The sequence below is a fragment of the Centropristis striata genome, chromosome 23 (genome assembly GCF_030273125.1).
Source record: "Centropristis striata isolate RG_2023a ecotype Rhode Island chromosome 23, C.striata_1.0, whole genome shotgun sequence".
NCBI lineage: Eukaryota > Metazoa > Chordata > Actinopteri > Perciformes > Serranidae > Centropristis > Centropristis striata.
The window spans coordinates 6,553,335-6,625,423 of NC_081539.1; the positions used below are offsets into that span (position 1 = coordinate 6,553,335).

At 39.9% G+C, this 72,089-nt stretch overlaps 4 protein-coding genes across 6 annotated transcripts in view; 3 read left to right on the forward strand and 1 right to left on the reverse strand.

Moving 5' to 3' along the window:
• Positions 1 to 1,527: 1,527 nt before the first annotated feature.
• Positions 1,528 to 14,470, reverse strand: kbtbd2 (kelch repeat and BTB (POZ) domain containing 2). 3 transcript variants are annotated; one of them, XM_059326684.1, is made up of 4 exons: positions 14,301 to 14,470; positions 9,432 to 9,984; positions 4,964 to 5,129; positions 1,528 to 4,095 (listed from the first exon to the last, which is right to left on the reverse strand). In XM_059326684.1, the coding sequence occupies exons 2-4, from the start codon at positions 9,602 to 9,604 to the stop codon at positions 2,536 to 2,538; spliced, it is 1,899 nt and encodes a 632-aa protein (XP_059182667.1). In that variant the 5' UTR covers positions 9,605 to 9,984; positions 14,301 to 14,470; the 3' UTR covers positions 1,528 to 2,535. The 3 variants fall into 3 exon arrangements, with proteins under 3 accessions (XP_059182667.1, XP_059182669.1, XP_059182668.1); XM_059326686.1 differs by having other exon boundaries at positions 14,276 to 14,470; XM_059326685.1 differs by having other exon boundaries at positions 14,121 to 14,470.
• Positions 14,471 to 16,450: 1,980 nt separating this feature from the next.
• buc (bucky ball) lies at positions 16,451 to 21,587 on the forward strand. Its single transcript, XM_059326687.1, has 7 exons — positions 16,451 to 16,699; positions 17,608 to 17,760; positions 18,723 to 20,222; positions 20,315 to 20,416; positions 20,644 to 20,733; positions 21,172 to 21,225; positions 21,315 to 21,587. Exons 1-6 carry the CDS (start codon positions 16,693 to 16,695, stop codon positions 21,201 to 21,203), a joined length of 1,884 nt encoding a protein of 627 aa, XP_059182670.1. The 5' UTR covers positions 16,451 to 16,692; the 3' UTR covers positions 21,204 to 21,225; positions 21,315 to 21,587.
• A 1,647-nt stretch (positions 21,588 to 23,234) lies between these two features.
• On the forward strand, positions 23,235 to 28,827 carry buc2l (bucky ball 2-like). Its single transcript, XM_059326682.1, has 4 exons — positions 23,235 to 23,697; positions 24,657 to 26,720; positions 28,119 to 28,226; positions 28,648 to 28,827. The coding sequence occupies exons 1-4, from the start codon at positions 23,427 to 23,429 to the stop codon at positions 28,674 to 28,676; spliced, it is 2,472 nt and encodes an 823-aa protein (XP_059182665.1). The 5' UTR covers positions 23,235 to 23,426; the 3' UTR covers positions 28,677 to 28,827.
• Positions 28,828 to 65,411: 36,584 nt separating this feature from the next.
• Positions 65,412 to 72,089, forward strand: part of rnf152 (ring finger protein 152) — a 73,080-nt gene continuing 66,402 nt past the window's right edge. Inside the window, exon 1 of the mRNA XM_059326692.1 lies at positions 65,412 to 65,510. The gene's annotated coding sequence lies outside the window, so the exon portion shown is untranslated. The remainder of the gene's footprint in view (positions 65,511 to 72,089) is intronic.

Consider the following 72,089-nt stretch of genomic DNA (forward strand, 5'->3'; position numbering starts at 1 on the left):
CCCCCTCCCCTTCCCCTCCCTAACCCCAACCCACCCTCTCCACTACTGCTAGTGGTTGCCGGGAAGATTTCCAAAGCCGTGGGCCAGCCCTCTCCTCTCACAACCAATCAGCAGCAAGATTCCTCAATATTCACTCAAATTAAATCTGATAGGAAAATGGATATCTACCCACAATCACACTACAGTAATGGTTGATATTAAATAAAATAAAAAAAAGACACTAATACAAAATAGACCTGGTTATTTCCCCCACACTAACAGTTGTCTTTTAAACATATGAAAAATATATATTTTTTATTATATATATATTTCAGCAGCTTGGAAATAAAATTAAAAAAAATATGCATGAGCCCGAAACCTACGGAGAGTGGAGTTGTGTGTCTGCAGAGACCGTCGCGGAAAGAAAAATTCATGATGATCATGTGACGATGGATGGAGTGAGGTGTAAACTGCTAGATGTGTGGAAGACCTGTGTGCAAACAGACTGACAGACAGGCTGTGGAGGCGCTATAGTGGAGTCAGGGTGGAGGACAGAGCGGTGAGGGAGGAGAGGTGATTGGTGACCGGACCTGCAGTCACCCCATTTTATTTTTTTAAACCCTCTCCGCCTCTCACTTGTTTCCCCCGTCAGCCCTCCCACCCCTCCCGAAATCCACGGCCAGTTCCTCTCGTCTGCAGGGCCTTTTTTTTTTTTTTTTTTTTTACAATTTAATTTTTTTAGAAGGAACACTCTCAAATCAAATCAAATACTTAAAAGGTGACTCTGAAAGGTTAGTTTTTTTTCCCTCGTTTGGGGGAGGTTCCAATGGAGACCCAGAACCACAGCAACATGTATAAATTAGTCAAGTGACAGAATCAATTCATCTTTTAAAAAAGAGCAGTGTTTAAGATTTAGTGGCTTAAACCGGTGGACTGAATACCCCTCCCTTTCCATGTAAATAACCTACATTTTGCTGATGAAAACAACAACAAGCCATTCTAAGATTCAGGTGATTATAAACCAATGAAAACATAATAATGAATTATATTCCATTCCATTAAATCCCTCTAAATCCTGCACACTGCTCCTTTTAGTAGAGCTACAAATAACTTATTATCAATTCATTGCTTAGTCAATGTCAGAATATATTTTTAAAAAGTTGAGAGATGTACAACTCAAAGAGAAAACATGAAATCTTTATATCTGAGAAACTGACGAGAATGTTAATAATAAAAATTGAGCTGAAAAATGACTTCAATAATAAATCAGTCCGATATTGGCTATAACAGCTGGATCTGATCTGTGACAATAAGGCTGATTTATTCAATCCTTTATTATTAAATTGTCCATATTTATTGTGACTTTTTATTTTACAAAGTTGGGAAAGCAATGTCTGATACCCAAAGCCCAAAACCTAGGTTGGTGCATCACTACTTTAAGTATTTTCTGAGGCAAAATTGCCAAAATATTCCCTAGTTCCAGTTTAACTATTTTCTTTGACAATGACATTTTTTTCCAGAATAAAAGATAATTCAGTTCATGTGAAAAAATTGATCGCCAATGCAAAAAAAATATTTGGTAGCAGTCCAGATCAAAAAGACAGAATTTTTCCAGAGCTTTAAAATGTCAGTAGATAGTTTGCTTAGTTGCCATAGTGACTGTTTAATTATCACGTAACAACAATTTAGCTTAAAAGTTAATTATTGATTAATCAGTAGTTTGACAAAAGCACCAAAACCAAAACTAACCAGAAACAGATGGAGTTTGTTACGCGATAACCACTGAACCATCTCCCTATAAACTAAGGAAACTATCTACTAAGAAAAGCTCCTGATAACATTTTGTTTTTGGTCAGACAACATAAGCTCAATATTCAAACATGTATAAAAGTTTCTCAAATCCCCGATGCTACACAAACTGGGGTTTGAGAAGTTTCTATAGAACATTTTGATACTGGGTCTCTATTAAAATCTATTGTAAATGCTGTGAGTTTAGGCGGAATACGAGTGCTGCCTTCCATAAAGGCGCAAACTAACTTTTCAGAGAGCCTTTCAAGCCACCAGGTGATGCTTTATACTCTGAACTTATAGATTCCCACTGAGTGTACCTTTATCAGTGGTGAGAGAAGAGAGACAGGGGAAGAGAGAGAAGCCATGATCGGAGGGGGGCTGGGGGATTTTGGTACAGTTGCCATTGTCATTCCGAGAAGGTTTACCAGTTAAGTGCATCATCATCCTCATCATCACAAAATCAGTTGACGTTTAGATTATCACATTGTAGAAACAGTATGACAGACTTGTAATAATATCTAACAGATGTCACAACTGACAAAATAATAATAAGAAAAAAAAAACAAATTTTCAGATTACTAGTATTTTTGAGGGGGCATCTTTTCGAGCTTGTTTTGGGCTGCATTGTTCACCAGCGACATCTGTAGCCGAGAACGTCAGACCCTTTCATATCTTAGAGAACTGGTCTGCCCCCCCCTCATGTTCATCCCTCAGCGTTACAGATTCCTGGTTCAGTCAGCGAGGTAGGGGAGGAGAGGTTAAGAGCTATACGTGAGGGAGGGTCACCAGCTCCCCGTCCACCTCGAACTCCTCGGCTCCGTCGGGGGAGAAGAGGTAGGTTGGGGGTTTCCAAGGGGACTCCTCCAGGCAGGAGGGGTACAGCTTCCCCACCGCACAGCGGAAGTCCTTCCCCAGATCCCAGAGCACCCGTTCGGACACGGGCTGCCGCAGGTACCAGCGGTCCAGCTCCATGTCGTACTGATAGATAGCGTACTTGGCGCGCTCGTTCATGTGGGTCTCGCGCATGAAAATGCACAGCGAGTTGAGCAGCACCACCGCCCGCACGCACGGGTCCGAATAACGCTTAGCGGGGATGTTGGCGGCCAGGCGCCACTCGTTCTTATTGACGTCGTAGATCTCAACGGTGACGGAGGAGCCGTCGATGGTGCTCGTGGGCAGGCGGATGCCAGAGTTGCTGACCACGTGGAGGCCGCCGATGTAGAAAATGAGGTCACCGAAAGCAGCGGCGGAGGCGAAGCAGCGGCTGGTCTTGCGCATGGCCATCTCCACCCAGGTGTCCGCGCGGGGGAAGTAGCAGTACATCAGGTCGTGGGTCATCACGTAGATGCAGTCGTGCGCCACCACGGAGGTGCTCCAGTTCCAGGCGAAGGGCAGCGGGCTCATCATGCTCCACTCGTCCTTCTCGCAGTCGTAGCGCTCCACCGTTCGCTTGTTCAGCTCTCCTCCGACGTTGTCGCCCCCGATTGCATAGATGTAGCCCTCACAGTAGACCAGGGAGGGCTTGATTCGGGCACACAGCATGGGGGTTTTGGGTACCCAGGCGTTTTGTTGGGCGTCAAACCAGAAGAAACTATCGACCGAGCGGAAGACCGCCTGTAACTTTCCGCTCTTGCCGTGGTTGTTGATAGAGTTTTTGAGAGGGATCTGTCCGCCGGCGATGAACACATCATTGTCTGGTGTAACGAGGGTCCCCACCTTCTGCAGGTCTCCCGGGGGGTTGTTGAGCTTGTACACTTTCTCCGCTTGTGGGCTGTAACACACCACCGTAGTGGGCAAAGAGCCAGCCATTACATATCCATCGCCCTGCGTTTCGGACATGGCCTCCATGAAGATCAACATCTCCTCCTTGGTCATGCCTAACCGAGGTTTGAAGAACTTGGGCATGGACTTGTAGAGGCCCTGCACCACAACAGACTTGTCGTTGGGCGGCAGACCTTGGAACCAGGCTCGCTGCGTCACCTCAGACAGCGCGTCGATGCGGATCTGACTGAGCACCGAGGACAGATGCTGCGACCGCGCCTCCATGTTGTACTCCAGCCACAGCATGGCCGCCTCACGCACCGTCTCCTCCTTCTCCACGTTGAGGTTGTCGCTGCTCAGGACGTCTATCAAGAGCTCGTGGGAGAGCTGGAGGAAGGCCTCCTGCCTGTACACCATGGGGAACTTGTGCTCCACCATGCGCTTAGCGCTCTGCTTTAGCTCGCTGCAGCTGAACAAGTCGCCGATGCTCAGCATGCGGACGCAGTTCTCAGCGTTTATCTTCTTCACCAGGTAGTCTCTGCACTGCAGCAAGACGTCCTCCACCTGAACAGAGGACGAGAGACGGTCAGACGTCTGACGGACAGAAACATTTCTCTTGCATCAAGGGTCAGAGCTACTGAAGTGGAACACCACAACCAGTACAGTCATGGAAAAAATTGTTATTTGTTCATTTTAACGCCTGGTACAACTAAAGGTATTTTAGTTTGGAAAAATATAATGATAATTGAAAAGCTGATATCTAGCCATTTTCCATGGTTTTCTTGATAATGATTTTGGTTATTATCAAGAGAACCATGGAAAATGTCTAGATATCAGCTCTTAAATTAAACTCTTATGAGCCATTTTTTGTTGTTATCATTATATTTGTCCAAAAAAAAAAATGTACCTTTAGTTGTACCAGGCATTAAAATGAACAAGAAACTGAAGAAAACAATGATCTAATAATTTTTTCCATCACTGTAGATAGTTATTTTTAATTGTGAATTATGTCAATTTAGACCACCATAGTAATATAAAAATGTAAATGAGAAGATGTAAGGAAACTTATCAAACAGACTAACAATATTTTTTTAAGTTACAGATGGCTACTAGGACATTTTTGAGACAATAATTTAAATGGCAAATATTGAAGGTTTGTTGATCTTCCTACAATATTTTTTTGACTATTCTACCTCATCAGTGGCTGTAAAGAAGATGTAAATCTTTTTTATAAATCTGGAAATTGTTGTTTTTAATAGATTTTACTTAAACTGGAAGAAATAGTGCATTTCTTGGGGGGCTATTTTCAGAGAGATTTAGTAGTTTTTGTACAAAAATGAAGCTCTATAAGATGCTTGGTTCTGTCGCTTCCTAGGATTTGTATATAAAAGCACAACATCCTTTCACTCTGGTAAGAAGTGTTTGCACTGACCTGTAGGAAGCAGGCGGTCTCATAGAGCGGCTCCACGGTGCGGTCGCTGATGGCCAGGTTGCCCGTGTAGGCGTAGGTGATGATGATCTGCAGGGTGGCCGGGTCGACGTTCCTCAGGTGGACGTGGGTCTGTTTGCTCTCGCTGAGGCCGCTCATGAACATCGCCCTGCAGGAACAAGACCATCAGTCAACACAGGAACACAGCCGCTAACGCAACAAGGAAGTGAAAAAACAAGATCTCACACTGATTAAGATTGTGCATGCAAAGATATAGATTTTATCAGCTGCTTCAACTATTCAAGTAGCAGGTGCGGCGTGCATTGTGTTATCTGTGTTGTTATATGTTTTTGTGCAGCAGATTGATGTGAGTGACTACTGCATTCATTTTGTTTGTCGCCAACTTTTCGCCACTGTCGTTTATTTCCAACATGAAAAATATGAAAGCAAACATTAATAAAGACACTTGTGCTGGTTAAAAATATAAAATAAGTGTCTTTTTTCATTTTCTGAATGAAAACACTAGTAACTGTTTCTAACCCTAACACCAGGAGAAATAAGTATAGTGTAAATAAGCATTTAAAAATCACAAAATCCTCATTTTATTGTCCAAAATCTGGTCAACTTTATAATAAACCCAAAAGACAGGTTAAAGTTTTAAGGGTATAGAACTCCAATTGCAGTCTTGTTAACTGCTCTCCACTATCCGCTATCCAGTTTTTCTTTTAAATAAACAGAGCCTCCTAATGACAGTTGGCCACTAGCCAAAGTGTCTCTAAAAAAAGTAACCAACCAGAATCAGAGTATCTGTTATTGGCCGTCACTGGAATGCATTTCGAAAGCAGTCCTGTAAACTCACTGTACTAAAACGATCTCAAAAATATATTTGTATATACTGATATGGTGACAAAACACCATTTGTTTTCTTGGATTTGGGATATAAAAATATTGAAATACGCTGGTGGTATTATTTACAAAGCTACTAGGAGAGAAAAACACTTTTCATTATTTGTTAATTAGCTGGTTATTTCCTTGACTAATCATTTAGCCACTTGACCAATAAATAAGTAAAAAGTCCCAAACCCAAGGATTTTTTATGCAAAATATTACTTGAGTATTGTCAATAAACTAACTAAATCTGAATTGTTACAACTCTAAAAGCCACATTACAATTACATGATTAAAAAGATTTGAACTTTACTAGTGTGTTAAATGAAACCTGCTTAACCAACATTTCCACAACACTGTTGATTTTTTTTCTTAACTATTTAACTTTTTTCATAGTTGAGCATTTTTCTAAGCAAGAAAACCAAACATTTGCTGATTTCAAGCTTCTTAAATATGAAGCTTTTCTTAAATCGTACATGAAAACAAACTTGATAGCTTTGGATTTAATCTGTTTGGGATAAAACATCCCATGTGAGGTTTGAGAAACTACCACTTCACCATGTGCTGACATTTTTTTTAACAAGATTAATCAAAAAAATAACTGGCAGTTTGTTAGTTGCAACTCTACATTTCATCTGGTTCAACACTGTGATGTTGACTCAGAGATATCGTTTGATTTTTAGTCCGACATAGCGCAGAAAACCAAACATTCTTGGTCTCAAAGAGCAGGATTGAATACCACTGGTTTATTCAGAGCAGATGTTTCAACTGACTTGATACTTGACAGCTGTTGTACACTGATTAGCGTGTCCACCAACCCAATTTCCTCATACTGGATGACAAAAAGTGACAGTCAACACCTGGCTGGTGGGCTAACTGCATAGTTTAGACTCCTCTCTGTTGGTGCAGCCTCAGCGGGCTGCCTACACCTCCACGTTGTCATTCATCACAGTGAGTCAGAGCCTCTTTAACCACTTCCACTGCATCCATCTCTCACATTTTATGCATCTGTAGAACCGTTATTAGCTTTAACCCATTTAGGCCTAAAACGCCTGGAAAAAAAATGCCTGTAAAACCTATGGGCGACTTTAAAATGACCCCCTAAAACCTGAAGTTTCTCTGGAAAATCAACAGAAGTGTCAACGCTTCCTACTAAATAATAGATTTTTCAGCCTCTGTAGCAGATAGAAATGAAATTAAAAAAGTATTTGAGAGCTTATACCTGTGGATTTCATGACAAGTTGAGTTTATTTGTCCAAACCTTCAATAAAGCTTTTTTTTTTAAATCAACGTGTTGCATTGCAACACTCCCACATGTATTCTGATGCATTTCATTGGCCAAGAGACCGAAAATAGGTGGAAAAAACTATAAATACTACAAAACGACGTATATGTGGTAACGCTTTCCTGACTTAAATGAGTTAACTGGCAGTAACTGTAGAGATGCTTCTGTGCTGCACCTGTCATACTGAGATACTGAACACGCCAATACACGGCATGTGACACTGTTTTTCATTGTTTATGTTTAGACTTGTTTTGTTTTGTTTTGCCTGTGTGACAATCATCACTGAGACATTCATATTAAATACAGTAGCTGCTGGGGAGTGAAACACATCACTTCCTGTGTGCCAGATATTTTACCAAGGTTAACAGGTCCACAAGAAAGGGTTTGAACTATCATAAAGCAAACTAATGATTTATTTCTGAATTGATTAAAACATGCAGAGTTGAGCTTGTTAATGTGCACCATTCTGTTAATGGTGCTGAAACATTTAGGTAATTAATAAACTTCCTTAATGACAGCTGATAAATCTACAACTATTGATAATATATTAATTGCTTATGTTATGGAAGAAAAATGTGAAGAAAATGCAGCGTCCAGCTTCTTAAATGTTAGGATTTGCTATTATCTATATTTAATATTACTGGAAATTATTATTGAAACCAGTAACCTTTGAGATTTTGACTGATGGTCACAGAAAACAATTTGACAATTTCTCAAATAATCAATTACTTGAATCATTTAGATAATCAGTTAAGAGTTTAAGGAAATTTTCAAGCAAAAGTGTAAAAAAAAAAAAAAAAGTTCTAGTACTGCTTATTAAATCATATTTTTTCCTGATTTGTTATTGTGTTATAGGATAATAAACTGAATATGAGAGTTTTGAAATGTTGGTCGGACCACACGTGAAATTTGTAGACTTTATCTTTAATATAAAGGGCATTTATCTTCACCATTACCTGAGCTTTTGTAGACAAAACAATTAATAATCAACAGATTCTTATTAATTAAGTTGAAGCTCTTAACCATTACAAATGTTGCATTGGGCATTTTAAAGTTTTTCTAAATTTTCCGACATTTTATAAAATATAGAATATCCGATTTTATAACCATGTAAGCGATAAAGCAATAGACAGATTAGTAAATAACAAAAAAAAAAATGTCACTTGCTACTCTCACAATAATTTGTCTGTAAAACAGCTCTCCTGTATGGCTTTTTGGGGTGTGTGTGACTGTGTGCTGCTCACAGCGGGGGCTAAACCTGCCAGGCCGTATTACGCAACCCTGCAGGCATACCCCTGCACCCCCCCCCCCCCCCCCCCCTCTTTTTCCTCTCTTTCTTCCCCTTTCTCTCCATCTCTCACCAAGACCTACGTGACCAGACTTTCCCCTCCAAACACAAGCTCTCCCCAGAGCCCCCCCCCCCCTCCCCTCCCCTCCTCGCTGAAGCGAAGCGTTGCAAGGCGAGGGGAGGTGGAAGGAGAGGCAGAAAGGAAAAAAGGAAGGAGTAGCAGTTTAGAGGAAGCGCTGCGACACCTCTGAACCCTGCAGGGGAAATGCTTTGCATGTTCGCACCAGATAACGAGTGTGTGGGAAACAGTGGGGAAGATCGCGGAGAGGTGGGTGTGAGAGAGGCATCAAGTTGTCGGGACCTTTTCTTGGAATGCATGTGCGAGTGTGCGGTGAGAGACGGAGGGAGGGGGTGAGCCGGAGAGTTAGACGGCGTGTTCAAATGCAGCATGAGCTCCTGTCAAGTACAGATGGACTCTTCCCAGAGCCGAGGCTGCTGCTCTGTCATATTCACTGCAGTGCACACACTTCATTATGCAATGTTGTGCGTACAAACGAGGCCTCCCCGGGGCCTTGAGGGATACGTCTGCAGAACTACAGGTTAGAGATTGCTTCATTTGTTCCGCGAGAGATATATCAGAGATGGAATAACTGGAGCAGAGCCCCAGCTTTCAAGGAAACACCATCCCCTTGTTTTCCAACCTCCATGTATAGAGTGGGTAACACTTGCTCTACGACGTAGTGCATTATTCATTGTAACTGTAGGAGGTGAGCCTTTACAGACATAACAACCACGCTACATAATGACAGCATACCAATGAGACTGAGGGGAATAATTGCCGTCTTTAACGACAAAAACCCAACACTGTATCGGTGCATTATTCATTGAAACTGTAGGAGACAAATTCAGCACACAAAGCCCAGCGACAATCAACACAAGGTCATTAAAAAAAATAGAAATCGCCCAACATACGCCATGAGTTATTCCACACCCGCAGCAGCAGCACTCACCTGAAATAGGAGCTACATGTGGCCAGGACCATCTTGTGACATGGGAACTCCGTGTCCTCCACCAGCAGCACAACGTCAGTCAGTAATTTTTGTTCGTAAAAGAACTTGAGCTGCTCCAGCAGGGAGACAGCGTAGTCCGTGTTGACCGGCCTGCGCTCACTGAGATCCGACATGGTTGCATCCCATGAATCGCGCCCCAGTTTCGAAAAGTCACACGGCCGGCAGAACCGGGCTCAAGCCAACCAGGAGAAAAAATATTATAAAAAAGATTCAAGAGGATAAATGGGTGGGGTAGGGGGGAAGGGGGGGCGGCTCTTCAACACCTCCACTGACCCAAGTGGAGGTGTTCAACTCCAAAGTGGGAAAAAAAAAAACTTGAGGCGGTGACTGAGCGTCGCAGTCAGGAGTCCAGATGAAAGGGGTCCCGGGTGAGGAAGGGGCTGTTTCCCCTGGTGGATCTATCTCTGGTCTGAGGTCATGCAGTCAGGCACTGGGGAGCGGAGGTAGAGGGAGAGCACCACAACTGTCGCAACACTGCTACATCAGTGCTTGTCTGGAAAAAAACAGAGGAGAAAAACAAAAAGAGCAGCGATGAGGTTAGAGTCCATGGGAACAAGCAGAACAGAAATTGGAAAAAATATGTTACAGCAATTGTTTTGACTAATATTGCAACTGCGATATGATTCACAATATTGGAAGGAATGAATGGAAGAAACCATTTTCATTTTTAAAAAGATTAAAATGTCCATATTGCAATTTTTTCTTGAGTATGTAGAATACGATTTGCAGGCCAGGATGATGGTTATTCAGAACAGTATTCTGACACATTTTCCCTTTAAAAATGTTTTATGCTTTCTGTGTCTTACACATTGCCATTTCAATAAAATTTTGATTAATTGTGCAGACATATTTCGGGGCATGTCAATGCAGCAAACATCCTGAAACCTTTTCAAATGAGAAAACAGCACTTTCAACAATTTGGTGTCCCTTTGCAGGTCACCTGACATCTTTCAATCCACCGTACCATCCCTGACAGACTAGCAAGCCATTTCATCTACTTGATTAATCTTGATACCCTTCTTTACGTGCTACAGTGCAGAACCTCAGAAGGCTCATTACCAAAGATGCTGCAACTTCAGTTTATGCCACAACAGTTTCCCTGGAGTGTTTAATGCAATACTAGGTCCGTATTTCATAACAGCATCACGCTATTTGTCCAATTTTAAGTATAAAGGAAACAGGGGTCAGATCTTTCTGTGTGCCACAACACAGTGCTTCAGGTGGTTCTTTAGAATTTATTTTCAAATAAAATAGATATTAATACTTTGGGTACACATGTCTGAAATGGCCCTTAATGTGGGACCCAAAGTGAAACTTTCCATCTTAATTCAATTAGGCTTTTTCTGACTGTGCTTCTAAGGAGAAAACACAGTTTATACAACAATTTCTAATGTCTTGACAGAGAGCCCTGCGGTAAAGTTGGTCAAATGTTAACGGGGCAAGAGCAAAATATAATTAAATGTTTCATTCAAGCAAGCAAACAAAAACACATCATGCTTTTGGCTGCAAGTCTTGAGCTCCCCTGCTCACATCCTAAATGACATTGGGCTTTCTGGCAGTTTACCATGACACAGTCAGAGCCATTAAGCCACTTTTACCACCAATGTCTTCAAGCTGCACAGCTTTAAGCCACAACACCAATAATACGACTACTACTCTGGACCATGTCGGTCTATTTTCAATAAAGCACGGAGGAGATACTTTACAGCACCGGGGAAATTCCAATAATAATCTGCTTTTTCAACCAGTCAGCTGAATATTTGTGTCGAATTCAAGGTTGTGTATGGTTGAATTTCACCACCGTCTCCCCTCCACGCTGAATCAGATCTGCTGGATGCTGATACCGGCGACCACCCGAGACGACCTCCGATCTGGTGTCGTCTATTCGCCTTAACACTCGTGGTGTTAACACGCCCTGCGACAGCTGTCAACATGAGATTCAGAATATCTTCAATTTCTGTGAGCTCGCTATCATTTTAGCATACCAAAAGCTAACTGAAGCGGATGTTAACACCTCCAAATTCAACTTCCTTCACTACACATAAGGAGGCACTAAATTATTTTAAAACTGACATCTGTTAGCTTATTCAAGATTGCTTCAAGGATGTGTGTTGTCTAGTTTCTAGCGGTGGAAGTACTTGGGTCCTTTACTCAAAAGTGTGAAAATACTTCACTAGTAATCATCTACTGCATTGAAAACCTGACTTAAGTAAAAGTATTTATAGGCAAAATACTTTAAAAGTATTGACTGTGCAGTAAAATGTTCCCCGTCAGTGTTTTACTATTATATATGATGTTTTTTGGGATTATTATTACCGCTGCATTATTGTGTATTTTCTACCTGATCCTAGAAAGTTGGAGAACTTTTGCAACACATAAAAGGACTGAGTTTATCAGAACACATAGTTGTTAACATAGTTTTCGATGGACAGGAAGGAAGAGGATGAAAAGCTGTATATTGTATATAAATGTAGTGGAGAGGAAAGTACAATATTTGCCTCCAAGATGTAGTGCACTCGAAGTATAAAGTAGCAGAAAATTGAAATGCTCATGTCAGGGTTCCTACAGCTTCTCCAAAGCCAAATTCCATTACTTTTAAAAGCTTTTCTACAACATTACAGATCTGATAAATTACATAATTATATACAGTACATACAGTATACTGATTTATTCAATTTGTGAGCAAATTAAAGCAGGTGTTTATGCACTATAAACAACCCAAATCATGTTTCATGACATCATTCTATAAAGGTTGTCAAAGTCACCTGTTTGTAAGTAGACTTAGCATCTAATATTAATTTCGAGCAGATTCGTCAAATATTTTTTCCATGACTGTATGTAGATGTTAGCTTAACGTTAGTCCATCTACATCAGGGATGGGCAACTGGAGGCCCAGGGGCCACATACGGCCCGCACCCTCACTTGAAGTGGCCCTCAGTACAACTACATGCATTTGAGCATGAAATCTTAAAAGTGCAGTGCAAATGCACAAAATTACGTCTTGCAATTAATGTTGGTCTGCTGTTCTTGCACTGAAAAAAAAAGAAATCACAGTAAGTGATTATTTTTTATTTGCTTCAAACCTTTTGTACTCCTATTTATACTGTTATACATGCATATGAGCATGAAGTATGTCTAGTTACTGCACTGTAAACATATTAAAAATTGCAGTTTTATCATATCTGGTTAAGTGCACGGTCCTATATGTGGCCCTGTGGTAGTGTCAATGAAAAATTGTGGCCCCCTCCAGCATTTTAGTTGCCCATCCCTGACCTACATACATCAACTTCAAAAACACTAATATCTGGCTAGCTATGTAGCGAGCTAACGGTGGTAAATTTGCGACCTGAATGCCAACATTTGCTGAATGTTTTCGTTACTATTTCACTTGACTTGCTCGGTGCTGGCTGGCGTAGAAACGTTAGCATGTCACCGTTAACCACCATGTCCAAAACAAACCCTGACTGCTATGACATGACATGCAACAACACTTTATTATGAAGGTGTCTACATAAGAGTGACATGAGCGTGTCCTAAACATGACATGGGATGTGTCATGAACATTAATGACACTTTGAAGTAACATTAATGCTCATGATACTTGTCATGTCATGTTTCTGACAGGCTTGTGTCACTCTTATGTAGACACCTTCAAAATAAAGTGTTACCATATCTTGCTTAAGTCACAAAGGCATGTTCAAAAAATTGCCTCAGTCATTTATTTCTCTTAAGTTACATAATTAACACACAGTGTTATTACTATGCCAATAGCCACCCTTTGTTACATCCTTTTTGAGTGAAATGATCAAAAAATGTCATATGTTACACTTTTGGTGAAGTTTTTTGTGTTTCTTGCAAAACTGGAAAAAATGACGTAGGCGATTATTTTAACAGGCTGATATGGTAACACTTTATTTTGAAGGTGTCTACATAAGAGTGACACGAGCGTCTTATAAACATGACATGGGATGTGTCATTAACATTAATGACACTTTGAAGTAACATTAATGCTCATGATACTTGTCATGTCATGTTTCTGACAGGCTTGTGTGACTCTTATGTAGACACCTTCAAAATAAAGTGTTACCATATCTTGCTTAAGTCACAAAGGCATGTTCAAAAAATTGCCCAAGTCATTTATTTCTCTTAAGTTACATAATTTACACACAGTGTTATTACTATACCAATAGCCATCCTTTGTTGCATCCTTTTTGAGTGAAATGATCAATAAATGTCATATGTTACACTCTTGGTGAAGTTTTTTGTGTTTCCTGCAAAACGTGAAAAAATGAGTTAGGCGATTATTTTAACAGTGTGACGACATTAGACAGGCGGGCCTGTTGCTAAACGCACATCTCCGCTGAGGTTATCGAGCTAACCCCACACACTATAATAACATCATCACACACGCAGCTTTGTTTCAATATTCACACTGAAGCATGCTCTCCTTTGATCGACTGGCTGATATCAGCTGATGTGATGTTATATCTCTATCAACACTTGCTTGATTGCCCCTCGCGGCAAGTTAGCAACTTTAGCTCAACAGTTCCGGGGTAACGCAGCCGCGAGCCGCACACTGGTGATACATTTTAGCTGTCTGGTAGAAAGTCAAGCGTCTAACATCCTCACCTCAGCTGTGAAATGGCTCCAGAGATGACAAGATTGGTAGAAAACCCTCTTGGACAGGCGAGTTTAGAGAGCGGTCATGCTCGCTAGCTAGCAGGCTAACAACGAGCTAAATGAACCTTAATAAGCTAGAGCCACTTTTCAACTTAACCACTCACACAATCAACATCCACGCGCCCTTACAGTGACTGTAGGCGGACTCCACGCACAGTGGACGGTCGCGATGGCTTTTCCCGTCTGTAGAAAAGTGCCAAGTAAGCTCCTCAAGCCGAATTTAGACATTAAACAGTCGTGTAGAAGCGCCGAGCAGCGGACAACCTTTCAGCGCATCATAAGCGCCTGAAAGACCAGAGGCCAAATGAGGATACTGCGCATGCGCCTGAACTCAACGGCCTGTCCTGTTTGAACAGAAGAACAGCGACATCTGGTGGACAAACAGAGGTAGATCAACAAAAGTTTGTTTATAAAACCCTCTGGAGCAGGGAGGGGCAACTGGAGGCCCGGGGGCCGCATACGGCCCGCACCCTCGCTTGAAGTGGCCCTCAGTACAACTATATTCATTTGAGAATGAAATCTTAAAAGTACAATGTAAAAATGCACAAAATTACTTCTTGCAATTAATGTTGGTCTGCTGTGCTTGCAATGAAAAAAAAAGAAATCACAGTAAGTGGTATTTTATTTGCTTCAAACCTTTTGTATTCCTATTTATACTGTTATACATTCATTTGAGCATGAAATATGTTAAGTTACTGCACTGTAAACATATTTAAAATTGCAGTTTCATCATATCTGGTTAAGTGCACGGTCCTATATGTGGCCCTGTGGTAGTGTCAATTAAAAAATTGTGGCCCCCTCCAGCATTTAAGTTGCCCATACCTGCTCTGGAGTCACCAAAAGCGCCAAAGCATAACTTCTTCATCACATCCAGACGTAAAAACAAAGCAAAACAAAGCCCTACTGTAAATTTACCGCTAAAGTTCTGGCTGTAAACTCCATGAGGCCAGTTTCAGTTTGATGATGATATACCAAGTAAAACTGGAGACAAGCTCAAATATATTTTGTATAAAATTATACAACTGGATGTAACCCTCTTATATTTTTTATATTTGCAACCTTTGTTAAAAGTTGCAACATTTAAAATTATTTATTGAGCATGATCATGTTTTGAAAGTAAAAAAAGATTAAAAATCACATTTTTATGTTGGTTTTTCTTTGTTTCTTTTTGGTTCAAAATGTTATTCCAGTAAGTCATAATAAAAAATGAATTATTATTAAGTCACATAGGTGAGGTTGTGCTGGAAAAAAATACACCAACATGGCATTTAAATCAAAATCAAAATGGCTGAGATAATATTTTTTCCTGTATTGCTACAATAAATAATGTTTGACTTGTTTGTCCTGAAGATTTTTAGGTTGTGGCCTTTTTCTGACATAAATTATGATATTATTAATATACGCATATATATATATATATACACACACTTAATTATGCATATATATATTTAAAGAAACAGATCTGTATTTATTAGAAAAAATGTTGACTGCAATGAAAAAATACATGAAAAACGCAAACTTAATTGTACATATGTATTTTCAGGCCTGTATTAATTTATATATATATATATATATATATATATATATATTGAAAATACTGAAAATACATATGTACAATTAAGTTTGCGTTTTTCATGTATTTTTTTCCTGTATTAATTTATATATATATATATATATATATATATATATATATATATATATATATATACATATATATATATATATATATATATAAATTAATACAGGCCTGAAAATACATATGTACAATTAAGTTTGCGTTTTTCATGTATTTTTTCCTGTATTAATTTATATATATATATATATATATATATATATATATATATATATATATATATATATACATATATACATATATATATATATATATATATATATAAATTAATACAGGCCTGAAAATACATATGTACAATTAAGTTTGCGTTTTTCATGTATTTTTTCATTGCAGTCAACATTTTTTCTTATAAATACAGATCTGTTTCTTTAAATATATATATGCATAATTAAGTGTGTGGGATTTTTTTATATCTCATTCTAGATTTTATCCTATGTTTGTTTTTGCTTTTTATTATTTGAGAGTTGCACAATTTCTTTCCAACTTTGTTATAGGGTTCTCAACATGAACAGTATCTAAAAAATAATTGCACTTGTAAGTTATCTGGTAGCGAGTTGCACAAATTTGCACGAGTTTTTGCAGACACAAAAGCTAAACATTATTATCGAGGTTAAACAGACACTAGTGAGCTAATTCTCTGGAGCAGCAGCAGCAGCAGCAGCAGGTGTTTCCTATATGACTAATTAGCAGAGACTCCTCGGCTTTTGGAAGCAGAACGTCATGTGGACCTGAGAAAGAAAAAGCGTTTCTACTTCTGTTTATTTATGGAAAAAAGTCGCCTGTAAAAGTCGCCTCTTATCTCTCGAAGCCGGGTTTCGTTTATTTGGTTGTTTTCATCCCTCTGCGGTGTTTTATTTCTGACAGGTTGAGCGAGCACGTGAAAGAAAAATGGACGGTAAAGATTTCTGTTGATCTAATAACATGCAAACGTTTCATTTTTACTCCCCTACATGAGTAGAAATATGTTTATTTTGCGGGAAAGGATAAGGGCCAGGTAGGAGAAAAAAAATTAAATCATTAGGCACATAAATTCGAAAAAGTCTAAATGACGAGAAAAAAAGTCGAAACACAATGTTGAGAAAATACGTATAATATAATACGATATATGTCCAAATAAATTCACATAAATTACATAGAAGCAGATTTTCCCCAAAACAACAGTCATGGTAGCTACTACCAAGAATATTTCATTTATGTTTAGGGGGATTTTAGTCCTACTACAGCCTTAAATATTGTAATTATTGCTCATTTTATGGCATTTATGAAAATCAGGTTGTAGCTTGCAGCCTATCGAACTGCTCAGATAAAAAACAATGTTCCTCTGATGACTTATTGACAACAATCTATGAATATCTTTCCAACTTTACTGAAAACAAAAAAAAGTTTACTTTATACTCATTTTCGATTTTTGTAATGATCCGTCATTTCGACTTTATTCTCGTCATTTCGACTTTTTTCTCGAAATGCATAATGGAGAAAAATAAATCATTATTTTTTCTCTTACCTGTCCCCAGTCCTCTTCTGTAGAAAGATTTACAGTCGTGGAAAAAAATATCAGACCCTTGTTTTCTTCAGTTTCTGGTTAATTTTAATGCCTGGTTCAACTAGAGGTACAGTTGTTTGGGCAAATATAATAATAACAACAAAAAATAGCTGATAAGAGTTTAATTTAAGAGCTGATATCTAGACATTTTCCATGGTTTTCTTGATAATAACCAAAATCATTATCAAGAAGAAATCAAGGGAGGTCTAATTTTTTTTCCATGACTGTATATTTGAATGAAAACTACTTTCCCCCTGTAGATGGAAGCCAGCAGCCACAGAGCTTTGGGAGCGGGCAGCAGAGAGCCCAACATCCCAGACCTTTCTTCTACGTCCAGCCGCCATCTCAACCTTATTACCTCTACCAGCAGTGGCAGATGAACAACCCATACAGTCACTATGGTGTGCCTGGAGGTACCAACACTTTTAAACTTTCTTTTTTATTGTTTTAATCACCCAACAGTGACGGTAGGTTACTTGGATAAGTAAAAGTCACAATACCATGGTGTAGAAAATCTGCTAAAAGTAAAAGTCCTGCATTCAAAACTGTATAGAGATAAGACTATAACATTACTTTGCATTATTTCCATTTTATGTTAGTTTATATTTCTACTCTACTACATCTCAGAGAGAAATATTGTATTTTACTGCACTAGGTTACATTTCTCTGACACTTTTAGTTAATTTGCAGATCCAGATTATTGATACAAAATATTAATAAATTAGGACTTATCATTATAAATTAAACTACCAAGCGGTATATAAAGTACTTAAAATGAGACCTTCATTAACCAGCTGCAAAATTAAAGCGATGAACATATGAATGCATCAATAATTACAATGCATAGCTATAATATACATTAATTTGAAACGGGTCATTCTGCATAATAAATACTTTAAATATATTTTACTTGTGTATTTCTACACTGTAATTCTAATTAAAATACTTTAGTCAAGTAAGATATCTTCTTCTGCCACTGAACCAAAGTACAAAAAGTATTAGTATCAAACTGTCCTAAAAGTACAAAAAGTAAAAGTATTATCATGCAAAACAGTCCATTTTATAATGTATATTATGGGCTTATTGGTGATGCATTAATATGATCTCTTTTTATGCAGAAGCTGATTGAAGTGGGGCAGTTTATATTTTATTTATATACTGCTGAGCTGTGCAGTAACACATTTATTTAATTGTATTTTTGGCTTATAAAATAAAAAATAATCTAAACCTGCAAAGTAAAGTTATTAAATAAATGTAGTGGAGTAAAAAGTACCATATTTGTCGCAGAAATTAAGTATAAAATGGAAAAACGTGCAACTCCCTTAAAATTGTACGTAAATACTGACTTGTGTGTATTTTTGTTTATATTTCCCAGGTTTTAATTTTGCCCGTCCCTGCATGCCGCCGTACCCGTACATGCAGTACCCCGGGTATTTTCTCCCACAAGGTCCAATGTATCCGATGGATTACAGGCGAATATTTGAGCCTCGCTTCCACGCTCCGTCCTGGAATGATGCGCCTCGCCACCATCACCAACAGCAGCAGCAGCAGCAGCAGCAACATCAGCAGCAGCAGCATTACCACCCACAGCCTCACGGGCGGCCTGAAACGGCCTGCTCCGAGGCTCAAACCGACCCCAGCGACGCCATCACCAAGCTCATCGAGTGCCTGGATAAAATCCGAGCCACTGAGCTGCAGGGCGCCGGGAGAGAGCTGGACTCTGGCGTGGCCTCACAGTCCTCAGGGATGTTTTCTCCAGGCGAGGAGAAGAAAAGCGAAGAGCAGGGTCACACGCTGCCCTCAGTGCCTGACGATTCTGCAGCTGTGACCTTCAGCGACTCCACCACAGCGGTGTACGACGGCGAGTCCAGCCACAGGAGCCTAGACGTCCTGAGTCCTCCGGGCTGCTGGTCTGCAGGACTGGAGGAGGAGCTTCCTCTCGACAGCTCGTCCATTCACGAAGAGTGTCCCGAGCTTGAGCAGTCAGTGGAAAACGAACACTTCCTCTCTCTTGAGACGGCCGAAGTCGCAGATATCCAGTCAGATATCCCAGCGACGGATCAAAGTGTTCCCACATGCGACGGTGAAAAGCTCCTGAAGCAGAAAGTGGATCCAGTCCTGCCATCGTCTGCCTCTAACTCCAGAGAGCCGGGACTCACAGATGCTAAAAGTGGCGACACAGTCTCGAAGACGGATCAGAAAGCCGATCCAGGCTACCAGATCCTCAGGCTGCCTTTTGACAGCGTTTTGACGCCTGGAGATGCTGCAGCGGCCCGTCTCCCCTCCCCCACCGCCCCCTACTACTACAACTACCTGTCCATGCAGACCACCCACGAGAGGATGAGCGTCCTCAGCCCGTCTCTGGACGAGCTCTCCTCCAGAGACGAGATGTTCTCCACCGATCTGGACGACGCAGACCTCTTCCCCAAACGCGTGTACGCCGGTAGGAGGCTGGCAGACGTGGTCAGCGGCTCTCCAAAAGCTGCCGAAGGAGTAGAAGAAGTGTGGCTGCCGGGCTCAAAGAGGTTCATGTGCGCCTGCTGTGGGAAAAGCCTCGCGAAAGGCGCCGCAAGGAGCAAAGTCCACAGCTCCAAGGTGTACAGGGACGACGGCGGAGACTCCGAGGAGGACGGCAGGTACGGAAGAGGGTGTGAGCAGCCGGTCAGAGTGGTTGTGAGGAAGCATTCTGCACACAGGAAACCCCACTCTGTCCCTCCGAGACACGCTGCAAAACCCTGGTATAAAAGAGGCCAATACAAGGATCCCCCCAATCCAGTGAACCAGGAGGAAAGTCACAATGTTTGCACGCAGGAGCCGGCTGACGGTGAGCCAGAGGAGATGACCAGCAGCGAGATGCAGTGCAGAACATGTCAGGGTAAGTCTCTGCAACAACCTCTTCTCCTTCTCCTTCTTCGATATCTTCATTTCAGTTCTGCAGTCATGTTGGATGCTGAATGTGTTTCACAGACAGACTCTGCAGAGAAGATCTGACCACATCGGATCAGGGCCGGTGGGGAGACGGAGACGTGATTCCCAGGAGGAGACAAGCAGCCCCTCTGCAACGACAAGGTTAGATTTAGGCGCTCATGTTCCAGTCTTAGTAGAAACAAATGTGCAATAGCTGCGACCACATTGTTGCAGGCCTCCTTAATGCAATATGTCTGATAGGAGTTCTGTCATGATCAGACATTTTCCATGTTTTTTTTCTTGAAGTAGAGTTTAAGTTGACATGGATGTGGTGATGTTTCCATTTTGTTGTGAGTTTTTTTTAATACATGCTTCTTCTTGCTCTGAAGAGATGAGTACTCAGAGGAAAGTGATGTACCACAGGCCGAGAGACGAGGACAACGATGACGATGAGCCGCCACCCTTACACTGGGAGAGAGGTTAATAGAACACTAAGAACACTCACCTGTACAATGGCGTATTAGGGCCAAATATGAAAAAATAAAATAAAATACAGACCCGGGGGAGAAGAGTAATATATCGAGAAAAAAGTAGCAAATCTATGAGAATCAAGTAGCAGATTTGCCACTCTTAATCTCACAAATATGCCACTTTTTCCTCCTATATTTGCCACTTTTAATCTCAGAAATCTGCCACTTTTTTCTCCTAGATTTCCCACTTTTAATCTCAGAAATCTGCCACTTTTTTCTCCTAGATTTGCCACTTTTAATCTCATAAATAATTTACTTCTCAAAATATTACACCCCTCCCCTGGGTCCGTATTTATATATTTTTTTCATACTTGGCCGTAATCCATCGTATACCTGGCTTCTGCATTTATTTAAATATAACTCATGTTTTTGTTTTGTCTCTTTCAGGCTCTACGATGAGAGGAGAACCAAGATGTTAATGACCCCAAAGTGTGTTGAACTGTAGGTGAAATGTGCACCAGATTAAACATATATTAATTACCTGTCTTGGTAAAAAATGCCTTAATAAAATGTTTTCTTTTCCTCCTCAGGTCCCCCCGAAAAGGTGTAATTGTTTCAGAATAATGTGTTTAAAATGTATTTAGAGCACCAGGTGAAATGCACTGCACAAAGAAGCCTATTTTTTTGTTTAGATAAAATTAAGAAAAAAAATGTATAATGTATAAAGTTTCTGCAGTGACACTGCCTCGCACTATTCATGATATTTATGAATTTCACAAACAGGCAAATGGGCTCATAGGTTGAGTTGCAGATGATGGTGTGCCACAGTTTGGGGCCAGTCCAATAAAATATTCATTATTTAACATTTGTGTTCAATCATTTTACATCTTGCACATTATGGGAGATTTATACTTTCTAGTCTTGTGCCTGTTTGGAGCACTTGGCCAATTATTTTTTTACCCAGAAGTGCAGCTCAATATGATCAACTTCATGCTTGACACTGCACTCCTTTGGGTCCTCAGCAATAGACTGGCCAAGTGTGAATTATATTGCATGTATGGTTCTTGATGTATGCAAAGGACAGTCATCCATAAATACTTAATGATGCATATATACAACCACAGACAGATATCTTTCTTTCTAGTTGCATGGTGCTGCTGCAGCTCCACCTACTGGGCAAATGGCACCAAATTTGTCATACATATCTGCAAAAAAAGTAGCATTTTCTGGCTTTGGTACAGAGATGTTTTGCAGCAAATTTGGTGAAGATATTTCAACAAATAGGTGTGGCTTATATGTATAGATTTGTCTGGTCTGAACCTGTAGAATTCAGGATAAAATAATACTTTTATTAATGCTTCCAATGTTAGTTTGTTTTAGTGCCACCATCTGGCCAATATGCACCACATTCAAACTGCACTCCCCTTTTTCACTCTGCAATACATGTGGCAAGTTTAAAGTAGATCTGACAAACAGTTCTTGAAATATGTGAAGAAGATACATAAAGATCCCTTTGTTTATACTCTAGCTAGAATTGGTAAAGAGATACAGGAACAATCTGAATTGTTTGTGTCTAACCCGATGGTGTTGGACTTTTTTGCAGTTTTTTTCTCAGAGGTTGTTGCTGGATTCAATGTTGAGGCTGCAGAAAAGATTTCATCCAATTTTAAAGAGGCAGTTTTTTTATGAAGCAGTTTCACACACAGAGGTAGGTACACGTTCAAACAATAAAATATAAATAACTACATTCTTCAATTTTAAAGGAGAAAAATAAAGAGATTATATAGAAAGCAAATTAAGTAAGTAATTTTTTTCAAACAAATGCTATTTTTTATTTCTGACACTTAAATTTGTGTCACTGTTAATCAAATATATTTAGTTTTTTTTGGCATTTTCCCCTATTTTTTATATTTTATAAACCAAATTATTAGACTTTTGAGCAAGAAAATCACAGTAGATTATAGAGAATAAAAAACATAAGTTGAAACCCTCATTTACTGATCTTTGGGTGCCGATGGATGCTTGAAAACATGTTTTTGTACAAAAGAAACCACAATCCAAGCACAGAAAACACGTTTAAAACATTAATACTGATGTCAACAAGCCGCTCTCACGGAGCATGTTTATTCTTCACGTATCGCACCATCTATAAGTGCTGCTCCAGGCTACAAAACAAGCTCATAATTGGCTCTTCAGGGGTCAAACCTTCATCTCAGCACAGGTCCTGTAAATATGTGCTTTGCATTTAAACTCTGCTCACCTGCAAATGAGGCGAAAATGAGCCTCAAAGAGATGCTATAAAACAGGAGGTGCCACTCTGAGCCACATACAATCAGTGCCAGTGATTCTGACAAGCTGCAGGTTAATTAAAGCCAATCACCTCTTACTATCCCCACCTATCTCTGCTCTGTTGTCTGCCTCAGTGGGAGGGAACGAGCAGGAAACAAACATGTTTTACTCTCTAATTGGACCACCTGGAACCAAAATCCAGCCAATCAGAGCAGCATTTGACAAGCTCGCCTGTCTCATGAGTCCACACCTTTGATTTCCAATTTAAAACATACTTTGAAAGCTGAGTCAGTTTGTCAGTTGTTACCTGTTCAGTGTCAGAAAATACTTAGTCTGATATCCTGTGACAGACAAAGAAGGAAACGGTTCTAAACAAATATCTTGTTAAGTTGCTCCTCGTCTATTTGTCAGACATGGAAGCAGCCACATCCACCTTCCAGCAGTCTTTTGGTCTGGGCCCTCGGGGTCCAAACCCGCCATATGGAGGATCTCAGCAGGCCCAGGGACCCCCTCAGCCGGCTCCGGGGCCTTCAGGAGCTCCACGTCCTGAGGAGCAGCACCACCACAAACCTTTCTTCTACATCCAGCCCTCGCAGCCGTGCATGCCCCTGCAGAGCATGCAGTGGCCTGTACCGGTGCCCATGCCTGTGTCCTACAACCCGTACTATGGCTACCCTGGCATGGGTAAGAGCAAAACATTTCTTATTTGGTGCAACTAATTGTTTTTATGGGTGCAGTGCTCTGTGAAAATACATACAACTGGTAAGCAAATGTTTTTCGCCTAAAATCATTTTCTAATATCAGAATTGAATTCTTGAATTCAACTTGAATTCTTCTAAAAAACTCTTTTTTTCCCCTTCTCATACACCTCCTATGGTTCTTGATGAATTTATGTAAATAGATGCCTGGTTTCAGCAAAACTATATTAAAACATGTTTTTTTTTGTTTGGGAAGTGCTGAGCATATGGCTCATTAAATAAGATTTAACTTAAATGCTGGAACATATGTTTTCTTTAAATAATCACAAAAAATACACTGTTTATTGCAGAAATCTGTAAAAACAGGCATTATCTTTGAAATTGTAACTTTCTGGCAGTGATTGGACAGATCATAGGTTACAGGTTAAGTTTCTGTTAGAAAGTGACCAAAATGAAGCTTTAAATTGTGATATTTCTGTCAGAATCACTTTATGACATGTGTCATTAAGAATGTGGTCAAAAATAAACTGTCTGGAATAACTAGAAGTACTAAACATATGCCCTTTGTGTTGAATGCTGTGCAATAATGCAGTGAACTGCTTTAAAAAATGCTTTTTCATTAAATACTATCAGTTTCCTCATCAGTGCATGATTTTCTACATTTTATATGCTTGGGGAAAAAAAACTAAAAGGAATCGTATAGTATGTCTTTTTTTTGTCAAAATGTCAAATTTTAAATCGCCTAAAATGTTTTAAATGGGTTATTTTGAGTGTTCATAACTAACTTTTGAGATGCACACATTTTTATAAGCCATAACCAAAATTAAAATAAAATGCACATTTGCAAAAATACAGCATGTACATAAAAAATTACCTATTTACAATGGTTCACTCAAATCTTAAAATGTGTAGGGAGTGTGTGTCTAAGTGTTTTTGTGACGACAGGTTACAGCATGCCCGTGATGCCCCACTATCAGCCCAATCCGTACATGGAGCCGCCTGGCTTCGTTCTACCCCACACCCACCTCCATCTGATGGACTACAGACGCATGCTGAACCCCCAGTACTACCAGACCATGGCCTACCACTCCCGCAGGTTCCGCTACCAGCACAACAGCCAGACGAGAGAGATGACGAGCTCCGAGGTTCAAACCGAGCCGCTGTCTGCAGCCCAGCAGAGGACCAGCACTCCGGGTCCCAGTAACCTCGAGGCCCCTGTTGGTCTCGCGGTCCACAGCAGCGACAACCCTCCAAGTCAGCAGCTCTCACCGGCTGTGCAGCAGGGGGATCAGTCTCTGGAGGTCATGGCGCCCTCTTCCACAACAAGGACGCCACAGAATGGCAGCTTTGTGATCCAGACAGAAGAAGTGAGGATTGAATGCTGCACCACGCCCGTTGGACTGCAACTCCTGCACGCTCATGAGACCGCAGGAGTGAGCCACCGCTTCTCCCAAGACGTGGTCCAGTGCAGCAGCTCTGTCCTCCAGGGCCGTGTGCTGCAGGACGAAGGGCCGCGCCCTCCTGCAGACCAGTCGGAGCAGGCGATCCACGCCTGTCCCGACATCCTGTTAGTCGGGACGCCAAACAACAAAAGTGAGAAGATTCCTGCCCAGGAGGAGTCCAGGAGCCGGACGGAGCCTGTGACTGTCGTCTCAGACGTACCGGCTCATGTGGACGTTCAGGAGACGAGCGCTGAGAAAGATCCGACGTCCAAGAACTTCCGCTTCAAAGTCGTCCACCTGCCCTTCGACGCCAAGTATCTGGACGAGCTGTGGAAGATGGAATCCACCGTCTGGTCGATGGAGGAGACTTTGATTCCTTCTCCTGAACCGTTGATCCGGAATGATGAAACGGCAGCTGGTGTCGTCCCCTCGGTGGATGTGCTGACGGCAAGAGACGAGGCTCAGACCGAAGATGTGGTCCCTGTGATTGAGGTGCCTCCTTTCGAAGAGGATGAACTGGAGGACGTAGTCCCGACCATGCAGGAGGTTCCTGAGGATGAGGTGTTGTCTGAGGACGATATTTGCCCGATGATTGGTGACGAAGCTCATTTGAAGGTGATGACACACACAGAAGATGTTTCTCCTGCACCTAATTTGCTCTTGTTGGATAATTCCCCTCCGATGGCAGATAGAAACCAACACCGTGTCCAGGATCACCAGGACACGTCGTTCGAATCATTGCCTGCCTACCTTCCTTCAACCAGCTGGCTTGCAGACTTCGATAACGTCTACTGTTGCAGCAAGTTGCCACCGACTCCGAAGAAGCTGGTCCGACCTCCGAGCAGCCAGAGAGAGTTAGAGGTGCCGACGAGAAGAAGGAAACTAGACCTAGAGTACAAAGAACAGCCAACCGTTCGGAAGCCAAAAGAGCGGTACAAACCTAAAGGGAAGGTGGATCGGCGTAGCCTCTCTGATCACGAATGCTGCCTCAACAGGAACTTCAGTGAGAATGCATTCGTCCCTTACGCGTCCAAGAGGGAGCGACTTTGCTCCAGATGTTTGGCGAAGAGCGGGATTTGCACATCTGCCGGTCCAGGACTCGATGGCCACACCTTGAAGAGAAAAGCTGCTCCTTTCCAAACGTGGAACGACTTACCGACATGTGAAGCGTGTAAATCTCACACCATAAATCGAGTCGTGAGAAAAGGCTCCGGCTCCGACGTCCGCGGCCACGACACCGAGGGAGAGTCGTCCGAGAACGGCTCGTGTCGCGTCGGCTCCAAGTGGAGGCCGGCCGAGCGCCCCAGGAGGCTCAACGACCTCAAGAGGCCGCTGGCGTCCAAACAGAACGTGGAGAAATGCCCCGTGGTGGTGTACCCGAAGCTGAGGGAGAAGAACTGCGCGTGCAATGAGCCGCAGCAGCAGTCTGTTGCACGGGAGAGGCTGCGGCACTGTCCCCACGGCAACGCCATCCGAGAGATGGACGAGAACTGCGCCATGCCGGCTTCCCTGCAGGACAAATGGAGGATAATGGATCAGATTTACCTCACACACAGATGGCAAACTGGTAAGCAAATGTATTTCACCTACAATCATTTTCTAATATCAGTTTTCACCTTGAATTCTTCTAGAAAACTTTTTTTTCTTCTTCTCAAACTCCTATGGTTTATGAAGAATCTGAAAACATAGTAAATCTTGATGAATTAAAGTAAATGGAAGCCTGGTTTAACAGCAAAACTATATCAAAACATGTTTTTTTGTTTGTTTGGGAAGTTGTGAGCATGTGGCTCGATAAATAAGATTTAACTTATATGCTGGAACATATGTTTTCTTTAAATAATCACCAAAAATACACTGTTTATTGCAGAAATAAACTGTAAAAACAGACATTATCTTCGAAATTGTAACTTGCTCCTTGAACAGATCATAGGTTACAAAGGTTTCTGTTAGAAATGTCACAAATTAAAGCTTAATTTTGGTCACTTTTTCTGTCAATTACTTTATTCTACATGTCACTTAGAATGTGGCCAAAATAGGTGTTTGCACGGACCAGATCCTGTTAAAAACATTAAATTCTGCTCCTCAGAGACACTGAAGACATTATTGATTCTGCTGAGACGAGCGGTCACGAGACAAATATTCACTGAAAATCTGTTTACACAGAGCTGAGAGGACAGGAGAGGCTGTTTACACAGAGCAGAGAGGAGAGGACAAGAGAGGCTGGAAACATGATAATACTTGAATATGTACAATATTTATGTCATCAAAACTGTTATTCTGCACAAATGACATTTTTTGAGTTGTTCCGACTTCTAGCCATGATTGTGCTGATTCCATAGAGGTGCAGGACTTGTATATATATTTTATATAATATATTATATTTCATATATTGCAGTGAACTACACTGAGTAAAATGTAAAAAGAGCAAAAAACGTCCTGGGCCAAGACTTCTGAATTATTATCCAATATTCTGCATGTTTTATGCAACAACAGGGCTAAGTAGCTTACAGGATGCGCTGGTATTGAGTGGAAGTATTATCCTAAATATTCAATTGGTAAGCTGGTAACTTAAGATCATACTTAATTTACTTGCATATTGTGTTAATTTCGAGTGTCTGCTTTATTATGAGAGCAGCAGAAATAAGAGCTGAATTGGAGATGATTAAATTGAAACGATTATAAACACTAACAAGCACTAAAAGTAGAGTTTGACATTTTTGGAAAGAATTTTGAGCACTTTTTGGATGTTTTGCTCTTGATAAACCTGGACTCTGTTCACTTTAATTCAAGAATTTTCTCAGTTTTTGGATTCTCCATTCTCTGTGCAAAAAAACTCAAACATTTTCTTCAAGCATTTAAGGTACCACGGGGTGAGTAATTAACATACAAATGATCATTTAAGTGTGAAGTATCCCTTTTAATGTGCCGCTCTCTAACTTTAACTGTTCAACTTCTCATCTGACAGAAAACTCATGGAAAGCCATGATACCAAACCCCGACAGTGACGGCTCCAAGAATGGAGCCAGATCACCACGTTTTAATAAACACAAGAAATCACAACCACAATCACAAGGTACTGTGCTCTAGAATCAGCTTAACATCAGTCATTAAAATCAAGATTTAAACAAGGGAAAGAGGGGAACCTTAGGGTGCAGGGAAATTAGAATTAAACATATTAATATGTGTATAAATCCAGGCACTAAATGACAAGAAGAAGAAGAAGTGACATTTTTCACGTCACATTTTTTGTGTTCTTCATGGCATTTAGTGCCTATATTCATACACATATTGCATTTTTTGCATTTAAAATCTCCTTGTTTTTCTGCGTTATCACTGGCCTGGGGAAGCATTTTTCCATTAAAAGTTTGAATTTATTCGACATTGGCATGCTTATTTTACTTAAATAACATAACTTGCATGGAAAAACTGAAATGAAAAATATTAAAATGCACAAATTAAATATTTTTTGTGCAATGTGTTTTTTTTCTCTGCAGGAACTTGTAGAAAAGACACAAGATGCTGATTTGCACAAGAGCACGATTCAACCAAGTGAAAAAACACTTTTTTAAAAGATGATTTGCACTTAATTTAAATTATTTCCACTTAAATGAATCTTATAATAAATCACAATGTTCACTATTTATTCATATTAAAATAAACACATCTTTATGGTACTTCTTGTATATGTCTTTTTTTTTTTTTATTCTGCAGTTGTTGCAGTAACTGTATTTGTCCACTAGATGGAAATATTTCTACATTAAGTGTAAAATCCTTCAGGTGATTAACATATTGATGCACTTTACTTTTATTCAAATTCAATACATAAATGCATACATTTCTGGCAAGCTTAGTCTTACAGGCTTATATAAACTAATTTATATGGATATTTTCCATTTAAAAAAAGTGAATATTGAACAGTTTGAAGGGAAACCATCTGCAACCTGACAACTCATTTCCTCCGGTGGACACATCACTTCTTCTTCCCTTTTTGTCCAAAACTAAATGTCATCTCTGAAGAGAACATCTGACAGTTTCCATCTGTGATTTGCACATAATTTATTAAACAGCCACTGTGATCACATATTTGCATAAGTCGGTGTTATCTCGGATGACTTTTAGTGAATTTTAAGGTGCTTATGGTGACGTTCAGGTGAGTCGTGGCGGTGTCGTGCTGGGATCAAAGCTGCGACCTTTTGATAAAGAGTCGCCTGCAGCCTCTAATTGACAGCTTCTCTTAATGAGGAACATGAACGTTTGACATGATTAACTGCGAAAATAACAAACTCTGAAAGTATCTGAGCACTAAAAATTCAATTTCAAAGCAGTTTAAAATTCTGATGAACATCTCGGGAACGCCTGGAGGGAATTTTTTCAAAATTTTGCACAAATGTCCACTTGGACTTGGAGATGAATGGATCAGATTTGAAGGGCGAGTTCACTGTACTGCAACCTTCTGCCTGTGATCTACCTCAGGAACAACTTGAGGGAATTTCTTTAAACTTTTGCACAAGTTCAAGCTCACCGTGACCTCACAAAATAAGTTTTTAGCCATAACTCAAGATATAATTAGATGCAATTTAACCCTTTTGATGCACAACATGGGTCTAAAGTGACCCGATATGTATGAGGTTTTATGTTCTATATCTTTGCAATAAATTATTTTCAGTATTCCAAGTTTACCTCAGTTTTTTGATCGTCATACATCCTAATTTTATGTTTTCCTTTTCATTTTTTAATAAAATTCCTTTTTGTGTCACTACTCTACTAATGCACAACATGGGTGAAAAATAACCAATATCCATTTTTTAGCCAAGTAGCTCGCTAAGCTAACTACTTAGCTAACTTCTTGGCTAAGAAGCTTGCTAAGATAACTACTTAGCTAACTTCTTGGCTAAGAAGCTTGCTAAGCTAACTACTTAGCTAACTTCTTGGTTAAGTATTTAGCTAAGTAGCTTGCTAAGCTAACTAATTAGCAAATTGCTTGCTACTAAGCTAACTTCTTGGCTAAGTAGTTAGCTATGTAATAATACAATAACTATTTTTCTTCATAAAGTATGAGAGGCAAAATGGAAATAATGATCTATTATCAATAACAAGATATTTAAAGAATACTTGGAATATTCAATCAAAAGCACACAGCAGCATTAAATAACATGGGAAATGAATGCGGGTCATTTTTGACCCATGTTGTGCATCAAAGGGTTAAATAAAAACCAAGTGATGCCACTTCGAAGGTCCTCTTCACTGTGATATAATGCTTTGCAAAAACCCTTTTCTGGCCATTAATTCAACGCCTTAACTCAGAAACAGAAGATGACATTAATCTTGGGTGCCCACCTTGAAACTGTACCTGAGCTGCTGGATTAGTAATTTGTGTGAAGCATCCAATGTTTTTAGAATCTGAAGCAACATCCAAATTTGAAGCATCGTACTGTCTGGTTACACAAGTTTGAACAGACATGTATATATATTTATTTATTTCTTATGAGGCAGAGCATGCGGCAAGGCAATAGCATTATTTTTGGTTAAAAGTTAGAATATCTCCACATATTCTGCATATTGAAGTATTGTCATGTTTCCAGCCTCTCCTGTCCTCTCCTCTCTGCTCTGTGTAAACAGCCTCTCCTGTCCTCTCCTCTCTGCTCTGTGTAAACAGCCTCTCCTGTCCTCTCCTCTCAGCTCTGTGTAAACAGCCTCTCCTGTCCTCTCCTCTCTGCTCTGTGTAAACAGATTCTCAGTGAATATTTGTCACGTGACCGTTGGTCTCAGCAGAATCAATCATGTCTTCACAGTGTCTCTGAGGAGCAGAATTTAATGGTTTTAACAGGATCTGGTTAGTGCAATCGCTTTATTTTAAATGACACATGTATCATAAAGACATTCTGATAGAAATATCAACATTTTAAGCTTTGTTTTGGTCTCTTTTTCTAATGAAAACTTTCATAACATATGATCCATTCAAGGACTGTTGGAAAGCTACAATTTCAAAGATAATGCCTGTTTTTACAGTTTATTTCTATGATAAACGGTGTATTATTGTGATTCTTTCAAGAAAACATAAGTTTCAGCATTCAAGTTAAATCATATTTATCGAACCATATGCTCAGTACTTCCCAAACAAAAAAAGTATGTTTGAATATAGTTTTGCTGTTAAACCTGGCCCCTATTTACTTCAATTCATTAAGATTTACTACGTTTTCATGTTCTTCATTCACCATAGAATAAAGAATAAGACTAAAGAGATTCTGACAGAAATATCAACATTTTAAGCTTCATTTTGGTCACTTTTATAACGTTCATAACCTGTGATCTGGTCAAAGACAGTCTTGAAGTTCAAATTTCGACAATAATGCCTGTCTTTACAGTTGCTTTCTCGGAAACTCAGAGTATTATTGGCAATCTTTTAGAGTAAACATATTTCAGAGGGTTAAAGCAGCAGTCATCAGGTGTTATGATGACAACGGGTTGCAGCCGCTCACAAATTATATTTTTTTGTTTCAAAAATGCAGAGATTCAACGTTTTTAGCAACTGCGTTGCTGCTAAACATCAGCATGTTTTCATCATGATAAAAGCACCACTGTGCCTCACTGCAGCCTTACAACAACATGACTGTCGACTCTTTCTGATCACGACAGCTAAAACTGGTTTGTTATGTTTAAAAAAAGCAAAAAGCTTTCCACAATATGTTGAATTAATAGTGTAAAAGGACATTATATGAGCTATAGCATTGTGTGAACCTCCATTATTGACCGATAATATGTAATGTTGTTCCCTGGGGGGTAAAACATACACAAATGTATTGAATAAATAATGAATGGTGGGCCCGATGCTTGAGAGTTTATGCAGTGTTCAGCAGGCCTTTGAGATCAGGTAATGAAACCAATTTTACCGACGTTGTTCCAGTTGAAACATGGAATGACATGTGCAGCAATAATAGCTTTTTCCTGGCTGCAGGGGAGGCAAACACCAGGATGTAGTGCATGTTTCTGTCAGCTTCACGTGGGAGTCGATGTGTGTGATTTTCAGGGTCTCACAACAGGCCAGGCTTTGCCTCACAGATTGCTTCGCTCTCTTCTTCCTCATCCTCCGTGGAGAAATCTGCACTGAAAGCCCACACAATGTGCACAGCCTTCAAAGGGGAAGAAAAGCCCGCTTTTGTGCATTGTTTGAGACAGTTCGAGAGAGCTTTTGCAATTTCAAACAGCACTTTAAAAGTGATTTTTCTGGCTAACAGGGACGAGAGGTTTCTTTGAAGCTAACAGTGCGTGGTGAGGGAGGCCAGATGGGATGAGGAAAGTTTCGTCGGCGAAGCGCAACACATGATTTCCCCTCAGATTCGTCAGTTTTAAGGCGGAGATGGACGTAGTGTGGTTTGACGGTCTCAGAGCTCATATCCCACCGACTCCTTCCTCACGATGCCGCTCCATCTTCCAGACACCCTGCATTATGGGTAAATGTGAAGGGCTTCAGCGTGATTGGCTCCCGGGAGGATTTACAGTATGAGATGTTGGTGGCAGGACGTCTGATGCGCTGCGTGCATCACATAAAGCAGGAGGAGGCGCATATATCTCACACAGAACGACAAACAGCCGGAGGTCTCTGTGGGTAAAACATCCAGCAGTGATGATTTCCCTTTACAGCGGCTGGGAGTTGATGTATTTCAGTGCATGAACGCCAAAATGTCTCTTAAAGATGCAGAGATGAAGCTTCTCACTTCATGGACTCGAGTTTATGAGCTCAGAGAATAAAACTAATGGCAAAAACAAACAAGTAGGGAGCTTATTGGTCATTCCAGTTGCATTTTTTTAAGCATTAGCTTCACAGAAAAACACATTTTCCTCACAGTGATGTATGATCTAACTATGTTTTAATTTGTATATCAGCTAACTTCTTCTTCTTTTACTTTTTTAGCATTTAAAAGATGTTGTTTTGGTCTGTGGTATAGGATAAAGATGCCAACCAAGCCCAGTCCTGGTCCATTTTACTTTTATTCTAATATTTTGTGTAAATTGAGTTTTCTGCTGGACTATTTTTAATGCCATCTTCTTTATTTTAGCACTTTTTCTTCCCTGTAAATCACTTTGAATCTTTGGTTAGAAAGGTGCTTTATCAGTTAAGTTTTTAAAGTCTTATTTACAGTAATTTCATGCATTGAATAGGTTATTGTTGGGACACCACTTTGGGTTTAAGACACTAAAAACAGAACTTACTTAACGGTTTTGATTTCCTGGTACAGAGAGAAAGAAACTCTGCAACAAGAACCTCCTGAACCATAAACACTAAAGGAATCCTGACTGCAAGACGCGACAACAACTCCCTTTTGTTATCGCTTTGATTGAAAGACACTGAGTGGAAGAAAATTACATATTGTATGCATTTAAAAGGTTGCTGTTCAGTTGACTCATTTGCAGTAGGTTGCACAACAGTAATCATATTATAAACTGAAACCAGTGGGACCTGGAAAGCATGATTACCTGGAAAGCATGATTACATGCAAAACATGAAACATGCAAAACCATTTTAAAGAACTAGTTCAACATGTTTGTGCCCTAAAATCACAATTTGCAGACTTTACAGTCCTGGTTAAACAAACTAGATGCTCATTTGTGAGAGAGGTGTTTTTGTGTGCTTTGGACAGAGCCAGGCTAGCTATTTCTCCCTGTTTCCAGTCACTATGCTAAGCTAAGCTAAGCTAACTAGGGATGGGCATTTGGAAGAAACCTGCCAACTCGAGCGTCTGTAACGTTAAAGATCAATTAATTGATTAATTGCTATGTTTTTATACATACCCCAGTATGTATAAAAATATGCATACATGGGAAAATAATAGAAATTTATACAGTACTATGCAAAAGCCTGTTTTTATAGGGTGTGGACTAAAAGAGCCCCTCGAACAGAAAGCATTTTTGGCCAAACCCTAGTTCCTATCATTGAACCGACTTCACTTTGAGCATCCTGAGTTCTTCCTGAACGTCTACACATGTGTTTTGTGAAGAAAAATGAGGAAATTGTTTCTTTAGAGCGATCAGAAGAAACTGGCTCCTCTGCTTTCCTCCAGAAATTTTCCCACCTATTTTACATGGCGGTCTATGAGGCTGTGGGTGCATGTTGGTGGATCATCTGTGCGTCCTACACCCAAACTATAACTCTGACAGCTTTACCACGAATGTGAGTGAGAAGACAAATTTTCCTACGTTTCTGTGTATAAATTATTTCTGTAGAGTGGCAACTGTGAGCACAGTTTCCAAATTTATTTTTTTACTAATTTTTCTCTCCCTCTGCATTTTAGCTATGATGTCATCCACTCTAGCCTCTCCATAAGGTAACATAGGGGGATTTTTTTTGGCGTGTTTTTGCCAAATAATTGGAAAACCTTTTGCTGAAACCCTAAGAATAGTCATAGCACACTTGATAGGCCCAAGCTGGTCAATTTGATACCTTTTTAGTGTATGTGCAAAAAAAACTGGGAGGAGTAGTCAACCGACAAAAACACGGAAGAAACGGAAGAATAAATAGGAAAAAGCCTGGTGGATAGTACATAGTGTGCTCTTACAAGCACACTCAGTTAGCATTTAAAAACACACAGATCGATTTAAAATTCCACTTTCCACCGTGTCCTGACTCCAGCTCCATAACACACAGACATGAGATTCATCTTCTCGCTCTGGGAAAGAAAGCATGTTTGTTCACATGCAGGATCTTGGTGATTTAGTATTTAGTGATGCACTAAAAGCCTGAAACAGTTTTTAAACACTTCCCCAGACAATGTCTCTGAGCAGCTTGTGTGAGTGTTGGTGTGTGCTGCTGTTCAGTGTGTGTGTGGGCGGCGTAGCTGCTTGAGATGCCTATAAAAGCCGTGGGAGGTTAAGAGCATCCATTCTGCCTCTTTAACTGTTTGGAGTGATTCTGTCAAGCTGTCAAGTCGAGTTTTTTTCCTGGAGAAACAGCGGAGCGCATGCCACACGGTTCAAGTGTTTCAAAAATGTTCATCAGCCGACGTCTCCGAGATGACTAAGTGGTATCAGGACACAAGATTACTCTGAGAGGAGAGTTTCCTCAAGTGCTCTCAGCCCCTTTTTTATTATTATTATTATAAAGAAATAAAAATAACCCTGAATAAAAAGTACAGCAATAGATTATTTCTCTGGAGTCAATACCTGCAATTTTTTCTGCAGGTATTGAAGGTCGTTTCAGCTGAAGTATCCTTTGATTTTAATTTTAAATATATAAATAAAGGAAAAAGTGAAGAAAAAATGATGCATTAGTGAAAAGACGCCGTTTAACATGTTATTTTTCAGCAACTTTGTCCTTGGAAATATGTGCAGAACTGGTTAAGTTGCCTTTCAGTTAAAGGTTGAACCATTCATACTGTGCTCTTTCATTAGTTGTGTGGCGTTTGCAAGTACGAACTCCGGCTTTGAGTGGCGTCTGATTGAATTTTTTCTAAGTAGGAGGTCAGTCATTTTTCCAGTTCATGCTGTCTGGAAGGCAGCATAAGTGAACCCCAAGACTGGCTTTCAAAATCTCAAAATCTGGCCCTGGAGTTCCAAATTCTGGCCTTTTGGAGGTGCTTTAGGGTGCTAGGATGCAGGAAGATTCATTGCATTTTAAAGGTGTTATGGCTTCTCAAAGTAATCTTTTGTTTGCACAGGAAAACCGTTAATTTTAGGCAATTAAAACCACTGCATTAAGGTTTGGATAAAAGTACAGTAGTCAGGTGGCTTAGCTAAATAAAAGGGACACACCGGACAAAAGCACCACATTTTTTCACATGCTCTCCATTCCCATAAGTTTCAATTTTTCATGGGAGCCACTTCATCAAGATTGCGCATCCGAGATGGCAGCCAATAAAGTCTATGAGAACCAACACATCTTCCAAGCCACTTAGAAAGTCAAGGTTGGTGTCAAAATATGCATTTTCTGAGTCAAGGAGTCATTTAAAACTATTAAGAATATCACTAGATGATTATTTGATCAAATAGATATGTTCATTTTGATATTTTATACTAATATATATCCGATCGCTTGGGAACTGAGTTGGAAATTACGTAAATACCTGGCCAAAGTGACTTCTTACGCTAACCCATGTGTGTAAAATGTATGTAATAATACAAAAACTATTTTTCTTCATAAAGTATGAAAGGAAAAATTGATATAATGATGTGTTGTAATAAAAAAAGAAGATTTTCAAACACACAGCCAGGTGTGTCCTTGGATTTGGAGATTGGAGAGTTTGTAAGTCTGTGTTAGAGGTCAAAGTCCAGTTTCCGTGTGTGTTTGGACACACACACCTGTTCTGTCAGAGTCGAGTACATTTGTGAAGGTCTGTGTGTCATCAGCTGCTCCTCCTCCTCCTCCAGCCGAAGACAAACACTCGGCCGGCGCCCTGACAGTCTGAAGGACATGATAGATGCTTCTTTGAAGGATCCCTTCTGTCATCCAGACGCCCAATTAGAGGCCGGCTACGGCTGGCCACTCCGGACCGAGAGGCAGGAGGGCGGCATCACTCACTCACTGGACCACACTGACTTTCTGGCAGTTGAGCCCATCGGTCACCTGACGCAGAAACAAAAGCAGCTCAGTGAGACGTGTTGTCCTCTCGGGAGTACAAGTGACAGAATATCACTTCTGCAACATTTTAATACATTGTTAATGGGTCTATTTGTATTGTGGGGCATGCAAAACACAACAAATAGCACATTTATTATGGAAAAAGTGCAGCATTTGCACAAAAAGCGTGTGTCTGCATGTGTGTGTGGTCATTTCTCAGCAGCGAGGCGGTCCTGTGTGGCTCAGTGGCACTAACAGTGGCGGGGTTGGGGGTTTGATTTCCACTGGGGCGCCCCCACACTCAGGTGTATGCACTCAATTAAGCAATAACACAGTGAAGGTCGCTCTGCGCCACGGCTACTGGCAGCAGCAGGCTGCAGCTGGAGGAAATGTAGATCAGGCAGCAGCTCGACCTTCACTGTGTTATTGCTTTTACACAACGCTGGCTGCATTTACACAGCAGCTCCAAACTGATGACTGACGACTTTTAGTACGACTCATGGACAAAAGTATGTGGACATCATAATTAAATAGTTCTATTTCTGCATATGTTACTAAATTATGTACCCAGAATTTATTTTAATTAGATATCAGATGGACCTTTTATCTCTCTTTTGCATGAATTATTACCTAAACATGATCCATTTTTATCATTAAATAATGGATATATATTATACAAATTATATATAAGTACTTGATAGTTATAAAAATATAAAAAAATCTGTGGATAATAATAATCATATATACATATATATATATATATATATGTATATATATATATATATATATGCTTATTATTCTATTTACTTAAGTATTTGTAACTGGTGCCATGAAATGTTCATATTTAATTTAATTTAATAATATGAATTCGATATAGTTTTTTTCATTTTGTGTTCATATGTATATATATATATATATATATATATATATATATATACATACATATATATATATATATATATATATATATAATTTTTTTTCTATTTACGTACATTTAAGTATTTACTGAATTGTTAATTGGATTTAATTTAATATTTATTCAACATGTCAATTATATGTTAAATTAATATAAATATCAAAAGTCTGTGGATAATATATATATATATATATATATATATATATATATACACATTGGTACACGATTGTGGAAAGTACTATAAAATGTTCATATTTAATTTAATTTAATAATATTAATTCAACATAATTTATGTTATTTTGTGTTCATCAACATGTCAATTATTACTCAAGCTCTCATGTTTTCATTAAAAAAGAAGAACAACAATACAGCTATTTAACAATAAAATGTGTTTGTGTTGGTTTAATGTTCTATGAGATTAATGAGCTCTTTGTCTCTACATGAGAGGGAAATTTAAACCCTCATCCTGTTTCTTACTGTTATTATTATGTTAAAAACATTCACAACAAGTGTTTATTAGTACTAAATATTAATGAAATAAGTTTAACCCCCCACCCAAAAAACCCCAACATATAATGAAAAAAAATCTTTAAATTGCCCAAATGATATCTAAATAAATAAATCAGACAAAAAGAACAAGAAAAACAAGCTGTTTTTTGTTGTTTTCATTAAAAAAGAAGAAGAAGGCTATACAATAGCCTGTTCAATACAGCTATTGAACAATAAAGTGTGTTTGTGTTTGGTTTAATGTTACATGACATTAATGAGCTCTCTGTCTTGACATGAGAGGGAAATCTAAACCCTCATCCTGTTTATTATTATGTTAAAAACATTCACAACAACAAGTGTTTACTGTAAGAGAAGGTCAAACTCAAAAACCCGGTGATGCACGGCCGCTCATGAGCTCCACACGTAAATGTCAAGGGTGCGTGTTTTGCCCCCCCCCCCCCCCCCACTCGGGACGATTCTCTCCAGCGTGCAGCTCTCAGCCGGAGGACTCTGCCCTCTTGGCCTCGCTCAGACTCACAACAACAACAACAACAACACAGAAAAAGCCTGTCCGCCGTCCTCTGCGACACAAACAGAAACCAGAGCATGGCCCTAGCCGGATATTGAGTCAGTGTACTGTGAAAAGGAATATGGTGTAAGGTCTCCAGGCGTCATGTACTGTAATGGCTGCGAGCCCAGAGGGAAGCAGACGCCGCAAAGTTCACCGTGTCCACTTGTTAGCTGTAAAACAGGTCCATCACACGGCCCGGGCTGCAGGCTCAGCGATTCTCCGGCGCCAGGGTGACGGTAGATAGATCAGCTGGTGCTCTGCGGTCTTAATACCTGGGGCTTTTACACTTTAATGTCTTTCACTTGACAAATGACCTGTGTTCATAAAGTGCACCCTGCACGGCCTCGGGACTGGTGGAGCGGCCAGCAGCAGCAGCAGCAGCAGCAGTGAACCCTGCCAGGATGGTCCGGGGTTTCACAGGAAGTGAGAGGAGCCACTTAGAAGAGAGAAGAAGGATTTAATGGAGCAGGGTTTATATCAGAGGGTGCTGCTGTTACTGCTGCTGTTACTGATGTGGTTTAGAGCTTCAGATATAACCAGGAGTTGCTGTTTTGAATGTTATCAGCCTATTTAAAAAGACCATTTTCCATGGTGTTCTTGATAATAACCAAAATCATTATCAAGAAAAACATGGAAAATGTCTAGATATAAGCTCTTACATTAAACTCTTATGAGCTATTTTAGTTGTTATCGTTATATTTGCCCAAACAAATGTACCTTTAGTTGTACCAGGCATTAAAATGAACAAGAAATTGAAGAAAACAAGGGTGTTCTAATCATTTTTTCCATGACTGTATATGCGCTAGAGGTGGGGGAAAAAAACGATACAGCATGGTATCATGATATTTTGCGTGGCAATATTATCATTATATTATCATATATTACTTGGCAGCCATCGATTCATGGCTGCCAAGTATCAACGGCCGTCAGTATTTTCGCCGTTTTTTGTTTTCCTGGAGGCCATAGCGGGCTCACTATTAGGAATATAGTGGAGATACTGGATCATATGAAACTAAAAGATCAAAGGAATCTATAGGCACTAGTGATGAATTACTGGCATGTTGTGTGAATTGCTGGCGTGGTTTGCACTTCAGGGCCACTGTACATATTGGATTGGATCATGTATTTTTAGTTGTAAACTTTTTCTTTTTGGCCTTTTTTGTCTGTTTGTAGTCAATAAGTGTTTCTTTGTGGTCTCTTTCGTGTCCATTTTCAGTCATTTAGCATCTCTGTGTGGTTGGTTTGCAATCCTGTAGTTGTTTTGCCTATAATTGCCCTGCTATAAGCTACAACTGGTCACTGATTATTGTATATTTAGATCAGGGATGGGCAACTTAAATGCTGGAGGGGGCCACAATTTTTCATCGCCACTACCACAGGGCCACATATAGGGCCGTGCACTTAACCACATATGATGAAACTGCAATTTTAAATATGTTTACAGTGCAGTAACTTAACATATTCATGCTCAAATGCATGTATAACAGTATAAATAGGAGTACAAAAGGTTTGAAGCAAATAAAAAATAACCACTTACTGTGATTTCCTTTTTTCAGTGCAAGAACAGCAGACAAACATTAATTGCAAGAAGTAATTTTGTGCATTTTACACTGCAGATTTCATGCTCAAATTCAAGTAGTTGTACTGAGGGCCACTTCAAGTGAGGGTGCGGGCCGCATGCGGCCCTCTGGGCCTCCAGTTGCCCATCCCTTATTTAGATTGTATGCACCCAGTAGCAGACCGACTAAAAAAACGTTCTCACATGCTATACATTTTTGAGGTCGCTGAAAGATTTTTTTTACAAGTGGCGAGCTGCACATAATCAGTGTGGGAGGAGGTGAAATGCTGCTACTAGTCTGGAGCATGTGGCCAGTTACTACATACATGAATAAAGATATTCCTCCCATGCACAGAAGTTTCCACACTTTTAATGAATATTCAGCAGCAGACGGTACGTTTTCGTGCTCAGCTGCTGAAAAGGTATTGGGCCGCCCGGCGCTGCTGTGGGAATAATCATCCACACGATTAATGCCACAGTATCTACTTGTTGAACAGATCAGCTCAGATGAGACGCCGTGAATAGCAGAGTTGTTTTCCCGGATTGAGTTCTTGGCAGCGCTGCAGCCCCACCCGGAGGTAATCAGCGCGCCGTTTGGGGGCTTTTCAGTCTCAGCTCTGCAGAGGGACAGGCCTGCACTCAGGGCGTTTTACCCAAACAAACACAGCGGGGGAATGCCAATGACGAGCGAAATCAGGAAGTGGGAGATTGCAAACACATGTAGCAGGGGGAGCCCACGTCGGGCACGTAGGGAACGTCGTGTTCCCCTGCAGGCCCTAATTGCCTTAAACATGAACCAGATGTGGCCATCAGAGGCTGAGCAGAAATAAGGATCACAGTCGCAAACAATAACATGCAGGATGGAGAAATGAGCTAATCCTGCTTATGTAACATGCTGGAAAAAGAGGTGGGGTACTGCAGAGGAGAAACACCCACCTGCACATTCTTCTTCTACCCTCTCCTCTGCAGGCTCAACAGCTGTCTTCTGCCAAACACACTTTTCTCTCAGTCTCACACACACACACACACACACACACACACACACACACAGGAGCCGGTGTGTGTACACTATGATGAGATTCTTCAGAGATTTCAAACAATTAATACTAGTTATGTTATGATACTATATAATATACAAGGAGCACACCTACAACAAGCATTCCTTTTCAAGTATTTATTTATACAGCAACCTATGCCCTCAAATGTGTGTGTGTGTGTGTGTGTGTGTGTGTGTGTGTGTGAAACGTGTATCTGGAAGAGTGTGCGCACTTACGTGCGCATTTGTGTGTGTGTGTAACTAAAATCACATAAAGTTACCTGTGTGCGTGTGTGTGTGAAGCATGTGTATCTGGAGGAGTGTGCACGATTACGCTTGCATGCGTGTGTGTGTGTATCTGTAACTGTAATCACATCAAAGGATCAAAGGCAATCAGAGCAGAGCAACCAACAGAATTAACTGCAGCTGTCGAATGTCCGGAACAGTGACAGCAGCCAGAGGTGGACAGACTGGAATTTATGGCCTAAAAAAACAACAACTTTGAACGTCCTGAGTTCTTGGTTGTGTTGGTGGCACATCTGTGCGTCCTACGCCCAAACTATAACTCTGACAGCTTTACCAGAGGATTGTGAGTGAGAAGACACATTTTCCTAAGTTTCTATGTATAAATTATTTCTGTAGAGTGGAATTTGCGACAGTTTTCAAATTTATTTTTTGACAGTTTTTTCTCTCCCTCTACACTCTGAGCAATGACATCACACACTCTGACACAAACTTTCCATGCAATACACACCCATTATAATCTCAGAATTTCTCCAAAAATGGTCATGGTCATTGAACAGTGCTCGGTGCAATTGCCCCGTGGCCCTAAATATGAGAAGCAATAAGAAATACATATAAAACTGTGTATAGTATAATTTATGCTATATTTTTATAGCATAAAAATACACAAAATAAAATATGAGAATATGTATATATATATATATGTATGTTAAAAAGTTAAGGGACTAGTTGATTAAAGCTAGACTCTCTATGGTCCCAGAACTCCAATGGCGAGCAGAGTACCCCAAAAAATTATAAATACAAATGAATATTAAAAAAAAATAATTAAATGATAGACATAGAAAAATATAATAAAATGAAATGAAACATGAGGAGCAATAATATATACATAAAAACAGTATATCATGAGTATAAAAATACAGTAAATGAAATAACAAAATAAAAGAAGTGATAATAATTGTACATAAAATAAGGCAAATAAAAGGCATAGAAAATATAATAAAACAAAGTAAAATATATGAAGCAATAATTTATACTTAAAAAACTGTATATAGTTAGCATAAAAATACACAAAATAACATAAGAAAAATTAAGAAGTAAAAAAAAATACATAAAAGAAAAACAGTAAGTAGTTGATATAAAAGACAAATAAAATAAAATAGTAATAGTTCATTTAAAATACAAAAAAACATAACAAAAAAAATATAAGAAGCAATATAAGTGTTTATTTAAACTGTTTTTAGGTTAACTTTCCTTTAAATGTCACATTGCAACTGCCTCACAATACAAATGATGCTTTATTTTATAAATATAAAAATACCACGTCTCTGTCTGACCTAACTGAGCGTATGGGCGCATGAATGACACAAAAATTATACCTTGGTACGACTGGGTGGCTGTTAGATATTGCTGGTATAATGGTTTAAATTATTACCTTTGTCAGAGTCATTCTGAGAAGAAAATGTCCAGAACATTTTGACAGCGGAGCACAGAGCAGCAGGTCCTGCATATTCATATTTCTGATGAAATTAGGAAACTTTTGGAAAGAGATTCCAGTTTCTTTTTTCCGGGGTGGAGAAAACTTTTAGTCTTAAGAGAAAAACAGTATAATGTCCACTGAGGATGTCCTGCATTTGGGTTCTTTTTGTCTTTCCCCACTCAAAAATATACTTCTAATATGAAAATATAACTCATAATTAAGATGTCTGGGCCAAAGTTTGAACACACTTAGCTAAAAACATGTATGTTTCTGTTAGATTCTTCTCTACAGCCATTACAAAATGATTAAGAACATTAATAAATAAACACCTGTTTCAAATTTTTTTGTTTCCCAATTTTTTTTTACTTTTGACTGGATAAACATTTTGAACACAAAAAACAGAAACACACATAAAAACACACAAAAAACACACACAAAACAGTAAACACAAAAGACTGCATTAAAAATGCTGAATGCACACTGCAAAATTAGAAAATCTCTGCAAAAAAAGTAAAATCATGTCACTACACTTGGTCGAGGTGTTTTTTTTTTTTACCTTTGCTGAAAAAGGGTTGATGCATTAAATTGGACATGAAAACTTCTGGGAAAGCCAAAACTTTAGAGAAAAGCTGACAGCAGGGCTCCATGCTGCTTCGTTTTTTTTTCATGAAGAAGTCGTGCTCCGGTACTTTCGTGGACTCCAGAGGGTTTTGACTTGGGCCATCATGATGAAAATCTACAAATGTTACCTGGTTATGTAAGTGATAATCAGCTTAATGATTTCATATATGTGGTTCAAAGAATATGTGCTCCGTCTATAATCTCTTTGAACCTCTACACACAAAGAAAAACATTTATTTAAATTGTAGAACTTTGTCTAATAAGCTTTTGAAGTGTAACAAATAATCTATGAACTATCCAAGTAAAGTGTCCTGTAGTTTAACATCTTGATCCTTATGAATAAACATGTCGTTTTTGCAGGATATGTGAAACTAACCTGTAACTTTATATAAACCTCTCTGTATAAAAGTTTGTTGTGAAGGCAACAAGCTGCAGCTCAGACTTTCCTCACTGCAGCCCTCAAACTGTCAGATACTATAATGTCCTCTCCGAGCTGATGAGCCCTCTTTGTGATAATTCCTGTTACATTTCCACTAAAGACGACGAAACTGAAGCACAGATGGCGTGAAAGCTCCTACCATGTGGTCTGCTAAGAGAATTGCACAGAAAAACTCTTCCCAGACTTCTTCTGTCTGAAGATTCACGCTGGGAAACAATCGTGCCAGCATCAAAACACTTTTTCACAACCTAATTAAATCTGTGATACTCAAAACCACGAACGAGAGGCTTCTTCTTCTTCTTCTCTCGGCAGATGTAAAGCCTTTAAAGTGAAGCTGATTGTCAAGGTAACCTCTATAGATTTAACGCTTTTCCCATAAAATTAGCTTATCCCTTTAACTGCGATGAATAAAGCTCAACATGCGAGGAAAAACTTGATCTCCCGCCTGCTTTTTTGGAGCCTGTTAACACAAGATATGGAGTTTTTTCTCTCCCTTCTTCTCTCTCCCGAGGCAGGCTCAGATAATCCCTCATGGATAGGAAATATCTGACCCAGCCGCTGATTTCTGGAGACCCTGCTGTGCCTCTATCATGGATTAGCGGAGCTGAATTGGAATCAGAGGTGGAGGAGAAGATGGAGCCGATGGGCAGAGGCGCCATCCAGGTGTGAAAGTGCACAAATTTGCTGTCATGGTTTGGTTCATCTCAAAAATGCATGAAATTTCTCTCTGGATATCGCCTCATAACAAGGTCATTAGACCTCCAAAAACCTCTGCAGTGTATGTGTGTGGGCTGTTTCTGTGTACACAATATATAATATATTCATCCATCTCCACTTAATATTAGAATTGAAGGTCAGCCTTTCTGAAATAAGAAGCGGTCGGCCTCAAAATTCAATTTCTGCTTCATTTCCAGGCTGCGACAGCCAGAGACGTTAATGCAGAAGCCCATATATTCACTTTATATACACACTGCCTGCTGACATGTAACCACAACTCGGTGTCCAACTTTTTCAGCGTGCCAACTAAATTAGTGAGAGATCATTGATCAGGCACAGGCTGCGAGAGATGAGAGAATTAATTAGACAGAGAGAGAGAGAGAAAGATGAGTGGAGGAGAGATAAGGCCGAGGATATTTGGCGAGGAGACAAAGATGGAGAGACAAAGTGAGACAGAATAAGTGGAAATATGTACTGAAGCGTGCAGGAAGAAGTGTGTGTGTGTGTGTGTGTGTGTGTGTGTGTGTGTGTGTGTCTGCAGAGTGAGATACAGCCGGCTGGTGAGAGACAGGAGCTGTGTGGATTTACAGCTTTTTAAAGAACTCCCGCAGTCTGACGCCTGATACTGTGTTTCACAGCAGCGAGCCGATCGGCCTCCGTCTTATCTTTAACTAATGGAAACATGTTTTGGTGTCATGATGAGATTAGATAACACAACATTTATGTCTCCCTGTCTTGTCCTCAAACAGAGTGTTAGAAAAACCGTGTTTACATTAAAGTCGAAGCAAATTTGAAGCGATATTTTGAAATGTTGCATTAAAGAAAATGTGAATTAGGGACGTTTCCATCAGCTGGTTTAGAGCAAATAAACAAAGCTGCAGTAATGTACTTTGGTCAGAAGATGACAGTGTAATGTGTTACTGTAGGGTAATCTGTCAGTAAACAGGAGAAGAAGAAGAAGAAGAAGAAGAAGAAGAAGAAGAAGAAGAAGAAGAAGAAGAGAGAAAGAAACAACAGCAAAAAAAGAGGTTGCTAATCAGACAACTTTGGCCACCCACGAGAGAAAATGAAGAGAAAATGGGGGCCACCGTAAAAAACACCTCAAGCGAGCTTAAAAGCTTTTATGGGCATTTTCAAAAGCTGTATCAAATGTTGCCATTTCAATCAAGTTGCTGCAACAAACACCAATGTAGATCAACTATTAACTGCTCATGTTTTTCTGCAACTTCCTGCAAAGTGCCTCATTTTCCCAGTGTGGAGGCTTTCCCTCTTTCTACAAATCTAAGTTTGACTGTGCAGTCTCTTATTCACTTCACTTCACCTTCACTCAAAAATGTGTTTTTATTATATTTATGTGACTTCACTGCCTTGTTTCTGTGCAAAGTTTGTCTCCAGAGAGGTTTTTCCAATTTGAAACACTAGACTTTCCCTCCTTTCCCCCCGGTCACCTGAACGCCCCACCTTTCCACACACCTGTTCCCTCTCTCCTCGTCAGCCGTGCAGATATTTAATCTGCCCTTTTCAACTCGCTGCGTGCGAAGTCTCAGTGTTGTTTGCTTCCAAGCCTCTGATCCCTGTAGCCTGTAATCCTGTTACCTGCTCCTACCTGTCTGCCTGCCTGACCTTCTGATCTGTTTCACTTTGGCAACAAATCACCCAATTGATCCTCCTGTCTTTCTGCATTTCCTGAGTCACGACAGCTTGATTTCTTCTGGTAAATATCACTGCTGCTGCTGCATTCGTGTGTTTCATTTTGCTGCGGTTGCACTTTAAATCCACTTACACTCAGCTCTCAAACTGAACTAACAGCACAACTAACTCTGCACATGCAGCCCTATCACTTCAAATGTAGAAGTGACCAAAATGTCTATATTTAAGTTTTCTTTCTGCTTCATGGGCAAAAGTTTCTGAAAATGAACTTTAGGTAAAACTGTGAACTACAGACGGAAACAGATTGTAATAAATGTATGAGATATATTTTATTCATCTTATATTTTAATGTGGAAAGAAGTTGCATGTTCCAACTTTAAAGAGATTCACTTACTAATTTGCATCTCTCCAGCTTCAGAGTGTAGAGGTGTGTGTTTGATGTGACCTCTGCTGAAATATTCCCCCCGAACTCATTTCAACTCGGCTTCAAAGACAAAGAAGACGTCCCGCTGATTTCAACTACATCAGGGAGCAACAACACCAAACTATAGGATCCATCAGGGTGTAATTAAAGGGATTATTTTAAATGCTAACCAATAAACCAGGAGAAGTTGTTTTTATCTGTGTTTCCCCTTTAATCGCAAATGATTCAGAACATAATAATTCTCTTTTTCCACTTCTGATTTACAGGACAAGAACTCTGAAAGAACATTATAGGAGGGAATTAAGTTATTCAGTCAAATTATGTCATTTAAAAAAGCAAGATTTGAAACAAAAAATCAGGATGGCTCAGGATATGATTTTTCGCAGGTTATGTTTACCATCTTAGTTAAGTGTGTGAGCATGCTCACATTCACTAATTACAGTTGCCGTAAATTCAAAATAAAGCTGAAACTGATGTGAAAGTCGTCGGTTTTGCACTGTTACTTTTGTAACAAAAGTCCTTTTCCACTAGAAAAAGTACCAAAACTAAGCTTAAAATTGTGATATCTCAGTCAAAATCTCATTATTCTACATGTCTCATTTAAAACGTGTCCAAAAATAAACCATTTGGAATAACAAGATCCTGTTAAAACATTAAATTCTGCCCCTTGCCGTATTGGGGTTCTGCAACCAGTACATGAGGTCGCGGATCAAGAGCCACAGTGATGCTACACCATCAGGTTAAACTGGGAAAAATCTGACTCCTAAGAGTGTGTTTGAGTCCATCCGAACACTGAACAAGACATTTTTAAGCAACAAAAATGCTCCAGTTAACTTCGATAAAGTGGAAACACACTGAAATGGTCAGAGAATAGTAATTCTGTCCTATATCATACACTGTAAAAATGTCCTGTTTTTACAGAAAAAAACTGGCAGCTGTGGTTACCAGAATATTTCCGTAAAAAATACAGTACATATGTCAACATCTTTACAGAACAACTTGTAAATTTTACATCCTAAAACTGTAGTCATTTAAATTTTTTTTTTTTTTTTTTTTAAGTTGTAGATTATACCCCCCTTTACTGCTAATTTAACAGGACGATGCTGCTTTTATACTAATTATTTATGCAAAATTGACATGCAGATTTTGCTTATTGTGCATTGAATACCATTAAATTAACATTCAGTTATTATTTATTGTACACTGAATACAAGTTAAATTTACAGGTTGTTCTGTAAAGTTGTTTACATTTGTGCTGTATTTTTTGCAGAATTATTCTGGTAACCACAGCTGCCATTTTTTTTTCCTGTAAAAGCAACAGAATTTTTTTTTACAGTGTACCCTGCTTTATTGTCTAATTTACTCTAAAAGGGACCATCATTTACAAAATAAACATCATGATGTGTGTAGAAGGCTTAAAACTAAGGATTGAGACCATAAACTCATAATGAGAAGGTTTACTGAGGTAAAAAATCAACTGAAAGTTAGACTGATCTTCCAATTACAGACTGACTTCTCTTTGCAGCCAGTGGAGTCGCCCCCTGCTGGCCGTTAGGAATAATGCAGGTTTAAGGCACTGCTGCATTTGCCCAGTGGTTGCAGCTTGTTCCGGACCAAAGTGGAGGCCTTTAAGCCACGTGTGGTTAAAAGTACAGATGCTAGAACAGCTGTGTCCTTTCCCATCAAGACACAAAGAAGGAGAAGTCGACCTCCGGTGACCTCGCGGCGCCGCAGGAGCTGCAGTTTAAACTGATTGTTGCTTCTGAGCTCCGTCTGTAAAGTGATTACTCTCATTCACAAACATCCATCTCGGAGCAAAGAGACTCCAGGAAAACAGGTCAGTCAGAGCCTTCTCTCTGTTTCCTTACCTGTGATAAACTCAATCTCACGTCAGAGTATCCAATTATACAGCCTCGCTGGCCGCTTTCAGAGCGAGGTCACCTTAACTCCTATCTCCTCCTCATCGAGCGGAGGTTGAAAGGGGGATTTGATTTGGTGATAGGAGGAAGGAAGGAAGGAAGGAAGTAGAGGGTGTAGCAGCTACATTTTCATCAGCACCCCCTTCCTTCTTCCTGGAGAGAAATGCTTTAGGGGGGGGAGAAAGAAAGAAAAAATGAGCCAGGGGAGCCTCGCCAAGTGGAGTGTGAAGTGAAGTCGGCGGTCAGGTGGTCAGTGGAGGGATGAGTCAGCACATGCCTTATCACTTTCAGACCAATTTTTGTGCTTGCAGGTTTGTGTGTTTCCCACTTACTTGCATTGGATTTAAAAATAAAGAAGCTACAGCAACCAGTGTCCTCGTCACCCTCAACAGGAGAGTCTCATGTGGAGCTGTAATGGGTCACACAGCACTGAGTGAAAATGATGATTGAGGCTACGTTTACATGATGACGGTCTGAACAGAAGACGCAAAAGTGGCGTTGCGTCTTCACTTTTTATTCCGTGTTTAGATGAGTGTTTTCGGGAAGAAATCTGCGTGCATACGGTGACGCAAAAGTGTGTCGAATTGGATTGTATGCAGCCAGGCGGCATCACTTAAAGAGATAAGAGCATCTTTGGGCATGTGGAAGTTTTCACACCAGCATTCTTCATCAGCTACTCCTTCCACAAAGTTCTCCACCATCACTAGATCTCCCAGGTCTCGTTCACAGCCGTCTGGCTCGCCTCAGACCAATTGGTGCATCCTAAATTTGATGGAGGTAATTACAGATCCTTCTCTGTTCACTAATACTACCTCTACATATCCTGTACATTTGGTGGAAAGACTCCTGTAAGTTTATTAGAGCTGCCAGAGCAGCTTGAAGGTCCGACACATGGAAATAATCCCACATGTTTGTTTATTTCCTGTACTGGAGCATGTATGTGACGTAAACACATACGTGACGTGAGCAGATCTGAGCAGAGTTTTGTGTCTTGTCAGTGTAGACGGACACGCTACGGCGGAGCGGATTTAACTTTTCCACTTTGGAAGGTGGTTTGCGTTTTTAAGCCCCAAATACGCCGTCACCGTCTAAACGAAAGGCACTTATATTAAAATATTTAGTCGTTTTTACCCGCAAGCGTCCTCGTGTAAACGGGGCCTTAGTAAGATTACTTTACTCAACTGACATTTCAACTGCTGCAACTGTGGCTTGAACCACGCTGCAAACCTGACTTTGTGTAAGGGTTGAGTAGAAGTCCCACACAGTTGACTTGCTTTCATGCCAGAAGTGGTGAAATCTTTAAACAATCACCACAGTCGGGTTGTACAGTATTTGGAGTCCCTCTGGATGGTGCATTGTAAACACTGTTTGTACAGTAAAATGTGCTGTAATCACTCGTATGAGAGCACAACTTGGAAACTGTTGCTCCTGTTTGCTAAACCTGCGACTAACTAAGGGAGTAACACTGTCAGACATGTCGCTGCCACTTGATTCACTCATTCCAGAGATACCAAGAGGTTACAAAAACTGTTGTGGGAAAACTGCAGCTCCTCTCCTGATAACACGCTCACACGCTGCCACGGCTCAGATCATAAAACAAAGAGGACCAGTGATTCACACAAGGTCAGCCTCTGCCCTCAGGTCCCGCCGACTGTAAATCACTCTGGATACGAGCGTCGGCCAAATGCTTAAAATGTAAATGTCCTCATCATGGCGGCTGAACCCGGTGCCAGGCCTGCGGGGCCCTATCAGTCTGCGGGCCGCGGCAGCGTCGGAGCTGAATTGGCAGGCAGCAGATGGGGGACGGAGCAGATCCCTCTGATGAGCCACTGAGAGAGGTTCACTGATTACACTAATTTAACGGATGAGCTTAATTTCAGTCTGCTGGATGCGAGAAGCAGGACAAATCGGGGATTTTGTACAGTTACTCTTTGTGTGTGTGTGTGTGTGTGCAGCTGTCTGACTTTACCTCAGTGTCCTGTTTCTTCTTTTTATGCTCACACTGATGACCTCATCCTCACCAGGGGAAGTAACTACGTACATTTACTCAAGGCAGTGCTGGGGGAAGTATTCAGATCCCTTACTGCAGTAAAAGTACTAATACCACACTGTTCAATTACTCCACTACAAGTAAAAGTCCTGCATTCAAAACTCACTAAAGTAAAAGTACAAAAGTAGATAGATAGATAGATGATAGATAGATAGATACTATGATAAATCTGAATTTAGATCAAAAAAACAAAACATTAAACGTTTTCAGAGAAACTGGGGAAATTAAACATTTGCAGGACTTTGTACTTTGCACTCTTTATGCTAAGCTAAGCTAACTGGCTGTAAGAGAGCGGTTTCACTTTTCTCATCTCGCTCTTCACCATGAATTAAATAGACATAATTACCAAAATATTCCTTTTAAAATATGTAATTTGGAATTTGCTGACATCGTGAAGTAGCATGGAATTATGGGAATTGTTGTCTTTACCACTATTGCTGTCAGCTTCTTCTTCCTTTTCTTCTTAAAAAAATAAAAATAAATAAAATAAAAATAATAATAATAATAATAATTTGAATTTATTTAAAGAGTTTGTCTTTTTATTTTTTTAAGCACACATACAATAAATAGCAGTTGAACAACTTCTACATCAGTATTGATGGTTCTGGTACATTTCCCTTAGTTTTAATTTTACTTATTTAAAAAATAAAATTAGCTACACTACACTGTCTTGCATGCATTGTTTGGCAATTCTTTTTCTTGTATTTTTATTTTTTTTTCTTGCTCTTTCTTATCTGTGATTATTTATTTTAGCTTTAATATATATATATATATAATATATTTATTCTATTATTTTTTTAAATTGTATGTCTATTGTCTTACATGTATTGGTTGGTAATTATTATTATTTTTTTATTTACATTTATTTTTTATATATTTTTCCCACTCTCTCTTATCTGTGAAGCCCTTTAATGAAAGGTGCTATAAAATAAAAAAATTGACTGAAATTATGTGGATTTAGATGTGTTTTTGTAACATGTTGCATTGATTTGTAAGACATTGCATTTTCATTTTTTTTTTTTACCACCAGAGAATTTCCCTGCCAGCCTTCTGCAGAGATAACAGCGAGCTTCTCCCACACTCTTTTGTCTTCTCGTCCCAGACTTCCCAGCTCATCTGAGTGGAAAAACAGAAAAACGGCTCACAGCGCCTGAGCACAACTTTCCGAACAAATTGCTCAACTTTTCCTCTTTTTTTCCACCCTTGCCGCCCTGCATGCTCAGTTTCCACTCGACATACATTACACTTCCACTTGACATACATTGCTTTACATTACAGCAGACTGGAGGGTGGGGGGAGGGGAGATTTGTGTGGGAGAGACATCATGTGAAAGCTCTCTTTCCCGGGAGTACACATCACTTTTTTTTCTTTTTTTTTGAGGATGCAGCTTGTCACTGCGCATCACCCAGACAGCCGAGCAGCCAGCAAGTACAATAGGCAATTAGAAGCTCCCATGGAAGCACAGGAAGCACTGTGTGGTGGGGGAACAGGAGGCTGCTGCATCCTTTGAAGAGCCTGATCCCAACAGGAGAAAAATCACAATCACCTTTATTTACTCGCTGCAAACACACTGCACGCTTGAGGAATTTGTCTTTGTGCCGTCTGTGCTTATGAACGCAATTACACAATAGTCACACACTCGGCTCTGATGCTTCAATTTGTGCAGCAGCAGAAGAAGAAGAAGAAGAAGAAGACCCCTCCTCCTCCTCTTCCCCCACATCCTCTCCTCAATTACTCTCTTTCCAGCCTGAAGTGGTACCAGGTGGTTGATGTTTTGTGATGTAAAAAGTCGACAGGAGCTGCGAAAATTTTTCACAGAAGTGTGCCGGCTTTCATCTCGGTGCCTCCGACCCATTTGGAGTCTTTGCTCCGTTTGACAGCTGACCTAATTTTTCAGGAATCTAAGTGCTCTGTGTGTTTTTTTTTTTGCTTTTTGTTCCATTCATTCACATGAGGCAGTGTCTGGGAAGTGCATCGTGGGAGGAGAAAAAAAAGGGCAACCGCAGCCTTCGTTCCCGTGCAGCCGTCACCGGTTCAGGTTGACAGGTTGGAGAACGGCCTCCGCCAGCCGCCTGAGTGACAGGATGCACACTGACACGCTGTCTGTGCTTGTCTGGTCACGTACACGTTTGTGTGTGAACAAACACAAGAGAAGGAAAAGGTGGACGTGATTCAGACTTTAAGGTGGCTGTGTGAGCAGAGCTTCAGTCTCTGAAACACTCAAACCAGCCATCTGACACCAACAATCACACCACGCTCACAGTCACTAAAATGAACCTTGTTCTCCTTTTCTGATGCTCGCTTTGAACTCCAGCAGCTCGTCTTGATGAAATCCCAGACTAACATAGTCTTCATACTAAAGCTGGGGACTCACTACAGCAGATGTTTGTACGACGACTGACAGACTTAACAACTGCTCCTGATGAAGGATCACAGACTGCAGGATCTATCAGACCCACTAAAAGCAACTGAAGGCGACAGTTTAATTTAACCCTTGGGCACTCATTGAAATACTTGCAAATTCCAAATTTCAACCCTAGAGAATATTGGAGGATATTACATACAGCCAGAATGTGTAAAAAAAACATACGGACCTGGGGGAGGGGGGTAATATTTTGAGAATTTTTTTTAATGAGATTAAGGTGTCAAATCTACAAGAAAAAATGTGCAGGTTTATGAGATTTAAAGTGGTGAATCTGCGTGGTGAATTTCCCCACTTTTGTCTCGTAAATCTCTTAAATCTGCAAAACATTTTCTTGTAGATTTGGCACTTTAAGCTAGTAAATTTGCAACCCCCTCCCCAGTTTGTATTTTTATTTTTATTCATACTTGACCTAAATATGCCGTCATAATCAAGTTCTCCTCGTACAAGTCCATGTGGTTCTACGACCAAACAGAGAGACATGGGGACCCCATCCACTGAAGTTACCAAATATAGTTCTTCGTCTGATAAAGGGTTAACAACTGCTCCTGATGAAGGATCACAGACTGCAGGATCTATCAGACCCACTAAAAGCAACTGAAGACATTAAACTCTGGCGGGGCGACAGTTTAATTTAATGTTTAGAGGTCCAGCTGGTAAAATATGAATGAAACTAGAAGATCTAAGGAATCTATAGACCCAAATCATGTTAGGATAACATGTAGGGAAGCTGTTGAAAAACTGCTTCAATGTTAGGCTATTTTGGTAATTTTCAAAGTGGTTGTGACTTCTGATGCCATGTTATCTGAATGAAAATAGGTTCTCTATGTTCCCACAAGTCTCCTCTTTACAGACATGCCTTCTTTATGCAGTATTAGCCAAAAAACACATACAGTAGTTCTTCTCATGTTGTGTTGTGGTCTTTGCAGCGCGTTTTCTAAATGCTGCACTTGTTTTTTGTCAAATTGATGAAGATGTTTTCTTAATTTGCTTATGTTTTGTGTTTTTGCATGTGTTTTCTTGAGTTGCAGCGCTGTGAGCTCTCAGTGTCCATATAGCATTTTTCAGAGCACACCGACTTCTTTAAGTGTCAATCATCCGCATGTTATGAATAATGAATAACAGGTAGGGACAGGACCAAAAGAGGGTCTCTCGTGCAGTGATACATTGGGGTTTATTACTGTGAAATCACACTTTTTAATGGACTTAATGAGTGTGTGTCGTCAATGCATAAATGCTGAAATGCATGAATAGGTCATATACAGATCAGTTTAGCTTTTAAAAAAATTCTAATCTATTGTCTTGCATACATTGGTTGGTGATTATTCTTTTTTTTTTCTTGCTCTCTTATGATGATTATTATGATGATTTATTTTAGCTTTTTAAAAAATATTGAAATGTTTAATTATAATCTATTGTCTTGGTAATACACAGATCAGTTTAGCTTCAGATCACTTCCCGAAGAGATGATCACAAACAGCAAATAGATTTTTTTTGGGTAGTTTAGCCTTTAAAATCACATATCTGCAATCATAAAATCCTGCAGCAGCGGAGTGAGACTCACTGTTACGTGTGTTTTATATGAATTATAGCGCATTATTTTTTTATATTCTTATTTTTGGTAGGTTTTATATAAAGACAGTGAATGAGAACAGCCTGCTTGTGAGCTGTGTGAGGAACAACACCAGAGAAGAGAACGTGAAGACGATGAGAAAGACACGGTGGTGATAATAACACAAGATAAAATAGTTTACAGCACAGACACAGAGCTGCTCTGATACATACCAAACACACGGGGATAATAACAGGAACATGTTCTTCCTACACTGAAGGTATATTTTTTTGTCACGACAAAGAAATAATGACTTCTCCTCTATGCTTTTATATACAGATACAATATCAGAGGTGGGTGGCAGGGACACAAAGAAACTTTTTTTCGACAGGTGTCACATGAATAGTGTGATAAATAACAATATACTGTGTGGTATGCCTGGTAGGGACAGCAACAGCATGCATAACTTGCATACATAAACTCATATTGGATATGATTCAACAACACTATGCATGGTCGACTAAAAATAATCCTAATGTTTGCATAAACTCACAGCATCTCAACTGTCCCATAACCTGCAGAAATGACACAGTTACAGTTTAAAAAGGGGGAAAAACACACACAAAGAAGACCAAAGGTGCAGTAATCTGATACTTTTGTTTTTTTAGGTTAATACAAGGATTAATAATAACTCTGCAGCTGTAGAGGACCCATGTGGGTCAAGACGGAGCAAAAAATTAACAGAAAAGAAAGTAAAAGAAGCTTTTGGGCCACTGAAGAGCCACACGTGCTTCAGAAGCCGCAGGTCGCCTCCCCCCAGTTTTTAAGATGTTCATGATGTTGGAGTCTCTTTTTAGGATATTGAAGTCAGGACGGAGCAAAAAGCAACATGAACGCTACCACAGGGGTCGCATGAAGCTCTAATGGCTCAAACTGCAACTTGTTCCCCCAAAATATTGAGTATAACATCATCAAACTGCACTTTGAATTCAAACTTTGCATGCATAAACTCATATTGGAGATGATTCAACAACACTATGCATGGTTGACTAAATATAATCCTAATGTTGGCATTAGTTTACAGCATCTCAACTATCCCGTAACCTGCAAATTCTCAGAATTAGGTGAATAAATGGTGACAGAAGCTCAGTTCAAAGATAAAACATTGGCATCAGCAACCATTTCTATCAAAACAACAATTTTTGGGCTAGAAAAACACATTTGAGCCTTATAAATACAGCCTACAACATCACTAATAGGCACAAATAAGCATTAATTTCTATGTTTTTGTGAGAATGCAGCAAGGACCCAAGTGCAAATGAGCAGCAGGACACTAAAGAAACATCTCAGGAGATTTGGAACTGAAAACTAGCGAGGGAAACTCAAAACTAGACTTAAGCTATGATACACATTTTAGTTGACTAAAATGTTAAAACATTTGCCAAAACCGTATATAACCTACACATTTGTCTAATTTCTGCAGGTTGGAACGCTGCCACAGAGGTCGTCTGAAGCTCTTATGGCTACAACTGCAACTTGTTCCCCCCAAAATATTCCAGTACCTGCAGAAATGACACTGGGGTAAAAAAAACAAACACAAAAGGCGCTTTTACAACCCAAAGTTTAGTCTGTTTCAATCTAACTCTGGAGCGGTTAAGTCCTTGTTACTGTTCAAATTTACTCGGTTTGCACTCGGTTCCATGTTGCTTTGCTAGTAGATTTCCAGCCTTCCACCTTCGTACACGCCCTCTTCAAATCTTTTTATGTAATTTGATCCGCATACACTGTGATAGAAACCAGACTAAATACAAAACAAACCAAATGTATTAATTTCACTCTGATTTGGACGAACCAAACAGACTTGGGTCGAGAAAGCGCCCAAAGAAGACCAAAGGTGCAGTAATCTGATACATGTTTTTTTTCAGGTTAATACTAGGACTAATTATAACTCAGCAGCTGTAGAAGACACATGTGGGTCAAGATGGAGTAAAAAATGAGCAGAAAAGAAAGTAAAAGAAGCTTTTTGGCTGATGAAGAGGTTACAACAAGTGTTTCAGGATTCATATTTTGCATGCATACAATCAGGTAAATGTTCTCAATAAACAGTAAATTTCTGTTGTCTGCAAAAGAACACACCTGTGATTTTTTTTTTTGCACCAAGCTCCTCGTTTCCTCCAACACATGCTTAAGTGGAAACTTTGATATTTTTCAACCTGGACCCTCCTGTCACATGTTTTTGTGTCTAAGTGACTATTGGTGACAAGAATTCATTCCGGCTGACTGCACGCTGTCAGCGTACGTCCACTGAAAAAGCTTGTTTTTGCTGCTGACAGGCTCAATGCTGAAACCAAATGCTTTAAAAATGGAGGTTGGCCCCATTTTGATGGCGGTCACACATCTGTGAATGCAACATTTGTGAACATGTGCTTCACGTTCACTTCCATTCTATACGGTTGCAAAATAAGACATTTTTTGCATTTTTGCCCTGTATTTATGTTTTTTTTTGTCTTTTGCAATCTGTGATTTTGCACATTTATGCTGGGAGTACAATTATCTATCTATCTATCTATCTATCTATCTATCTATCTATCTATCTATCTATCTATCTATCTATCTATCTATCTATCTATCTATCTATCTATCTAGCCTCTTGCACCTCTTGCATTCATGTATGCCTTACAGTTTTTCTCAGTCGCTTTGGTACAATTCTCAAATCATCCTCGACATTTGCAAAACAGTAAGTGCATTTCTCAAAACAATTTGTACAAATAGCAAAACACCATGGATGACCTGCAAAAGCCACTCTCTTGCTCAAAATCCTTAGTTCATCTCTCAAAACTAAATATCCGTGTCAATGAACATGTCAGTGCATCAGAATGACAAGTCCTTGTGTCATTGTGTACGGATAAGACAGTCAAATTGCTTAGTCATGTTGTCAATATAACAGTGTACTCTGGAGGGATGTTCTGATGTAAACTATGGCTAAAGTTTTGATGACAATTATTGTAAATTGTAGGTTACACCTTAGTGTATGTGGAGTTTGAAAGAGACTGGACAAGATTCACATTTACGCTTTTATTTTTTTCCTGATAAAGAAAAGAAAAGACAGCACTGCATTCGGGTGTGAAAAGGGGCCCTCTGCCACCCCTGTGAAGCTGTCTTGCAGTCCTATGTGGAAGACATATAGTAATGCAAAACACAAAATTGAGTAAGATAAAATGTCACTGTTTACATAAAGTATACTACGTAAATGAATATTGTAAAATGCAAGTGGAATACTGTAATATTGTATGAAGCATTACAGAAAGTATACAGTATTACAGTACAGTGCCTATTGTTAGATTACATACCGGTTCTGTTGACGAAAAGTCTGAATGACTGAGGATACAGTTGTCCTCCCAACATTTGGCTGCACCCTTCGACCAGCCTCGGCCATTGTAAGCCCATGATTGACAACATGGTCTACAAGTGTAGCTCTTATTTCATCAGGAACACGCATATGTCCTCGGCCTCTTCTGCCTCCTCCTCTATTTTGCCTCCCAAGTCCTCCGCCACGCAGCCTCACTCCTCTTCTTCTTCTTCTCGCTGGCTGTTGACCCCGTCCAATTCCTTGTCCGTCCATTTTCAGAAATTGTAACACTGTGTTGTGCTCCGGCTATATACGTATATACTTGCCAGTTGATTGATTCGTTTGAGAAAGTCAAGATTCACCTGGGAGCAATTTACCAATTCAGGACAGACTTAGAAAAAAAGTCTCATGGAAATGTATAGAAATATGCTTGACATGTAATGACAACGTGTTCAACCATTTTGCATGTAAAGACTTATGCTATGAACTAATGCCTAAATGTTGTGGGTGGTGAGACTATTCAACAGAGACCCATGATAATACATTTTGATCAACATGACATAAGCAATTGATAATGTAGGAAACAGAAGAGAATTGTACATAATCATTTGCATGGATGTACCAAAGCATTTGCAACTTGCTCAAAGAAATGAGAAACTGCTTTTTTGATGTGCACAAGTGACACAATGATGTGAAGATTGAACAGGTAGTTTTGAGAATTTCAGTTCTGATCTGAGAAATGTACCAAAGCGACTGAGAAAAACTGTAATCACTTACAAACCTGATGCCAAATTCTATTCCTTTGTGACATATTTTCAATTGAAAACTATACAAAGACAACATATTTAATGTTCAGTTTGAGAAACTATTTTTTTTGTAAATATACTCTAACTTTTTTGATGATTATGTTTTATGCAGCATCCCAACTTAAAGCCTTTTCCGTTCAAATAAGTAAAATAAAACATATTTCCACTGCAAACTTGAACCTGCAAATCCGGCACAGAATAACAACTCAGCCTTAGTGATACTTACTCTACCAATTATCCACCGGGACGCCTGAATTTCTTTTTTAAGGTAGGTGTCGGCGACTTTTTCAAACCACAGACTCATTGTTGAAAAAAAAAAGGAGGAAAAAAATGTCACAGTGGAGCTGCAAACCTTATTTTGAGCCTTACAATGAAGATAAAACAGCCTAATAAGTCTAAATTAGCCTGCCAATATTTTGAATAGGTCGTAATGAGCATTTATTAATAAAATATATATATAAAAAACTGTTTGCACAGTCCTCACGTACTACCTAAAATCACTTAGGACTCAACTTAACCCATGGCACTTATCATGTGTTGTTTCTTGACTTCATCTTTGCTTGCGTTGTATTAACTCTCAAATGTACGTTGCTTTGGATAAAAGCCGGACCGTAGCCTTTCTTAAGCTATGATGCACATTTTAGTTGACTAAAATGGTAAAACATCTGCCTCCGCAGTATATAAGCTACACATTTGTCTAATTTCTGCAGGTTGCCTCTGCCTGTTTAAAGGGAACATCCTTTATGATGTTGGAAATTTTAGGAAAATCATACCAGGACGGAGCAGGAAGCAACACAGAGGTTGCCTGAAGCTCTCATGGCTCAAACTGCAACTTCTTCCCAGAAAATATTCATCATCAAACTGCACACAGAGTTAGAAAAACAAGACAGGCAGTGGAGGAGTGTGAACCACTCTGAGCACTTTCAGTTCAAACTTTTCAAACCGTCCCTCAGAAGAAGTTTCTAATTGCTCTCTGCAGCTCTCTCTCTCTCTCTCGTCTGTTGTGAATCTGCAATTGTGCGAGTCAAACCTGCTCCGTCAACATGACACGGAGGTTCAAAAAAAGAAAAAAAAAAGCTCCTGTAGCTGTCAGATGTGGCGTTGCCGGGGTTATTGATCAGGAGAGACGAGGACTGAAGGTTGCATCCTGCCTGAGAGAGTGTTTATTTAGCCTACAGTGAGGAGGAGAGAAAATGTCCTCCGAATGCCAATTAAGCCGGTGATGGTCAGATCATAGTCACGCCGCGCTGATGACTGGCAGGCCTGACAAGTCGGCCGAGCGATGCATGTGGTTCCTTTAATTAATTGCCAGCGGCTCGGGGAGCACGTGGGCGGACGGAGAGAGCATGCATCGTGTGATTCTTTGTGAAACAAAGTGTGAGGAATTGAAGCAGTGTGAAGCTTTCTGCTGCAGAATGAATCGAATGTTTTTTTTCCTAATATCTCCAAAGCGCAATTTGTTGGTTTCTGCAGAGCAATTTGTCCATAAGTGAGGAACAGAATGTGCAGCGTTTATCTCAGGGTAAGCTAAAAGGTTAGCTTTAATCTCCCCGGAAAAAAAAGAAAGAAAAAAGTGTGTGCTTGTCCCGTGGGCCGCAGCCAGATTTAAGGCGCCAAAAAGTCAACATTTGCATTTCAGAAGGCCTATCTGTTTCCATTAACTCAATCTTGTACAAGATTTCCCCAAACTCCCCGGGAGCCCTGCAGCAGCATCAGGCGTGCACGAGCTCCAGGGGTGGCTTGCCATTTCCCAGCCTTGATGCATCACAAATTTAAATTCATTATCCTCCATAATTAAAGCAAATATATCAAAGACTGCTTACACTGCTGCGATACTGTCAGTAAACTCCAGAGGGACCGAGACTCAGCCCTGCAGCCCAGGTGGCTCCAAAGATATTCAAACACACACACACACACACACACACACACATATAAATATAGCATCTTGTTAAATGCATCCCCAGGGTTCCTTTTTAATAATTTAACCCGAAAACTGCAAGTCGTCCCCGGACGTTACATCCCACTCGTTTCTCTGCAAAAAAATGTAATTGCCACCACATTTAATCACACTCTGGTCACCACATTTAATTATAGTGTTCAGTCTGATGGCGCTGAAATACATTTTTAGCTCAAATCGGAGCCCCTGCACCAACAGGAGATGGTTATAATGCTCTCGGAGGAGCGGCGAGAGGAGAATTGATTCTGACTTTATCATGATTTTATTTAGTATTTTTAATCTCCTTTGAGGAATATAAAAGTATTCTTCTTTCTCTTCTAGTCTATTATATTAAATTGCATCCTTTTTTTTCTTTTAGTTTAGATTGGATTTTTATTCAGAGTGCTTTTACACCTCAAGAAGTATGAAGCTCTTCTCCATGGCTGAGTGATAATCAGTCCAAATAAGGCAAATCTGTCCTAACATGACTTTTCAGCACACATTTCTTCCGAGAGCAGCAACACACTGCAAGAAATATCAACTGGAAAAGGTCATTAGAGCTAAAATTACACTTTCAGATTTAAAAAAGTAATGCAACTTTGCACTTTTTATATACTGGGGCATGTTTTATAGAAAAGCCGCCTACAAAATCATCTTGTTTCTTGAATTTGCAAGTTTAGAAAGCAAAGTGCTTCGATTGAAACTGAAGCTGCAACTGATTTATCAAGACTATAAAAGATTATGAAAATACAAGATTATGCACAAAGTATATAGATTTTTTAACATATTTGCACAAATCATGTGCAAATTTAAATTATTTTCCCTTCATATAAGTATAATAAAACATATTTTTTACATGTTTGAGTCCAGTAACAATATCTTGACTGCAGCAGTGGGAAATTGCACTTCATTATGCTGCAAAATAATAGCTAAAATTACACTTCCAGATTTTAAAAAAAGCAATGCAACTTTGCACTTTTCTGTGATTTTCTTCTAAGGAAATTGCTGCTTTGTACTTTAGTTCTGACATTTAATTTAAAAAAAGCATCACTTCTTACAAACTGGGGGGAAGAAAAATCGCCTACAAAATCAACATGTTTCTTGAATGTTTGTGGCATAATAGGGCAAAATTTTACACTGATGTTCATGTTTACCTGCAGCTGCAAATGATTTATCAAGACGAATGTAACAATTATGAAAATATAGAATTATGCAAACAGTATATTGATTTTTGACACATATTTGCACAAATCATGTGCACATTTAAACCCTTTTCCCTTCAAATAAGTAAAATAAAACATGTTTTTTGCATGTTTGAGTCCAGTAACAATATCTTGGCTACTGCAGTGTAAAATTATGCTTTATTAAAGTGTAAAAATTCAAGAAAAATAGTTGATTTTGTGTCTGATTTTTAACATGACACTTGAAATGACACTTTCCTGTGATTTCCTTTTGAGGAAATGTCTGCTTTATACTTTGGATCTGACATTTATTTTAAAAAAAACATCACTTCTTATATACTGGGGGAATGTTTTATAGAAAAATCACCTATAAAATCAACTTGTTTCTTGGATTTCTGTGGCATTATAAAGCTCAATTATACACTGTGCAGTCAAGATATTGTTACCGGACACAAACATGCAAAACTCAAATGGGAAATATGTTTTATTTAGACTTATTTGAAGGGAAAAGGCTTTAAATATGCACATGATTTGTGCAAGAATGTTACAAAAAAAATCAATATACTTCATGCATATTTGTATATTTTCATCATTTTTACATTCTTCTTAATAAATCAGTTGCAGCTGCAGTTTTAATCAGAGCACTTTGCTTTCTAACCGTGTTTGTTCTCCACTATCTCCATGGATTATCTGAAGCTGCAGCTACAATGTGTTAACATACAAATGCTCTCTAATTCATTTAATGAATTAGTCATTTAATTGTACTTAATGAGCTCCTATTATATCACAGTGACTCAAGCCTCCTAATGTAGATGCAAAAAACACGGAGGAAGTAAAAGCGGCAGTCTCCACTTAACCCTGAGCTTTATATGCAGATGGGGATTAATACATTGATATATTTAACATGTTTTTGATTAAAAATGATTGAAATATATCAGCCTTTCACTCTAATTTGACAGAAGCTCTTCCTGAAATTACAATAAGCACTCAAACATATGTGCTTTTCATCTTTTATTAGCTTGTTGTAGCCTTTTAAAGCTGGATGTTGAATTTAAAAGGGTTCCTATTTGTGGGCTTCTAATAATAGATTTTTGCCCTTTGCCCCCCTATAAGGACAGGGGGCAGCTCAGAGGAAAGTTAATAGCCCATGTTTTTATATGACACAGCAAAGACGTAATGCTAAGGTCACTAGGGGGCACTCGGTTCGACCATAGAGGGATATGGGCAGAGGGACCCTTGGGTGGGCATGATGATACCAACCAGGGGGTGATTTCAGCAACATGGGGGCCTTTGGGTAAACAAGGGGGCATTGACAGTGACCAGAGAGACATTTAGACTAACCACAGGGGCATTAGAGCCACTCAAGTGACCATAGGGGCCACCAAAGGGATACTTGGACCAACGAGGGGGGCATTTAGGTGACAGGATGGCACTTTTTTGGGTAATTTTGGGCATTTGAACCAACCAGGGGGGCAGAAAATGCACTTGGGAGACCAGAGGGCCATTTGGGCTCCAAAGAGGGTCAACTGGGTGACAGGAAAGACACTTACTGGGGGACCGCAGGGGCATTTTAGCAACAAGAAAGGCCCAACAGTGGCACTTCCCTAAACCAGAGGGGCATTTAGGTGACAGGATGGCACGTATTTGGTGATTTGGGGCATTTGAACAAACCAGGGGGGCAGAAAACACACTTGGGAGACCAGAGGGCCATTTGGGCTCCAGAGAGGGTCAACTGGGTGTCAGGAAAGACACTTACTGGGTGACCACAGCGGCATTTTAGCAACGACAAAGGCACTGGTGGTGTTTCGGTTGAGCAGAGGGGAATTTGAATCAACAAGAGAGCAGTTTAGCAACAAGGAAGGCCCTTCCCTCAACCAGAGGGGCAATTAGGTGACAGACCAGACCAGAGGGGCAGTTTAGACACCAAAAAATTGCACCATTTCAACACAAAGGGCCATTTCAGCCAACCAGAGGGGCATTTAGGTGACAGGATGGCACATATTGGGTGATTTGGGACATTTGAACCAACCAAGGGGGCAGAAAACACACTTGGGAGACCAAAGGGCCATTTGGGCTCAAGAGAGGGTCAACTGGGTGACAGAAAAGACACTTACTGGGTGACCACAGGGCATGTTAGTAACTTGGGTATACATGGGGGTGTTTAGTTCGAGCAGAGGGGAATTTGAATCAAAAAGGAAGGCACCATAGTGGCACTATCCCCAACCAGAGGGGCAGTTAGGTGACAGACTAGACCAGAGAGGTATTTTAGACACCAAAAAATGCACCACTTCACAACAAAGGGCTAGTTCAACCAACCAGCAGGACATTTAGTCTGATTACAAGAGATGACCAGCACTTTGGTGAACATAGGGGAATTCCTGAGGAACAACTGGGCGGTCATTAGTCACTAGAAGGGCATTTTAGCAACAACAAAGAAGTGACCAGAAGAGGATTTGGGCTGAAAAGGGGCATTTTAGGCTTATGAGACAATGGGCCCCTGGTCACAGACATGCAAAACATCCCACTGCCTTTCCTACAGAGGAGCAAAACACAGACTTTGACATTGATAAGCCTATTTTTGTAGATATTTAGCCTCTTTGCAGCTGTTTTGTAACTATTTGTAGTCATTTTATGTTTCCTTGTGGTCATTTTGAGTATTTTGCTGGTCAGGACGTGTCTCTTAAAGGGAGATTTTGCAGGTGTGCCTGGGGGCCCTGACGCTTTGGGCTCCTTGGCCTTTCTATAACCCCTCCATGACTTTAGACACTAGAACAAGTGGACTAAGGGGCACATGACCGCAGCATTTGGGCAACTGGGTGAACCAGAGTGTGTGAATTAGGACATCTGCAGGACAGCCTGTGCACCCTCTGTGCGCGCCTCTGTCGCCACTTTAAAAACTGTGTCAGAGACACAAAACCATGTCAGGATGGACATTTTTTGCAGTGCAGTGAGAGCCACCAAAAGCCAGCGGAGCGCAGCGGTGCAGCAGGACTCCTGGCTGCCGGCTCGGGCAGCTCACCGCCGGCGAGACTCGACATCCCACTCCCCCCCCCCGGTGCCCACGGCCCCTGTGGTGGCGCGGTTTTATCCTCAGCGTGTCACCTGGAGCCTGCGATGTGTGTGTATACGTTTTTTTTCTCCCACAGTGAGAGGGCGTAACCGCTCTCCTCGCAGAGAGGCAGAGCCAGTGGAGGGAGTGGGAGGGCTTTTCTGTGCTTTCGCTGGTTTGAAACATAGGAAGAAAACAGGCGAGCAGCCACGCCGCCCACTGAACAAGGCGAAGCGCGCATCAACAATTTCGCAACCACCGCCGCCGCTGCTGCTGCTGCTGCTGCTGCCCCGATTAAAGCCACGGAGGAGCGGAGGAGAGCAGACACCCACAGAAACACAGACAGACAGGAGAGGAGAGGACTGCTGCTGTTATCCTACACAGGAACTAACAAAAAGGTGAGCAGCTGCTGCTGATTCCCCCCCTCTCCTTTTAAAACGACGATTTATTGCGTATTGAGTCTGGCTGACGGGGTCATGGAGGAAACACAACAAAGTTATTTCCGATGTGGGGATTTTTGTGTGTGCTTTGTTTGCTTCGTGAAAGGTGCGAGCTGCATCCCTCTAGTTTGTCTTTGTCTGCACACTTCTGCATGTGCATTGTGTTCAGTCAGTCATGCAACAGCAAATGCATGATTGAAGCGTTGATTTATGATATTTTGAGCATTGGTTTTATACTCTGATAAACGCTGCTTTTGTATAGAAATTGAGATTCTGTTTTAATCCCCATAGTTTCTTCCTGCTGGAGCTTCACATTTCTTCTTTAGTGCTTTTATCTGGACCAGCATGTTCCCTTTGTGTATTCACCCCAGACATGCTTTGTGTTGTTATCTGAATCCTTTACCTTCAGCTTACAGTGGGGGGTCTAAAGCCATTGCCCCCCATTGTTACAGTGATTGGTTAAAAACAATAAACTAAACTTTTAAATCCACCTTATTTCTGCATTTTTTCCCCTGCAGAAATTAATAGTTTGAGTGCACTTGAATGCACCCTCTAGCCTCCTACTCTCCTTTTCTTTGTGTGAAAATGTAAAGTTTTATTCATCAAAAGCATCTCAGCTGTCAGTCACCTCCTGCAGGGGGGGAGTGCTCGGCAGTAATGTAATGTAAGTGGCTTGTTTCCTCTCTCTCTCTTTCTCTCTCTCTCTTTCTCTCTTGCCAGTGTGTTTTCAGATGCAGAATTAGAATTGATAAGCGCTCCAGCTGAGCCACAGGCCATGCATGTTCAGCCTGAAGAAAGAGCTTGTTGTTTGTGCATAAAAAAGGGGGATTTCCAGTCATCTAAATTTAAAGTTCGGTCACTGGAAACATACATTTTTATATATATAGAGGTCTTCCTTGTAATCCCTCTGCTTTTAGTGTTGCTGCTGGACTTCATCCAACATTTAGGATGTGTCAACTCTCACTTAATTCTCGGCCAACTTAATTGCCTGCAGGATTACTGTGTTAGAATGAGAGTTTGTGTCAGTTTGATTTCTTGTTCTGCACGCTGTAAACCTTCGCTGCCTTTGTGAGCTGTTTCCTCCTCGTCTGGAAAACCGTTTCCTGCATTTTTTTGTTTCTGTGTGTGCGTGTGTGTGTGTGTGTGTGTGCTACAGTGATGATGAGATGCAGTACAGGTGACAAGTGGGCTATTTATGGGCATTGTGTGTATGTGTGTGTGCTCACAGCTGTCTAATTGAATACCTTTGGGATTGGATGCGTGTTGTTTGGACAAAACAAGGAATGTGAAGATTGTGATCATGGCTGGATTTACATGCTTGAGGCAAAAACTAGCTACTGCTCCTGCATTCCCCCTTCAGTTACTTCTACTTGTGCATGCAAATGTTTGGTATTTTTTATGCAGGAAAACTGCATCTGATTACCAGGTTTCTTGTACGATAGTGCAATGTGCAACACAGAAGCACAAGATGGAGAAGTGGAGGGCTTAAAAGTAGATTTTGGCACCTTTTAAAATTGGACGTCTAGATCAGATAATACAGCAGGAGCCACTTTAAAGAGGCCCTGGATGTGAAAAACTGTTATTTTTTTAAAATTTTTTTATTTTCCTTTATCATTGCTGTAGGCCTAAAGTCATTCTGTTTTTCTTCAATTGTTAAATGTGAAGTTTATATACCAAATACATTAAGATAGCAATGTTTTACCCAACTAAAATAGCGACACAGTCCACATATATCTACGACTTGGTGCCTTATATTATAAATATTGCCAAACTTTAACAGGGATGGCTACTGTAATCTTGAGTTTCACTTGCTTGGTTAGCCATGAACTCCAAAGTCCAAACCCCAAGGATGTTTCTTCAGTATCCTGCTGCTCATTTGTACTTGGCTCCTCACGGCATTCTCACAAAAACATAGATAATATATAGATAGTATACATAAATACATAGATAATCCTTATTTGGACCTATTAGTGATGTTGTAGGCTGTATTTATAAGGCTCAAATATGTTTTTTCTTGCCCAAAAATGGCTGTTTTCATAGAACTGGTTGCAGATGCCAATGTGTTATCTTTGTATTGAGCTTCTGTTCTGATTTGTCCACCTAACTTTGAGAATTTGGACCTAAAATAAATGGTTTTGGAACCAAAAAGTTGGTTTTAAGTGTGAGCCAAAGTGGGCGTGTCGCCTTCTAGAGCTTGGATAGAGAGTTTTGTCTTATTGTCACTAATAGTTGGTTGTTTTTTTGGACACAAGCTTGCAGGTAATCCATGCAATCTCTCATTGATCACAATGGTTTTCACTTAAAACTCTTGGAAACACAGCCTGGTTGGCTGGATTGCACCAGAGCTAATTGGGTTGGAAAAAAGATTATCAGAGCACAAAAGGAAACTCAATAAAAAGCTTCCAGTAGCTTCAGCTATCCAATAACTGACCTCAGACTGACCTAACCTATCCTACACTGGCTGTATTTAGAAGGCTCCAATGTTGTTTTTTTCTTGGCCAAAAATGTCTGTTTTGATAGAAATGGTTGCAGACGCCAATGTGTTATCTTTGTACTGAGCTTCTCTTCTGATTTGTTCACCTAATTTTGAGAATTTGGACCTAAAATAAATTATTTTGGAAACAAAAAGTTGGTTTTAAGTGTGAGCCAAAGTGGGCGTGTCGCCTTCTACAGCTTAGAAAGAGAGTTTTGTGTTATTGTCACTAATAGCTGTTTGTTTTTTGGACACAAGCTTGCAGGTAATCAATGCAATCTCTCATCGGTGCATCGTGCAACAACACATCCTTGATCACAATGGTTTTCGCTCAAAACTCTTGGAAACACAGGCTGGTTTGCTGGATTGCACCAGAGCTAATTGATTTGGAAAAGAGATTATCAAAGCACAAAAGGAAACTCAATAAAAATCTTCCAGTAGCTTCGGCTATCCAATAACTGACCTCAGACAGACCTAACCTATCCTACACTGGCTGTATTTATAAGGCTCAAATATGTTTTTTCTTGGCCAAAAATGTCTGTTTTGATAGAACTGGTTGCAGACGCCAATGTGTTATCTTTGTACTGAGCCTCTGTTCTGATTTGTCCACCTAATTTTGAGAATTTGGACCAAAAATAAATGGTTTTGGAACCAAAAAGTTGGTTTTAAGTGTGAGCCAAAGTGGGCGTGTCGCCTTCTATAGCTTGGATAGAGAGTTTTGTTTTATTGTCACTAATAGTTGGCTGTTTTTTGGACACAAGCTTGCAGGTAATCCATGCAATCTCTCATTGATCACAATGGTTTTCACTTAAAACTCTTGGAAACACAGCCTGGTTGGCTGGATTGCACCAGAGCTAATTGGGTTGGAAAAAAGATTATCAGAGCACAAAAGGAAACTCAATAAAAAGCTTCCAGTGGCTTCTTCCGCTATCCAATAACTGACCTCAGACAGACTGTGGGATGCTGGATAGGATCCTCAACTGTCACAAATGTGCATCACTGCCTTTATGGATCATTTTCATACAGTTTTTTTTGTGTGTTTTTTGTTGGCCTTGAGTTTGGAGCTTTTGGGGCCTTTTGCGTCCCCCACTTTCCCTGATTAGGCATTGTGGTCTCACCTTGGTTATGATGGTTATTTTCCAGTTTGTTTGGCAATTATTAAGTTATTTAAACTGGATAATAATTGATAAATGATCATGAGTTGCAACCCTTGTTTGGGTGTGGCTTTTTCTAGGTTTTCAGTCAAGTCTCTGTGTCTTTAATCCGGTGTGAAAGAATTAATTAATGGCAGTCTGTGCATGGTGTTAACAGTGTTTGTGACTCACGACGAGACGATGTAGTAACACGTGTTGCATCATTAACAAGAAGAAGAAGAAAAAGGATGAAGGAGGAGAAGAAGCTTAGTCAGTTCTCTAGTTTATATTCTTTGGATCAAACTTGTTGTCGGGAGGTTTACATTCCTGCATTCTTGCTCTGTTGAAGTTCACACCGGCTAATCAGTCACATGAATTGATAAGTTGCTTGTTTATTGGACTTGGAGTTGTGGTAACCTGTCAGCCAGCCAGGTTGGAGACTTTGGCAGCGAGAAACGGGCTGTAAAAACAAATCTGATTGCACGCTGCAGTTTTAACTGAAACGTGATGTGTGATGTGTTTAAGTCTGTTTACACAGTTTGAGATTAAGGACGCACAAAGAAGAAGCTGGATTTTTACCCAGTCAACGTCTGTTAAGGCTCCTAATTCTTGGGACTCAAGAGTCCAAATTGCATCGTTCTCAATTGCGCAATAAACCAAACAAAATAAGTCTTGTCATAGATCTGGGCTCACAGTGATTTAAAAACTGCTGAGGCATTCCATTCAAACATTGTGCTCTTTGTTTGTCTTCGTGAATTAAACGTAGAGCAACGTGAGAACGAGCTGCAGAGAAAACTGTTATCTTGAATGCATCGACGATGTTTAATTTGCTCAAATTGTTGGAACAAGATAAGGAACTGGACCTACGTCAAATTATGAAGCACTTTCATTTGTACGTGGGGGAAACAAAGGAGTGGTCAAAGAGCCATGATAAGAGCCCTGCAACAAATCCAACCTTTTTTTTCAAGGTTAATATGTTTACTTGAGGTTTTCTCTATTTTTAAGCCATTTTGAAAATGTATAATTGATAGGACAGACTCCAGCAACCTAATAACCCTCTGCAGAAATAAGATAAGATGCTCCATGTGGACAGAAGTACTCGGACAGGGTGTACTTCCTGTCCAGAGTGGTTTTATCATTGTGGTTCCAGTTTCTGTTTGTTCCTTTTCTGTTCGAGCATGAAGATGTGTTTGTGCACAAAGACATGAGTTCCTAGTTTGGTGTGGAATAAGGATGTTAGTTAAATCAGTTAAAGAACTATATTACTGAAACGCTAATGCTAATCAAAATGTTTTAATGCCACCATGTTGCAACAGCTGGGGCCGAAAGTACTGGGGTTGTCGGTCCGCCAAAAACAACACATTTCTAAAACAAATTTGGCACAAATGTTTACTTGGACTCAAAGATAAACTTATTGCATTTCGGAGGTCAAATGTCAAGGCCACTGAGACCTCCAGAAGAACAAGTTTTGGGCCAGAAGTAAAAAAATAATACACTAATTATGACTAATAGGATAAAGTGATGATATTTTATACCCAAAAGGCCAAAGGTAAACTTCACTGTGAAATCACAATATTCGGCAAAACACTTTTCTGGCCACTATTCATACAAGGGATTAGCTGTGTATTTCTGCTGTAGAACAAACAAACAAACAAACAAAGTAATAAAATATAGATGTACAGCACTGTGCAAAAAAGTCTCAAGAGAAGAATTGATGCTGGTTTGAAGGCAAAGTGTGATCACACCAAATATTGTATCACTTTTCATTTTGACAATTGATAAAAATAAACTATTACCAATTTTTGAAAGCATTTTTTTATAGCATTGATTCTACACCTGCCTTAAACTTTTTGCACAGTGCTGTATATTGAAGTATTGAAGTACTTCAGCAGCTTATATAAGGAAGATATAAGGAATAAAAATATATATATATAGTATAATGAGTGATAAAGTGCGTTCTGAGAGTCATGAGATAGGCGTTTGCATCCTGTAAGATGGCAAAAATCAAGGTTTTCTGTTTTTTTTCCTTTTACACGTCACTGTATTATTTTTAGTGTTTTATGAAGCTGTTAAATCCACACTCTGTACTAAAACTTATAATAAATGTGAATATTCATGGTTACATGTGTACATATATATGAGTCTGGATGTGAGCTGCTGCTTTGCATCCAAACATCCAGTGTATGTCTTTAGGATGAACTTGACACTTAATGACTGTTAGACAGAAGAGTGGAGTGTGAAGTTAAATGCTCAACAATCACATATAGTTGTTTTGTCCGAGTGTCCATATACTTTTGGCCACAAAATGTTAAAAAAAAAAACTGATTCAGATGGATAAAGAATGAATGAAAGCGCCCAGTTTGACCTATTTTGTCTCCCTGGTGGAGTCCAAATCAATTAATTCCTGTTTTCAGAAGCAGAATCATTGAAATTTCAGATTAATAGCGTATATTTTGAAGGGACAGTGTCACATCCCTGCTTTTATTTCCATGCATTCTCTTGGAACAGCCCCAGATTATGCAGACTTAAAGGATTCAGCCGCTACAGCCAATGCGACTAAGTCTCTGGGGGAGTATGTCACCTTATATCACCTACACTTACCAATATTTACTTGGCTTTATCTAACAGCTGCCTGATACCTTGTGCGAGCAGTCAGAGGGAATGAAGGTAAACATTGCCTTTGAGTTTGCTGAGGCAAGGAGCTTCAGACACGTTCACAGCTTTGAATTTGTCCTGAGGAGCTTAACTTGTCCTGGCATCTTATTCCAGCCGTCTCCCTCCCTCTCTCTCTCTTTCTCTTACTTTGGCGGGGTGTGATATATTTGAAATGTGATGCTGGGAGTTTGGCATCCGAAAAAGGTTGCAGCTTTATTCTGTGTCAAACTGAAACAGGCACCTTATTTTTTTTAAACTCCCTTGCAGGTTTTGGAT

Coding starts and splice junctions, on each gene's coding strand:
- kbtbd2 (XM_059326684.1), bottom strand. CDS start 9,604: ATGTCGGATCTCAGTGAGCGCAGGCCGGTCAACACGGACTACGCTGTC. Junction 5,130..9,431: donor ACATGTAGCTCCTATTTCAG/GTGAGTGCTGCT, acceptor TTGTTCCTGCAG/GGCGATGTTCATGAGCGGCC. Junction 4,096..4,963: donor AGACCGCCTGCTTCCTACAG/GTCAGTGCAAAC, acceptor TCCTCTGTTCAG/GTGGAGGACGTCTTGCTGCA.
- buc (XM_059326687.1), top strand. Junction 20,223..20,314: donor GCAGTGCAGAACATGTCAGG/GTAAGTCTCTGC, acceptor TGTGTTTCACAG/ACAGACTCTGCAGAGAAGAT. Junction 20,734..21,171: donor ACCCTTACACTGGGAGAGAG/GTTAATAGAACA, acceptor TGTCTCTTTCAG/GCTCTACGATGAGAGGAGAA.
- buc2l (XM_059326682.1), top strand. CDS start 23,427: ATGGAAGCAGCCACATCCACCTTCCAGCAGTCTTTTGGTCTGGGCCCT. Junction 26,721..28,118: donor CACACACAGATGGCAAACTG/GTAAGCAAATGT, acceptor CTCATCTGACAG/AAAACTCATGGAAAGCCATG. Junction 28,227..28,647: donor ATCACAACCACAATCACAAG/GTACTGTGCTCT, acceptor TTTTCTCTGCAG/GAACTTGTAGAAAAGACACA.